General features: G+C 32.7%; 2 protein-coding genes across 2 annotated transcripts; one reads left to right on the plus strand and one right to left on the minus strand.

The window, feature by feature from the left end:
* Positions 1–2,425: 2,425 nt before the first annotated feature.
* LOC127730728 (nuclease EXOG, mitochondrial-like) lies at positions 2,426–11,808 on the minus strand. The gene is made up of 5 exons (XM_052239244.1): positions 11,661–11,808; positions 10,351–10,512; positions 9,820–9,959; positions 3,958–4,149; positions 2,426–2,894 (listed from the first exon to the last, which is right to left on the minus strand). The coding sequence occupies exons 1-5, from the start codon at positions 11,755–11,757 to the stop codon at positions 2,451–2,453; spliced, it is 1,035 nt and encodes a 344-aa protein (XP_052095204.1). The 5' UTR covers positions 11,758–11,808; the 3' UTR covers positions 2,426–2,450.
* A 62-nt stretch (positions 11,809–11,870) lies between these two features.
* LOC127730730 (116 kDa U5 small nuclear ribonucleoprotein component-like) lies at positions 11,871–52,434 on the plus strand. Its single transcript, XM_052239248.1, has 25 exons — positions 11,871–11,953; positions 14,869–15,014; positions 15,700–15,819; positions 16,706–16,821; positions 20,070–20,145; positions 22,775–22,840; positions 23,246–23,281; positions 23,753–23,843; positions 24,190–24,272; positions 24,793–24,959; positions 25,877–26,004; positions 26,429–26,492; positions 27,789–27,879; positions 28,231–28,494; positions 29,621–29,814; positions 30,233–30,344; positions 38,442–38,582; positions 40,127–40,220; positions 44,359–44,449; positions 44,834–45,047; positions 45,531–45,618; positions 47,554–47,672; positions 48,514–48,608; positions 50,296–50,557; positions 51,008–52,434. Exons 2-25 carry the CDS (start codon positions 14,889–14,891, stop codon positions 51,101–51,103), a joined length of 2,934 nt encoding a protein of 977 aa, XP_052095208.1. The 5' UTR covers positions 11,871–11,953; positions 14,869–14,888; the 3' UTR covers positions 51,104–52,434.
* The last annotated feature ends 19,655 nt before the right edge of the window (positions 52,435–72,089 follow it).

The raw sequence follows: 72,089 nt of genomic DNA on the forward strand, positions 1-72,089 counted from the left end.
TATTTGAAGAATAATTCTTTTTAATTTCTGAAATCTGAAATGAGAAAAAATTGGCCCCCCACAATTTCTTTTTATCCCCCCCCTTTTTCCCCCCAAAAAATTCTTTCCCTCAAGATATGGTCATAATCTCAATTCAAATTTCCAATGGAGTTGGCAACCATAATTACCCATTTAAATTTACCATAGTGCTAACTTAATCTATTTTATAATAGAATTAATAAAAATATAGTGTCAAATCTTTCATATGGATTTTTTTGTAAAAAAAAAAGATGAAAACATTTGCAGATATTTTTACTGGTCTTCCTTTATAAATATGCATTTCTTTAAACATAATTTAAAAGCAGTGTAAGGGAAGTAACCAAAACGTTGTATTTGGATTACCTCCCTTACACTGTTTTAGATTATCTTTATTGTTCATTAACCATTACTTTATACATAATTTAAAAGCAGTGTAAGGGAGATAATTTCAATGATGTATTTGATTTATCTCCCTTATGCTGCTTTAAATTATGTTTTGTACTAAAGTATTTGTCCATTAACCAGGACAACCTTGTTTTCCCCCTTTTTTGCCCCTAATTCCTAAACAGTTTGAGCAATAACCCCCCAAAGCAAATCCTAACCATCCCTTTGTGGTATGGAAACTTGTATAATTTCAGAGAGATCCATACACCGTTCCACAGTTATTGTCTGGAAACTAGAAAATGCTCATTTTTGGCCCCTTTTTGGCCCCTAATTCCTTAACTGTTGGTACCATAACCCCCAAAATCAATCCCAACCTTCCTTTTGTGGTGTTTAACCTTATGGTCAAATTTCAAAAAGATCCATTTACTTAAACTAAAGTTAGAGTGCGAAAACCAATATGTATTCGGACGACGACGCCGGACGACGACGACGCCGACGACGACGACGACGCCAACGTCATACCAATATACGACCACAAAATTTTTTTGCGGTCGTATAAAAATTGACTATAAAGGGCAATAACTCCTTAAGGGGTCAATTGACAATTTTGGTCATGTTGACTTATTTGTAGATCTTACTTTGCTGTACATTATTGTTGTTTACAGTTTATCTCTATCTATAATAATATTCAAGATAATAACCAAAAGCTGCAAAATTTTCTTAAAATTACCAATTCAAGGGCAGCAACCCAACAACGTGTTGCCTGATTGGTCTTAAAATTTCAGGGCAGATAGATCTTGACCTAATGAACAATTTTATCCTTGTCAGATTTGCTCTCAATGCTTTGGTTTCAGAGATATTAGCCAAAAACTGCTTTTTACCCTATGTACTATTTTTTAGCCATGTCGGCCATCTTGGTTTGCGGGCGGGGTCATCGGACACATTTTTTAAACTAGATACCCTAATGATGATTGTGGACAAGTTTGGTTAAATTTGTCTTAGTAGTTTCAGAGGAGAAGATTTTTGTAAAAGATTACAAAAATTTACGAAAAATGGTTAAAAATTGACTATAAAGGGCAATAACTCCTTAAGGGGTCAACTGACCATTTTGGTCAAGTTGACTTATTTGTAGATCTTACTTTGCTGAACATTATTGCTGTTTACAGTTTATCTCTATCTATAATAATATTCAAGATAATAACCAAAAACGGCAAAATTTCCTTAAAATTACCAATTCAGGGGCAGCAACCCAACAACGGGTTGTCCAATTCATCTGAAAATTTCAGGGCAGATAGATCTTGACCTGATAAACAATTTTACCCCCATGTCATATTTGCTCTAAATGCTTTGGTTTCAGAGATATAAGCCAAAATCTACATTTTACCCCTATGTTCTATTTTTAGCCATGGCGGCCATCTTGGTTGGTTGGCCGGGTCACCGGACACATTTTTTAAACAAGATACTTGAATGATGATTGTGTTTAAGTTTGGGTGCATTTGGCCCAGTAGTTTCAGAGGAGAAGATTTTTGTAAAAGTTTACGGACGACGGACGACGGACGCAAAGTGATGAGAAAAGCTCACTTGACCTTTCAGGTCAGGTGAGCTAAAAAGTAAGTTTGTGCACTCAAAAACAAGTTTAAAATCCATGTTTATTTTTCCGTCTAAAGTCAGGAACCTCATTAGTGGCTCTCTTTGTGTATATATCTAAGTACTTTGATTCATCGTGGAGCTTGTTGTTGATAAAAGTCTCTGATGATGTATTTTGTTGTTGGAATGCTGTCCCATTGATTTATACACTACATTTCCTTTTCTTTAAAGACATTAAGACAATTATATCTACTAACTTATGGAATAAGAGAATCCTGCATGTAGAAAAGATAAAAAAGTTATATGAAAAATGACAAACCTTTTTCGATGTTGGACTAATGAAAACAAGGCACAACTTAATAATATTAGCTTTTACAAAAAGATAGTAAAAACTATTGTTATGACTATGTGCCTGTTGTTTATAAGTTTACTAAAACTAGTAAAAACGCAATGAACTTTTTTCAACCTTTATTTCTTACAACTTTTTCTTCATAAGTTAATTCTAGTTTTCTGCTATTGTAAAGATTTATTAAATAGTTATCAGGAGTTAAGTTTTTGGTTTCAATTTCTGACCAAACTCTTTCTAAATATTTCAGACTTCTAGCTCCTTGTAATTTTCTCCCAATCATATACAGTTCAAATTTGTCTCGTTTCATCAAATCACAAGAATCTATCTGACACATATCAGGGATTTTCACAGTGTCCAGCTTTGGTGTGAATGTTATTCCAGAACACTTTTCAAGTTGTTTTAGATCAACTTGAAAATCTTTTAAGTGATGCTCATATCCTATTGGCTGATTTGGAACAATGAATGCACCAAGTCCTAATGGTTCTGATTTGTCATTTTCTATAATAATAACTTTATACAAATGTGTTGGCACAGAAACTTCATTTTTACCAATAACCTGGAAAGTAAAAACAAAATTTTAATAAAATAAAGATTTAACCTGTCCTAAGTCAGGAGCCTGTTGATCAGAAGTTGTCGTTTGTTGGTGTGGTTCATAAGTGTTTCTCGTTTCTTGTTTTTTTATATAGATTAGACCGTTGGTTTTCATGTTTGAATTGTTTTACACAGTCATTTTGGGGCCCTTTATAGCTTGCTGTTCGGTGTGAGCCAAGGCTCTGTGTTGAAGGCCGTACTTTAACCTATAATTGTTTACTTTTTATACACATATATATATATATATAGCAAATCAAGCATTCTATTAGTTACCAATATGTATTCAATAAACAACTTCTCTAAAAATACAATAAATATTATTTCATGAAAGCAACTTCAATCTTCCTTTTCTTTTCTTCAAAATTGGAACATTTTTATATTGTACCCAGTGAACTGGCAACAGCAAATTGCCACAACTCTATGAGTGAGTGTAATATGTGTATTTGAATATTGAAAAAGCTTTTTTTCTTATGAAAATTGTTCTTTCTATGGCTACAACAATTACAAAATTGCACAGATTGTGCCACTATCACTTGACATTTTAAGTCCAGGAATCCTTTGACATCTTATTAACCAACATTGTAACTTGACTGGAGCAATGAAATATCAGTGACCTACCCATATTGAATACATAAAAATAAATCATGATCCAAATTGAAGTTGCTATAACTTTTGAGCGTCAGAAGCACTTTTTGGGATAAAAAATGCTTACCTCCAAAAATTTGAAAGCCAAAGATGTACAAGTACTTGAATATGTGAGGAGATAAGACCAAATGAGACCTTCAAAGCCAAATTCATCTATTGTCAACTCTGCAGAGGGAGTTGGAACCTTAGTTTCTTAATAATTTCTAAATTCATTAATATTGAATCTAGGAAAAGATATGTTGTAAATCATGTCAGTACTGAAGCACTCACTACTCAGCTGATTTTTTATTCCAAAATATATTTTGAAAATCATTTTTGAAAAAGTTTCAAAGAGACGTAAAGCCCACATATATGATAAAAGTTAAGTTGAATGGATGACTTACTGGATATTTTACATAATGCAATCCATTTTCATCTGTGGTTGGTAAAACTAGAGGCCCACTGAATATTCTGACTCCCTTATATTTCTTTGTTAGATCCCTGCAGTACATTTCAAGTCTATTCCAGAATCCTCCATTATTTTCCAAGTTTTGAGGTAAAATATTTGATAAATAAAATGACTGCTTCATTGCTTCCTGTAATATTATAAAACAGAAAAATAATAACTACTACTGAATAATGCATCTATGGCATGCTAAAATAACGGATTATTGTAAATATATCAATTCAAGGGGAAGACAATTTAAAAAGGAATAATTGATTTGATAATATACAATGTACATGGAAATATTATGGAAAATGAAAATAAATTGAAAAAAAGAGTATTTTGAACTAGATATTCTAAACTTTATATAAATAATGAGAACTTTCTTTCAAAATAAAACGGAGTTGAAGGCTATGCATTAGTAATTGCTTACATCCATGTCATTCCGCCTTTGATGGAGAGTTGTCTCTTTCACAATCATACAGCATCTACTTATTTTGATACAGGTTGGTTATGCAGACATAAAGATATGAGAAATGTCACTACATATCAAATGTTTAGCATTCAGGCATACAGACTTGTCACTACAAACATGTATCTAGAATAAGAGTTCAGAATCCACTAGGTCTGTAGAAAAATGCTTAAATAAATAATATTTTAGGTCTGCATACACCAGGTTCGTATGCAGGCATACAGACCTAAACTATGCCAAAATAAATAATATTGAAGATTCTGCATACACCAGGTTCGTATGCAGGCATACAGACCAGAAATATACCAAAATAAATAAATAATATTGAAGGTTCTGCATACTAGTACACCAGATTCTTGTGCAGGCATACAGACCTGACAAATACTAGTATACACATAGAATGAGAGTGAGTAGCATACTTCAGGTCGGTATGCAGGCATACAAACCTAAGAAATGCTATTTATTATCTCAATTTAAAGTTCAGCATACACCAGATCTGTATGCAGGCCTTTTTATATATACAGATATACACACATGAGAAATGTAAATTTATAAGTTAGATGAGATTTCAACATACACCAGGTCAGTAAGCTGGAAAAGAGACCTGACAAATGCAAGTAAGAAAAAACAAAAACTTAAATAGCATACTCTTCACTGAAACATCTAAAATGAAAAAGTGTAAATGCTATTTTAGATATATATATTGCAAAAATGAAATAAAAGTATTACAAAAATGCAGAATAAGTAATTTATGAAGGTTTTGTCACTTGGTCTTTTTCCTGAGTGGTGAAATAGTTCATTCTAGCATCCTGTGAAAAATGATACTGCTAAAATAATGTAGTTTGGAATTTGCATTAACAAATAAATAGGGAATATGTTCATGGGACACAGATGATGCCCCCGCTTGTATATCATATAAAGTTATAAAGGGACATAACTGAAGAACGGTAAAAGTGACGCTACCTAAATTTGTACTTGATCTGAGTTTTGTGGTAATAAGTATCTTGTATAAGTTTCATAACATTTGGTTGAGGCAAACTTAAGTAAGAGAATGGAAACGAAAAATTCAGCAATTTTTATATGACCGCAAAATTTTTGCGGTCGTATATTGGTATCACGTAGTCGTCGTCAGCGTCGTCAAAAGACATTTGGTTTCCAGACAATAACTTTAGTAAATGTAAATAGAAATCTATGAAATTTAAACACAAGGTTTATAACAACAAAAGGAAGGTTGGGATTGATTTTGAGGTTATAGTCCTAACAGTTTAGGAATAAGGGGCCAAAAAGGGGCCCAACTAAGCATTTTTCTAGTTTCCAGACAATAACTTGTGGAATGGTGTATGGATCTCTCTGAAATTATACCACAAGTTTCCATACCACAAAGGGATGGTTAGGATTGGCTTTGGGGGGTTATGGCTCAAACCGTATAGGAATTAGGGAAAAAAAAGATGGGAAAACAAGGGTTTCCTGGTTAATGGACAATTAAAAAAAAGTACAATGTTATGTTTGGATTAGCTCCCTTACACTGCTTTTAAATTATGTATAAAGAAATGTTGTATTGTCTTGAGGTGATTAGCTGTCAATTAATTTTTAGAAGTTACTATTTAAAATGCTGATTAAGGAATAAACTTTAGTCATGATTATGTACTTCATTTTCTATTTTAAGACTTTTATGATGTATTTAAATGGGTAATTTAGGTTGCAAACTCCATTGGAAATTTGAATTGAGATTATGACCATATCTTGAGGGAAAGAATTTTTTTTTGGAAAAAGGGGGGGGGGGGGGGGGGTTAGGGGGGGGGGGAGGTGAAAAAAAAATTGGGGGGGGGGGGGTAAAAAAAATTGTGAGGGCGGGGACAATTTTTTCTCATTTCAGACTTCAGAAATTAAAAAGAAAATTTCTTCAAATATTTTTTTTTTTGCAAAAAAAGGGGGGGGGGGGGGTTAACAATTTTGTTTTGTGTTTTTTTTTGGGGGGGGGGTCAATTCGCAAAAGCATAGTGTATTGCACAAAAGCAAAAAAAAGGGGGGGTAATTTTTTTTTTGGGAGGGGGGGGGGGGGGGGGGGGGGGGGTCAATTCGCAACAGCATAGTGTATTGCACAAAAGCAAAAAAAATTGAATATAAATTCAAATCCTATAACCAATTCTAAGTTCTTTGACTATAGTTATTCTGTTTCAGCTGGGCTCGGCGAAGCAATTTAATCCATTTGTAAAGAGGCATAACTCTAGAACAGTAAAAGTGGCACCACCAAAATTCAAACTTGATCTGTATTTTGTGGTAATAAGCATTGTGTGTAAGTTTCATAACATTTGGTTGGCAAACTAAAGTTAGGGAGTGGAAACTAACTTTGGGACGTACGGACAGACGTACAGACGGACAAAGGTAAAACTTAATGCCCCCTCTGCTACGGAGGGGGCTTAAAAAAGACCCAAATTCTTGCAAGACAAGAGTGCACACGCTGAAATGTCTCGCCTTCTTTACTAATCATTGATATTATGTTGATAGTCCTAAATATAAAGCTTTATTACAACTGTCACATAAACTTAACATTAACCAAGTAAACTAAACATTGACCAATGAACCATGAAAATGAGGTCAAGGTCAGATGAACCATGCTAGGCAGGCATGTACAGCTAACAATTCTTCCATACAACAAATATAGTTGACCTATTGCTTATAGTTTAAGGAAAACAGACCAAAACACAAACACTTAACACTGAGCAATGAACCTTGAAAATGAGGTCAAGGTCAAATAAAACCTGCGTGACTGACATTTAGATCATAAAATATTTCCATACACCAAATATAGTTGGACTATTGCATATAGTATTAGAAAAAAATCCGTAAGGGTTCCGCGGAACCCAGTGTCTCGCCTACTTTTGCTGTTAATCACAGGCTCAACAAAAATGAGGAAAAAAATTAATAAAAATATTCCTCTCTATGCTATCTTTTGATTGTAAGTAGCTTCTGTCCAAGTTTGGTAAAAATCCAGGATAGTTTACAGTGGCGGATCCAGAACTTTTCATAAGGGGGGCCCGCTGACTGACCTAAGGGGGGCCGCTCCAGTCATACTTCAGTGATTCCCTATATAATCAACCAAATTTTTCCAACGAAAGGGGGGGCCTGGGCCCCCCCCTGGATCCGCCTATGGTTTATGAATCTAATAAATGTTTTAAAAACTTAAACTGCAGACTGTATGTAATGTTAACTGGAAGAAAAACTAAGTCCATTTATAAGTAAAACACGGAAAAAATGATAGTGTCTAGAAGGAACAAAATTTCCTTCTAGATACTAGCTTTTAATCATAAACAAGCTTCTGTCCAAGTTTGGTACAAATCCAGGATAGTTTAAGAAAGTTGTTAAAATTTTAAAAACTTTAACCACAGAGTGAATGTAATGTTAACTGGCAGAAAAACTAAGTCCATTTATAAGTAAAATACGGAAAAAATGGAATTTTTTTTTTACAAAATTTACTTCTGGATACTATCTTATGATCATAAACAAGGTTCTTTCCAAGTTTGGTAGAAATCCAGGATAGTTTAAGAAAGTTATTAAAATTTCAAAAACTTTAACCACAGAGTGAATGTAATGTTTCCTGGCAGAAAAACTAAGTCCATTTATAAGTAAAATACGGAAAAAATGGAATTTTTTTTTTACAAAATTTACTTCTGGATACTATCTTATGATCATAAACAAGCTTCTGTCCAAGTTTGGTAGAAATCCAGGATAGTTTAAGAAAGTTATTAAAATTTGAAAAACTTTAACCACAGAGTGAATATTTGTGGACGCCGCCGACGACAACGACGACACCGACGGAATGTAGGATCGCTATGTCTCGCTTTTTCGACTAAAGTCGAAGGCTCGACAAAAAGACCAAAACTCAAAAACTTAACTTTGACCACTGAACCATGAAAATGAGGTCAAGGTCAGATGACACCTGCCAGCTAGACATGTACACCTTACAATCATTCCATACACCAAATATAGTAGACCTATTGCATACAGTATAAGAAAAAAAGACCAAAACACAAAAACTTAACTATAACCACTGAACCATGAAAATGAGGTCAAAGTCAGATGACACCTGCCAGTTGGACATGTACATCTTACAGTCCTTCCGTACACCGAATATACTAGACCTATTGCTTATAGTATCTGAGATATGGACTTGACCACCAAAACTTAACCTTGTTCACTGATCCATGAAATGACGTTGAGGTCAAGTGAAAACTGTCTGACGAGCATGAGGACCTTGCAAGGTACGCACATACCAAATATAGTTATCCTATTACTTATAATAAGAAAGAATTTAACATTACAAAAAATCTTAACTTTTTTTTCAAGTAGTCACTGAACCATGAAAATGAGGTCAAGGACATTGGACATGTGACTGACGGAAACTTCGTAACATGAGGCATCCATATACAAAGTATGAAGCATCCAGACCTTCCACCTTCTAAAATATAAAGCTTTTAAGAAGTTAGCTAACGCCACCGCCGCCGCCGGATCACTATCCCTATGTCGAGCTTTCTGCGACAAAAGTCGCAGGCTCGACAAAAATGACAAGCAACGTAAATAATGCTATACAGAGATTTTTTAATGCAAAATATGACAATCAGGCCATAAGATGTAGCTTTTTCACACAAAATTGAGTTAAGTGGCATATGAGAATTTCTAATTTTAGATGAGAACTATTAAAGATATTTGTGCAATCATTATCTTAAAACATACTAATGGAAGTGTATGGAAAAAGAGACCAAAGAAGAAAAATATTCTCAATTTATAATACATATAATGCTTACAATAAATATTTAAATGTCCTTTTTTACTACATGTATCATATAAAGCTTTACCAAAAATCAGAAAAATTTCAGAGAAGAGTCGACAGCTTTGGTGCTGTGTCCAAAACTTTTTCATGTAGAGCGGTACAATTTCAGCATCTAATGATATATTTCAACATGTGTTTTACTGATTTTGTGTACTGACAAATGATGAAAGATAACAATACAGTTTATTGTTTCAATCATAATTGTTAGACAATAAATGATTTAAATCTGAAAAGCAATCAATAAAAATCCATGGAATAAGGTTGAACCATAATCCATGCTGATTTAGTATGTAATTTGCAATTGTAACCCCCGGGAATTATCAATTTACTGATAAATACCGGTAAGAATATTCAGGTAAAATCTTGGGTCTATTTTATACACACCTGTACTCAGTATATATATGGTAACTACACTGAAAAAAATACTTTGGAGTATGCCCTGAATCAAATATGTTTACTAAATTCCTAATAAATAAAATATTATACATAAAGATTAATATTAATCTAAAAACACTCACCTGACTGTGTTTATTATCCCCAGCTGGGGCCATATGACCCCTAGACCAACCGCTTCCAAGGTAATCAGAGTTTTCAGCACTGAACTGAGATTGAACATTTGGATCAGATTTAAATTTGATTTTTCTTCTGTCTGCAGGTCCTGAAATCATAAATTGATTACTTAAGCTTATTTTTATTAATGTTAAGACTTAAAGTGATATTTTAAAATATTTATCTTAAGATCTTAAGACTTAAGAACATCTGAAAATCATCTTTTTCAATTTAAATAAAAACAATTATTTATTCAAGACTGACAAAATTTCCAAATTTCTCGAAAATTGCAGGTGAATAGAAATTCTCAAACATTGCAATTATTGTTAGAAAATTTAATTACAGAACAATAGGAGGAAAAAGTATCAATAAAACTTTATGGCCAGAAAATGATCTTTTAATATAAATTCATTTTACTGATTCATGTCACCATGCATGGTCACACACATTTTGAATTTATTAGGCTCACATAAAGACAAAAATGAAAGATAAACAATTACCATCAATATTTCCCTTGGTGATATACTCAGCAACCCAAACAGGTGTTTTCTTGGCCTGATCATATGATAAGATATGATTATCGTATACCCTTATATCTGGCCCTCGATCTGGTATGCCATACTTGAGTATAGTCTCACTTGCCTTGGTCTGTGATGATAAATCTAGAATTACACACAAAAAGTGATTGTTGGTTAAATCAATCATCTTGTCTGGTCAATTCAAATAAAATACAATGGATTTTTACTTTTCATTTCATGAAATAATTAAACTTTTTTTATCAGGGGAATTAACTCAGATAATTTCCTATTGATCTATTTTTTTATTCTATTTTTAAAAATGTACAATATAAATTACATTTTTGGTAAAAGTATAAAAAATGACTATGATAGATAATTTTTTATTAATGCTCCCATACATGCCATACATGCCATACTTCCCAATTAAGATTAACTTTCTGCATTCCAAAAATCAATTAAATTGTGATGTAAGAAAAGGGTTTGTGTAAATTTTCATTCTCAGTTTTATTTCCTGACACTGCTTTACTGAAAGTTACCCCATGTGATGTTCTCAGATGGTTCTATAAATATAAAAATAAGTACAATTGACAGAGAGCAAACAACAAGGATGTAGACAACAAAAGGGCACTGTACAGCCTTCAACTATAAACAAAACCCATACCATATATAGTAAAGCTATAAAAGGCACCAGCATGACAAAATGTTGAACAATTCAAAAGAGAAAACCAACGTCCTGATTTTTGTAATAAATAACAACAAAAAAAACAAGACAGACAGCAACCAACAACAACCTATTAACTAAAATGCTGAAATTGAGGTTTATTTAATACCATGTTTATAAATTCAAACTTTAGTGAAATACAGTTCCACAAACATTGAAATATTAAGGGGGCTTAGAGGGTATACACCTCTTTTCTTTTATTGGAAAAAAAAATCATTTTTTCAAAATAAAGTTGTCAAAAACTTCCTCGCTACACTCAGTACAATTTCACCATTCAGAGTAACGACTAATGAGAAATTTCTGTTTCCGAAACGATTTTCTGATTCGGACGACAGAAAACGGCTCCTAACACAGAATCCCAAAAAGGCTTAGACAATAACTACCTTTCTTCAAAGCCCTGGATCCCCCCTGACTAAGCCACTCCTATTTAAGTGACATAAACTTCAGCATGTTGAAAACAGTCACTACAAAATAGAAATTGAAGAAATACCACCCCCTCTTTCATGCTTCCCCAAATATGTGTACCACTGCAATAGCTCAAATGAATTTATCTTTTTTGTTAATTCATTACTTTCTTGGTTATCATTTTCAAATAATATTCGATAAGAACCAATTGCTGCAAGTGTTGTGAAAGTGCCTGTGATTATTCCTTTCATAAACTGTGACATTTCCGTATTCAATGCTAATTGCTTTGTCCGTAATTGATACAGCTTTTAAAAAAACCTCTCGGACAGTTTTCCATTTTTACATGCTGAAATCTAGAGAAATCCGAAAGCTAAACGTTATTTGTACACTTCCGGTGCCGGCGTCCCACATGTAGTTTTGAAACATTGTTTTTCATCGATTCCAGCTTACACTGATCAGGTATACCATTACGCAACCATTTTGCTTGACAGAATGGACGGATGCTGTGCCTATATATCGCCGTCGTAATCAGATTGAGCCTCTTCTATCAATCTGTATCTCTTCAGGTGTATGCTTTACTTTTTATAAACCACATAGTGACTATGTTAGTCTGGATAAATCTCAGTGTTCACGAAAACTGTCGGTCCTGGCCACCAAAAATCAGGCAGGTCTGTCAATTTTGAGTGTACACCTGGTCCTAATGACCAACTTACATGACTTAAATTGGTAGTGTTATTTTTTTTTCTCTGATTTAGTATGGTTTCGAGACGTTTTGGTCGAATTCTAGTCACTTCGGCACCTAGATAAATTGGCACCTGGTCAAATCGGCACTCGGTTAAGTCAATTCGGCACTTGGTTAATTTGGCATCCCAGGGAGTTTTTTTCGGCACTCAAAATATACATTTTATTTTACAAGTAAACTATTTGAAGACTTTTATTTTTCATATTTTTTTTTTAAATATTTTTCTCGAGGTGTCGACATATATTTGTTCCGCATAACAGCAGTTCTAATGGAAACTTTCTTATATACAATGCCATAATATCTGTATCTATCGGAACTTATATTATAAGGGAATTTCTATTTCATGACAACTGCACATTGCTAGTAAACATACAACATTGGTGCCAACATTATTTATTTTATACAGGTAGACAGGAAATGCAGGAAAAAAACCAATTTAAATTACAGTGATTAAATTTCTTTCTATCCTTATATGTCTTCTTTGTTAAATTTCATTTTTTTTTAATTAGAAAACAACAAAAACTACATGAAAATTGTTAAAATAGTTATTGTTTGTAATTGATATAAGTTCATAAGCATGATAAGTAATAGGCCTAACCAATCAAAACATATTCATAGAATATTGAGAAAACTTCAAACAGAAAGCCAACTGAATTTTTTTTATTATGCATTCCAACTGCTTTTATTTACATGCGCTGATTTTGAACAATGTAAGAAATGTATCTTTTGAATTAACCTCTGAAATTTGAAGTTATTCAAAAACATACATACATTGTATAAAACATAACTATTATCCCCATACCTCATATAAAAAGGGAAGAAAAAGGTAAAAAAATATTTTAGGAGGTGCCGAATTGATTAACTTCTTATCTACCACAGGTACCTTTACAGTTCACTACTACACACAGCTGATTAGTTACCTACATGTACTGCAGCTGAATTGTAGGTTAACTACATGTACCATAGATAATTTGCAGTGAGAGAATTTTTCACAAATTCTTACAGCTGTATTATGAGTACTCTAATTAAATGTTTAATTAATTAGTATTTATTGTATATTAATTGAAAAATAAAACAAATACAAAATCGATTTCTTTCTTTTCCTTATCAAGCATGAAAGCTGCCGTAAATGGATGTAAAAAGTTTTCAAATTATTTGTCCATGTTCGGCTTCATCCTCAGAAGACTACCAATCCAGTTCTGACAAACTAAACTATCCCTTCCTATACTTCTAATTTTGCTTTCTAATTGCATAAATCCTTCAAATTCTTCACTTTCGCTATCCAATTTGAACAAAGAAGCCCATTTATCCGCCATTGTTTAAACCGCATTCCGAACGTGTAAAATTCATCATAATTAAATGTAAGCACACACCTTTTAATGAAAAGGAATGTACATAGTTGAAAGGTTATTCATTTGTAAAACCAAATTTCATTGGTTCATTTCGGGATTCCCCAACAGTTTTGTCCAATCTAGTGGTATATTTTACGGAAATATCTGTCACCGGGACTGCGCAAGTGTATGTTTACAGCAGATCTATCAGTCACTGCGAATACACACTTGATTTTTCAAGCCGATTTATCAGTCACTGCGGACAGAAGGATGATAAATACCGCGTATATGTCGGTCAGTGGTAGATAAAAGAGTTAACCAATTGCCGAAATGACTTTAAATAGGTGCCGATTTGACTAGATGCCGATTTGACCAGTTGTCGATTTCACTTGTTTTATAAGTGCTGAATTGACCAGGTGCTGATTTGACTTGTACCCGTTTTGGTCATGAACTAGTTTGGCCATATGTCATTTCGGCAATAACCCAGTTCAGCCTTGGTTGTTTCGGTCTATTATACATTTTTTTCTAAATGTCCATGCCTATCAATGTTTTGAATAATAAAAAATAAAAGGTAACTAACTATTTCTTTATATATGATTCGATTTTCTTAATAAAGATAAATATGATGCAGTATAAGGAAAATTTCACAGTCTGCAGAGCCAGGTAAAGATTAAAATTTTCTAATTTTGCTACCTTTAAAACATATACCACGACATCAATTATGCCAAATGATCGATACAAAATTGTTTGAAAAATGAAAATGAACGTATTGTTTTGTTTCAAAATATTATAATAATGTTGTACTGGATTACATAATAATTATTATATTATACAGATATGTTTGTATATTTAATTAGATAATTGGATTAGCTAAGTGATAAAATTAGTTGACAAAGGTATGTGTCTCATAATTAACCAATCAACTTGTTATTTAATTTGATTATTTCAAAACAAGACTGTCATCTTTTTTTTGCTTATGTCATTTTGAGAAGATCAGGGCTGAAAATTATGTGGAGGCATGTAGGCCATTGCATGCCTCCTATGGTGGGCCAACCAAAATGAAATAAAAAGAACAAAAACACTATATTATTTGGTAGTTCTTGTCTTGACACCAGTTGCAACACATCGTAGAAAATCTATTGTACATGTTACCTCTTAAAGTATAAAGCACAAAAAAACCCAACTAACATAAAGACAAAAAAAGATGTAAGAATACTTGCAATTACTGAAAGCTACTTTATGTTATTCAATTAATTATGTATATATATAAAAACTGAAATATTTTTTTCTCCATTTTACAGGTTTTTTGTCCTGACTTAGGATGGATCAGGAACTGTATGATGAGTTTGGTAATTACATAGGTCCTGAATTAGATAGTGATGAGGAAGATGAGGATGCAGAAGAAGACAAGAACAGAGAGGATGCCATGGCTGAATATGCAGGGGAAGTAAGTTGATTAGAAATGGAAATTGCAGGTAACATTTTGTAGTTACAAAATTTCTTCAACAGGGAAAGTGTGTTCATTAATTTAATAATATAAACTATACACTCCTAAAAAGCAACATGATATTTGCTAATCCTTCAAAAACTACACCCCTACCAGAGTGAATTTAGTGTTTGCCTTTACAGTCAAACCTTGTTGTGTTGAAAGCTTAACAAGTTGAGGTATTCTGTCAGTCCTGGTTAAATTCACTTTTATTCATTATTTGTGATTTTTTTTTATTCTGATAAGTTGCAGTTCGTTGACTAGAAATCTTGGTTCATTTGAGAATATTTTGAAGTTATGTCAAAGAAAAAAGAACATAAACTAACACAGATGTGTTGGAGGTTTTAGATACTATAAAAGTAGTTTTAAAATATTCATATACAATTTTTCCTTCATTAATAATTATAATAATTTGTCAATCCGTTTGTTTGCATAACAATTAAAATGACACAAGCAATAAAACCAGTAAATTTATTTTCGTCATTATCCATGCACAGTGTTCTTCCCAGTATTATCATATCATCATTGTATTTTGAATAGCACTGTTTCCCTAAAACTATAGCACTACATTTTTTGGCATACACATGTGCACTTGTAAAACATCAATGCACTGGACCATCAACTTTTTACTCACATTTTATTTTAGGATGATGATGATGACATGGATGCTGATGAGGCTGATGATGCAGCTGAGATGCAAGTTGTCTTACATGAGGATAAGAAATATTATCCTACAGCAGAGGAGGTGTATGGTCCTGAAGTAGAGGTATAAAGTTAAAAAGAGCTTTTATCTTTTTTTTCTTAGGCTTATTTCATCAAGTATAATGGAATAGTGACTTATTAATTTTACCATTATAATTCTAATATTGGATTAACAAAATAATAACTTCTGATTGTTTTAAAATGAAATAAATTTTGGAGGTTTGATGAACATCAATTTTAACTTCGTGTGCAAAACTGTTGAATCTTTGTTGTGTTATATATACATGTACATGATTTTTAGCTACGGAAAACAAACTGCAAAAAAAAGGACAGAAAAAAGAATAAAGAATCAAGAATGACATTTTAGTTTATAAATGCTTGTGCTACTTTAATGACCACTTAAGTTTTAAGGTGAATTTATTTAAAAGCTGCAACACTAAATTAAAATTCCTGATGTTGAAAATCAATTACTACTTTATTTGTTAATGTTCAATACAAATTCTATAAATATTGTTGAGGAGAAAATTTCATAATTGCAAGATTAAAATAAATGCCCTTTAAAATAATCTGAATACCCAGGGCATTTTTTTATCAATATACAGTAATCCATATTTGTATTTATAACACTGAACAGAAATGTTACTGAAAATCTTCATCTTGTACAATTTGGATTTATCGCTGGGTCTCAGATCAGTATGTTGTTTTTGATGATTTGTTTGTATTGTGTCTAGTGGCTTTAACTGTAAAGACCATTGGTGTATTTACACTTTTGGGTATTCAGCTGAATTGTCTCCGAATCACCATAGATCTGTCTCTGAATAACCCTCTAATTTTGTGAAATGTGTGGTAATTTAAAAAAGTGAAATTAATGGAAGTTAAAAGAGTGGGCATATTTATATGATAAATTAAGAGAGTGAGCATATAAATTGTTATGTTTTTTTTATCTACAGACTATTGTACAAGAAGAAGATACACAGCCATTGACAGAACCAATTATAGCTCCTGTGAAAAAGAAGAAATTTACAATGGCTGAACAAGATCTACCAGATACAGTTTATAATATGGAGTAGGTTGATAATAACATTTTACAAATAAAAATAGACATACCATTTGTAAAAGCAATTGTGAATTATGTTGAGTAGAAACTGCAAGTTATCTGCCTGACTATCCTTAATAAGTATTGTAAACAGGAGAATAACTAGGATGTGTGTAAATGTGTATTAATTTATAGTAATTTTTAGCTCACCTGGCCGAAAGGCCTAGTGAGCTTTTCTCATCACTTGTCTTCCGTCGTCTTCGTCGTTAACTTTTATAAAAAATTTCCTCCTCTGAAACCACTGGGCAAAATTTAACCATACTTGGCCATAATCATCATTGAAGTATCTAGTTTTAAAAATGTGTCCGACCTGCCAACCAAGATGGCTGACATGGCTAAAAATAGAACATAGGGGTCAAATGCAAGTTTTGCTTATTATTTTGAAAATCACTATAAATAGAGAAATTCTGACAGGAGTAAAAATGTTCAGAATGTTGAGCTCTTACTATTGTCCATTTACATCTAAAGTGTCAGATGACTTCTTATTGGAGTTATTGGCCTTAAATGACAAATTTTACCATTTTAATTTTTTTTTCCTTATCTCGAAAAAATTTATAATAGATACACAGAAACTTTCATAAGTAAAAGTGATCAGCAAGACAAGATCTTCCAATAAGTCACGGAACAAAAATAGTCAGACGACTCCTTATTAAGAGTTATTGCCCTTTAATGATGATTTTTGTCGAGCCTTCCACTTTTGTGGAAAAAGCGAGACATAGCGATCCTACATTCCGTCGTCGTCGTCGTTGTCGGCGTCCACAAATATTCACTCTGTGGTTAAAGTTTTTGAAATTTTAATAACTTTCTTAAACTATTCTGGATTTCTACCAAACTTGGACAGAAGCTTGTTTATGATCATAAGATAATATTCAAAAGTAAATTTTGTAAAAAAAAAATTCCATTTTTTCCGTATTTTACTTATAAATGGACTTAGTTTTTCTGCCAGGAAACATTACATTCACTCTGTGGCAAGGCTTCCAAAACGGTCATATATGCCGGACATTTGTATAATGTCCGGTAAAAGTCTGGCTGGGCAAAGCATGAAACGGTCATCTACTTTTTAGTTTTCAAGGCTTTCTTAAGAGACGGTCATTTTAACATAATTCGCGATCTTTTTGACCCCACCTTTTGCCTTTAACAGCCACACATTTCCGGTCATAAAAGTGACATTACCATTAAGTACTATCAAAACAACCCCTACGTTAATACCTTTTCATTTTAATCAAGGATAATTAGATGTCGAACAGCTGAAATTTACCTGTTCAGGTGACAGGTAAACTATTTTGAACCGGACATTGATCGGTCTATTTAAAGTTATTTTCTTACATTTCAGCGGTCTGCATCTAATTAATTTAGTCAAAAAGATTTAAATTCTCAGAAATACGTTTACAATTATGATTTGATGAAAAAATTAAAAAGGTGAAAATGGAAAATCGTCATAACCACGTTGTTTGAACCAGAGACACGTCTCTGTTTGAACTAGTACATGTGTGCGCATGTGCGCAGGTGTGAAATTTAATTATGCATCCTTATTTCTTAAAAAAATGCTTAAATTGTCTTTGATACCTTTATCTCGCGTTCATTTCGAATATTTTCTTGAAGAAATAACGTAGAAAGAGCTACTTACACACATTCATGCTTTGCAAACGTACACAGAATTTACGTATCCGTCTCTGGTCCATGTTTTACCATTGTCAAGATAACATCCGGTATAACATTAGAAACGAAATTAAAGTTTTTTGACAACTTTATTTTGCACAAATAAAGAGTGTACGGCAGATATAAGTACGCTGATGTTGCACACTTCGAATGATGCACTGCCAATTTAACAGTTTACGTCAGAACTTCAAATTTGAATCAAAGAAAGTTTAATATCATTTTTTTTTTAATGTCAATCATTGGGATGGCCAACTCAGTAACTGTTTACCATAATTGCCTTTTGTTTATTTTGTCTTAAGGGATTAAAATCGGGATAATATATAAAATGTCCGGCTGGCTAAAAATAATTTTGGAAGCTTTGCTCTGTGGTTAAAGTTTTTGAAATTTTAATAACTTTCTTAAACTATCCTGGATTTGTACCAAACTTGGAAAGAAGCTTGTTTATGATCATAAGATAGTATCCAGAAGTAAATTTAAAAAAAAAAATAATCTATTTTTTCCATATTTTACTTATAAATGGACTTAGTTTTTCTGCCAGTTAACATTACATTCACTCTGTGGTTAAAGTTTTTAAAATTTTAACAACTTTCTTAAACTATCCTGGATTTGTACCAAACTTGGACAGAAGCTTGTTTATGATTAAGAGCTAGTATCTAAAAGGAAATTTTGTTAAAATTTTGTTCCATTTTTTCCGTATTTTACTTATAAATGGACTTAGTTTTTCTTCCAGTTAACATTACATAACAGTCTGCAGTTTAAGTTTTTAAAACATTTATTAGATTCATAAACTATCCTGGATTTTTACCAAACTTGGACAGAAGCTACTTACAATCAAAAGATAGTATAGAGAGGAATATTTTTATTAATTTTTTTCCTCAATTTTGTTGAGCCTGTGATTAACAGCAAAAGTAGGCGAGACACTGGGTTCCGCGGAACCCTTACGAATTTTTACCAGATTTATGCTTTTTTGCCTAATATCTTAAAAACTATAATAGAGAAATAGAAATTTAAAAAAGCAAAACTCATCAGCAAGATAGGATCTACAAATAAGTCAACATGACCAAAATTTTAAGTCACCTCCTTATTGACGTTATTGCCCTTTAATGACCCATTTTTTGCCTATTATCTTGAAAACTGTAATAGATAGAAACTTTAAATAGCACAAATGATCAGCAAGACAAGATCTACAAATAAGACATTTTGGTCGAAATCTTCAGACGACTCGTTATTGGAGTTATTCCCCTTTAATGATAATTTTTACATTTTTTTCATAAAAAAATAAATAGATAAATAGAATCTTTAGAAAGGAAAAATTATCAGCAGGATAAGATCTACAAATATGTTAGCATGACTGAAATTGTCAGCTAACTCTTAATAGATTTGTTCCCCTTTAATGATGAATTTACTAAAAAGTGGCCATTATTGAAGATGCAGGTGAGAGACACAGGCTCTTTAGAGCCATTAGTTTACGTTGCAATATAAAGTTTTACTGCTATCATTGATGAGCCAGTATACATACACACATACGCTTAAAATTTAGAATTTATAATTATTTTCAGATTTTTGGCTGATTTGATGGACAGTCCAGATCTGATAAGAAATATAACTTTGTGTGGTCACCTTCACCATGGAAAGGTAATCTTAATTCAACAGCTACTGTGTTACAATGAGTATTGAACAAAAATGTGTCACTGTATTGTTTAATATGGGAATGTCATTGTTAGCAAATATCAAAATTTAGAAAAAAAGATAATTTTATTTTTAAGTGTTGAGTAAAAGTAAGAATAGATACAGAGAGATTTTACAGCAATGGTACAATTGTTACTGTGAAGTATTGTCTTGCCATTAAAATCATGAAAGTAGAATCATACTTATGTAATACATAAAATTGAGAATGGAAACTGGCAATGTGTCAAAGAGACAACAACCCGACCAAAGGACAGAAAACATAAAATTGAGAATGGAAACGGGGAATATGTCAAAGAGACAACAACTCGATCAAAGAGCAGATAACAGCCGAAGGCCACCAATGGGTCTTAAACGCAGCGAGAAAATCCCGCACCCGGAGGTGGTCCTCAGCTGGCCCCTAAATAAAATAGTGTACTGGTTCAGTGAAAATGGACGTCACTCTAAACCCAAAAACATATAAAGGAACTAAAATTAAAAAAACATACAAGACTAACAAAGGCCAGAAGCTCCTGACTTGGGACAGGCCCAAAAATGCTGCGGGGTTAAACATATTTTTTGAGATCTCAACCCTCCCACTATACCTCTAGCCAATGTAGAATAAAGAAACACATAGCAATACGCACATTAAAACTCAGTTTAAAAGAAGTCTGAGTCCGATGTCAGAAAAGGTAACAAAAGAAACTAAGCAAAATGACAATGATACATAAATTAACAAAGGACTACTAGCAGTTACTGACATGCCAGCTCCAGACCTCAATTAAACTGATTGAAAGATTATGTCTGCATCATATGAAAATCAGGTAAAATCCCTCCCATTAGGGGTTTTGTATCATACCATCATAAAATATATGAGAAGAACATAACCCGTATCATGCCAACAACTGGTTTTAGAATAAATGTGTTTATTTCCGATGCAAAGTCCCTATGAGTGAATCAATATTAATACCAAAATATGCAATCCTTAATGACCTGACAACAGTATCGTAACTATATCCCTTCCGAATAAGTCTGTTTAAAGATTTGGTTAGCTTTTGAGGTGAATGCCAACATTTTTTGCTTTGTAAAGAATATTACCATAAAATATTGGATGTGAAATACCTGAACGTATAAGATGTCTGCATGTTGATTAATATTTACGAATGATGTCCTTGTACCGATGATAAAATTTAGTAAATGTTTTGACTAGTTTGTGATATCGAAAACCCTGGTGTAATAATTTTTCAGTAATACAGAGATTTCTTTCGTTGAAATCAAATACGTTGTTACATTCATGAGCGAATTGTTTTGAAAAGAACAGAAATAATATGATAAAGTAGAAATTTGAAACTTTCTATCAAGCATTTATTGATATATGCGTGTACTGAATTATATTTTGCTTGAACCAATATATTAATAATAAGTCTTCATTTCACTTACACAAACCAAAGACAACCACCGAATTACAGACTCCTGATTAGGGACAGGCACATAAAGAATGTGGCTGGGTTACACATGTTTGTAAGTGCTCAACCCTCCCTAACCTGGGACAGTGGTGTAACAGTACTGCATATGAACTATAAAGAATCGGTTGCAAATGGCTTAATAACTTAATAGATATAGATTGGTACAAATCACAAAAAACAATTAACATAAAAACAATAGACACAAAGCACCTATATAAGAATACTTGCAGTAACAGAAAGCTAGTTCAAAGCCAATTACATCATGTTCTCCAAGACTAAAGGGGGCCTCAGTGGCCGAGTGGTCTAAGTATTCCAACTACTGTATCACTAGCCAGTCAACACTTGAGGTTGTGGGTTCGAATCCCGCACGGGGCAGGTGCACTCGACTCCAATCTTAATTGACTAGGATTGTTAGTTATCCTACCGAAGGTCGTGGTTCTCTCCAGGCACTCAGGCTTCCTCCACCAATAAAAACTGACCACCACGAAATATCACAATAGTGTTGAAAGTGGTGTTAAACGCCAATCAATCAACAAAGACTAAAGTATCAGTCAGTACACATCCAACAGATTTAGTGTTAAGACGTTATAAACAGTCTGAGAAACACATTGCCTTATACAATGCCAAAATATAAGAAAACATTATCAACAAGATGAAGGATTATGAGTACTATAACTATACATGTATTGCAATATATATTTAGTTATGTTTTAATTTTTCAAAAACAAAATCAATGTTAATACTTATAAAAACAATACTTTTTTAAAGATTTTTCTGCAGTGTTAAATTGACAATCTTTAAGAATAAGTTTATTCAATTGTATCAATCAGTTTACAAAGATTGTATCTAAATTTATGGGCACTATAAACAACATCACCATAAAAATAAGAATGTGATATCCCATTTTTAATAAGAATTCTACAATCAAACTTCCTAACCAAAGCTTTGTATCTATGAAAGATTTTTTTTTAAGTTTTAATTTACTTGTGGCAATGAAATCTCTGACATAGTAATTTATGATTATACTTTTCCATAAATTCACGTACTTTAATTTTTCTGCATTTTGCTACATGTATATACTCACTGCACAATCTTGAGATATAGCTGTTGATGTAAGATCTGGGTTTTTTCAGACTTCTTTTGTTGACTGTTTAATGCTTCAAACACATCCTGAGATGCAGGTCAATGATGAAAAAGATGTAAGTAATTTATTTGTCTGCTATAAGAATAGCAAATATTGTTTTAGCTCTGATTGAATTACATTTTTTCATCTGTTTAAGGTTGTTGTAAAATAAAATTATATTTGGTGTCTGAACCTTCTTTTTGACGAATTCTGCTTTTGTGAAAAACAAGCTGAAGCCCCACCTATCTATTGATTGCAGATGTCAATCTTAATTACAATGCTTGGGCAAACATTTATACAAACAAAAAGGAAGCATGTCAACCAAACCTTTAAACTACAAGCATTTGGAAAATAGCTCTAATGACAAAATTTGAATCCTGATTCAGCAAAATATTTGTTTGTTACAATTTATACTAAATATTAAACTTGTTTACTATCATACAGATTGTTTGCCAATTTTACCACTTGTTTTACTTTTCAGCTTCGTTACTCAGACATCTTATTTACAGAGCAGGAGGTAAGTGTTTCATTTTCATTACAGAAGGTTTGACAAGTCTTATGTTTTCCTCCTTTGGAACAAAGTCTGTTCAACAATTGGAGTGTTTGAAACAAATGCATCATGTTAGCCTGATGAAACAAAAGTTATGTGATGTCTAAGACATTGATTATATAACAAATACGTTTTACAAATGCATGTTAATTAGTTCATGGGGGGGGGGGGGGGAAGTTTTAGAGGTTGTGACAGAATCATTATCAATAGTTAATGAAGCATAATTTTGCATGGAACTGGCATTGAAAATTATTTACTAGGGACTTCATCACATTTACTAAAGTGTTGTCTTTACTTCTGTGAAAAAGATGAACTTGTTCGTTTAGAAATAAACCAAAGTTCTAGGATAAACCATAAAACTAAATACAATAAAGCAGAGTTTAAAAAGTTTATTATTTAAATGATCTTTAACAAAACATGAAATGATTTTACTTTCAGAGAGGAGTTAGCATCAAATCAACACCTATAACCCTAGTGTTGCCAGATACCAGAAACAAGTCCTACCTTGTCAATATGTTTGATACTCCAGGTATTATTAAAAACTGAAACTGTAGTTTTCTATACACTTTAATCAACCCTTCTTAGCTCTTTATAAAATTTTATAGGCTTTGTGATGTGTTTGGCTTAGCCTTATTAACTTTAGACCTAGACATCACATGATAATAGTTGACCCAAACTTGAAAAGTTTAACCTTAACTTATCATATTTCTTACAGGTTAACTTGTAAAACATAAAGAAAAACTGTTGTTCCAATCATGAAAACCACACGAATATGGTTTAATAAATCAATCTTTTTTTTTAATTTTCCATATTTGTATAAATTTGCTCACAGACTTGATAAAAGACTAATTAGAATGATCTAATTTTCCTTGCAGGACATGTAAATTTTTCTGATGAAGTAACAGCAGCATTCAGACTTAGTGATGGAGCAGTTATATTTGTAGATGCAGCTGAAGGTGTAAGTATATATACTTGTACAATGAAAACAACAGGTAACAACCATGCCTACTGTTTAGGAGATATATGTATTGTGTAAGCTACATATACATAAGCTGATTCACTTCGTCAGATAATGCTAGGGCAAGCTGATATTCCATCTGATGAACTCAGTATTAAAACAGAATTCCATTTTTCTTTGTATCAGCAATTTGTCTTAACAAGATGTTTTTTTGTTGAGAATATAAAATAAAATGAATATGTTAGTAAAACTACTTTTACGCATACAAAATTTTGTGATAGTTGTTTGGTTGTATGAATGAAGTCGCATGCATTTCATTGATAAATTGATGCAGATGGACATATACGTGTGATGTTGCTGCACTGATATGTGATGTCATGCCTAATATTTTCGAGTATCAAGTCCTGTCATGATATGAAAAAATGTTGAGCTAAAGGAAAAAAAACCAAATGTACAAATTGCTGATAATACGTTTTAATAAGTTGAACTCCAAGTAATTGTATGATATTATTGTATACAGGTAATGTTGAACACAGAACGATTGATAAAGCATGCTGTACAGGAAAGACTACCAATCACAGTGTGTATTAATAAAGTAGATCGATTAATACTGGAATTAAAATTACCGCCAACAGATGCTTATTATAAACTCAGACATATACTGGAGGAAATAAACAGTTTAATCAGGTTAGTAAACTACACTGCCAACAGGTAATAGTGAGGGCAAACCCACCCACCCCCACTAACAGATGCTTATTATAAACTCCGACATATACTGGAGGAAATAAACAGTTTAATCAGGTATCAGGTTAGTAAACTACACTACAAACAGGTAATAGTGAGGGCAATCCCCCCCCCCCCCCCCCCCAAAAAAAAATGGTAAAATTTAATTGCATATTTAATCAAAATAAAAACCATGTAAACTCAGATATATATTGGAGAAAATTACTTTGACTGGAAACTAACAGTTCTACCTACTCAAATTTTTATTGTGGTGGAAATTAATAGTTTGATCGGGAAAATATACTACTTCTAAAGTAAATGTTGATACAATGTAGCTTGAGGCTTATAAAAGTGTGATTGATTAAAAAACAAGATTTGTAATTGATGGAAATTGTCATGACATGAATTAAAGTAAATACTTCTCTTTGAAATAACATTATCAGGGTGCTCGACACATATAAAAAATACATAGATATATTTTTAAAGAAAAATTACTAGCAGGTAGCATGCAGACTAAGCTAGTTTTGAAAATAAATATCAAACAGGCGATTTCTGTGGACTAAGATCTTTACAGATGTAAAGAAATAAAAGCATACATGAAGGTTCTTTAGATGGAACGTAATAAGTGTTGTAACTTTGGATAAAAAAAACAGTACTTTTCTTTTCATCATAAATCAATACATAAAAAAATGATTTTGCTGGTGAGCAATTTAGCCTTCTGTGAGTCTACTTCATTGGACAAAAAGCACCTACTCAAATTGCATAAATATTTTGACTTCATTTAATTTTGAAAATGTTAGAATCCTATACTTATTCTACAGAAAAGAGCAGATGAATGTCATTGAATAACATTGAATTTACATTGCTTTGTATACTTTCAGTGTTTATTCAGAAGAAGATGAAGGCCAGGTTATCTCCCCTGTTCTAGGAAATGTGTGCTTTGCTAGCTCATACTTCAGATTTTGTTTTACATTGGGTTCTTTTGCTAAAATTTACAGTGATACATATGGTATGTTTAAAATATATACCATAGAGTTTAATATATATGTACAGTACAATAATATGTAAATTTTGTTGCAACTCATTTGTTATTTGCTTTTGTGATGAATGCCATCTTGTCTTTGCATCAAGACTTTACTACTTTGGTTTCCAGTTATTTTAAAATAAGTCATTGATCAGATCTTGAAACAGAATTTGGTGACAATAATGAGTAAATATAATCCCTTTGAGAGAGAAAATTCAATATTCATATTTTAGTCAAGGTCACAGCAGTTAAATAAAGATAATAGAGGAGAAGTTATGATGAGCCCTCTTCTTGGCCTCTCAGATTTCCCTATTTTGAGATCTCCAAACACTGTGTACTATCTATTAATCGCTTATTTAGAAATTAGATTCAAATGAATTTGTTATATTTCAAAAATATTTTGTTATAGGTGGTATAAATGAAAAAGAATTTGCAAGGAGATTATGGGGTGATATTTATTTCAACGGTGCAACGTAAGTTTAATAAAAAATAAATTATTTATGTATGCTATATATTGTTGATAGTTATTAGCTTATCAGTTGGGTCTTTACTTTTTTTGGTAGGTCAGTGTATTTTCTTAACAATCCAGCATGACACCAACATGGATGCTATCGTCATTACCACATTTTATTTCAAATTGTTTTAACTTTAGACATTAAGGATGAAGTGCTGTATTCTCTTGACAAAACATGGAATTGACAAAGAGTATAATTGCAACAAGGTACTAGGCTTATCATCTTTTTTTTTTCCTATTTGAAATAGATGTGGATAGTATTAGGGTTATTTGGGGGCTGTATTATAATTACCTTAGAGATAGGCATAAGTGTATCAATTTAAATGAAGGCTGTATGGTTGTCTATAATTTCTTATATTCATTTGAACTTTGGTGGATAGTTGTCTCATTGGCAATCATACCACATCTCCTTATTTTTATATTGTCCATCATTTCTTTTGTCTGTTGGTTCAATAAATATTTTCTTCCCACTTTTCTCTGATAGTAATAACTCAACAGAATGACTTCATATTTGATCAACAGCGCAATAGTGGTGAGTTGTAACATGTGAGCCTTTTTCAGATCTGTCAGATATCTACTTCTGTTTTCATATACTTTGAATTTTATGTCATGAACCAGATAACACATGAAATCAATTCATTGATTATGATAAAAGGAGAAAAAATAATTCAGGATGAAATGAGCTAGCTTTTAAACACTGAGCTTTGAATTTAAAGATCCAAATTCAAACTTATCATAGAATTTTACAATGTTACATACATCACTATAAATTTAAAAATACTAAAAGAGATGTGGCAAACTGACCGTGCAAGACCCTCATGGGTAGTCAACGTCGTTAAAAAAAAAACCTCGTCGTAGATGTGGCATGCATGATAGCCAAAGAGACCCAAGAAAGAGAATGTAAAAGAACTATAGGGTCATCTACAGCTTTCAACAATATATATAAGCTATAAAAGGCATGGACTTTTCATGACAAAATGTGAAACGATTCAAAAGAGAAAACAAACAGTCTGATTTATGCTGAAAACAACACAACAAAAGACAAAAAAACAAAAGAAGACAGACAGCAACCAATGACAACCACTTAATTACAGACTTCTGACTTGGGAGGAACAAAGAGAATGTGGTGGAGTTAGACATATTTGTGATTGTGAAATATCAACCCTCCTCCAAATCTGTTTTTCAATGGCTGCTACAGTTAAAGTCAGTGTTCTATGATATTTATATTATTTATATGATATCATTGTTATTGTAGGAGAAAATTCACAAAGAAACCTCAAACTGGATCTGCTCAAAGAAGTTTTGTAGAATTTATTCTGGAGCCATTATACAAAATATTTGCACAGGTATGTTTGAAATAATTAAGATATATTGGGTTTTAAAAAATCTAATGTTGATAAACTTTTAACAGTTCTATGAATCTTATAGTACAAGCTTCTGTTTGAGATAAATATTCAGTTTTTACTATGTATTCCATGCTTCATACTAAAAATATGTGCACGATCAACACTTTTACACCCAATAAAATTAAAAAAAAAGAAGCATGAAATTCTTATGATTACATATAAATGCTACAACCATGAAATTATGAGTTATATCAAACTTTTCCTTTTTTTCAATGCAATGTTGTGACATTGTATTGGGAAGCACTTATAGTCATGAATGTTGCTAGAGATGAATTATGATTTTTTTTACAGGTTGTTGGTGATGTTGATGATTGTTTACCCAGAGTGTGTGATGAACTTGGTATTGCATTAACTAAGGAGGAAAGAAAACTGAACATTCGCCCATTAATGAGATTAGTATGGCAAAGATTCTTTGGAGATTTCACTGGCTTTGTTGACATGATTGTAGAACATATTAAATCTCCAATGACCAATGCACAGACTAAAATAGAACATATGTATACTGGACCAAGTGATTCTGATCTAGCTGAGCTCATGGCACAATGTGATCCAGAGGTAAGAAAAACAAACATATGATTGTGAGAAATTTTCACTGAACAGTGAATATAAACTAGAAATATATCATAGTTATGAATGGAATAGAATAGAATAGAATACTTTTATAAAAACCAATCGTGTATGAAAACTGTTTTGTTATTGTATTAGTTCATTACCGTACCTTCTTTTAAATGAAAACTTATAAAAATAATTGCAATTTACTTTAAATTTAGATGTAGATACCTACATGTAGTTAATTAAATATAAAGGAGACAATTAAAAATTAGTTTATAAGTCTATTATTTAAACTTAAGTTATTCACGGTTTAATCAAAGAATGTTTTTACATTTGAATTTTAGGGTATTACAAACTGTATTATATTTCTATGTTAGACTTTCTGGAAAGGTATAAAGGAGTAGGGACAATAAGGCCCTTATTTGGCCCAAATATTAGTGCAAATTTGAAAGTTATCATACATATTCTGGCAACAAACCATGACGAAATTTGTATGTTTTGTAAAATTTCTTGATTTTCCTTGTTTTACATCAAAAGTATATATTAGATTGACAGAGTATGTGCGCACCCCAAAAAACAACTTTATATTTGTAGATTATGTCAATAGTTATAATAAAGCTTATCTAAAATTAATTTGTTGTTTCTTGGCTGGCATGATGTTTCCACAATAGAAATAACTATGGAAAACTGCATAAATTCTGTAGTTTTCTACGTTTTCATGAAAACGGTACATATTTGCATGATGTAATAGTGATATCATCAGATAAAAAAATCTTATGTAATTCATTTATATTTCTTGATTTTATTCATTTCCAAACATTGTGTGCAAATTTGAAATAGTTCTCAAACACTTTATTTCCTTTGGCCAAAACTGGGCATTAATGCCCCTACTCCTTCACCAAACTTATTATCACCTTGAGACTTGTCATGAATTTGTTTGTAATATTTGCAACAGGACCTAAAGCAAAAAGAAGTTATTAATGTTATGCTTGTGTATTTTTCTTTTTGTTATTCCTTCAAGTGTTAAATATGAAGGAAAAGGTCTGTTTAATTTTTGAATATTACTAGCTATTCTTAATGAATAAATAATTTCCATGAATAAAATATCTGAAAATAAATGAAATTTCAGGGCCCATTAATGATCCATACAACAAAATTGTACCCTACACAAGATGCTACAAGTTTCCATGTGTTTGGAAGAGTCATCAGTGGTACATTACATTCCAACCAAGAAGTGAGAATACTAGGAGAAAACTATTCCCTGCAAGACGAGGAAGATTCAAGATTTGGTCAAGTTGGTCGACTTTGGGTGTCCGAGGCAAGGTATTGATTAAAAACAACAGCTTACATTATACCAACTGTTATACTGCTTTTCATTAAAAAAAATCCTACTGGATATGAATAAATATTTAAGTTTTCTAGATAATTGACTTAGAGCCTTTTTAGAAATCATTGTTGCCCAAATGTTGGTTGACTTGATTGCAAACTTTGTTAGGATAATTGCTCTAGCTGTGTGATTAAGATTGAAATCTGAAGACAACAATTTGGTTTAACATTGAATATTAATTTATTGTGTCAAGTCATGAACTAGTCTTTGAAGTTTGAAGTTTCTAGAAACAAGATGATATTTCAAAATTCTATATTTACCTGGATACTATATGAAATTTGTAGCAAGAACGCTGCCTTGTAAACTTTAATATTAACTGCCTACAGAATCAGTAATATTACATTATATTTACAGGTACAAAGTAGAAGTGAATAGAGTACCAGCAGGTAATTGGATCCTTATAGAAGGCATTGATCAGCCTATTGTAAAAACATCAACTATTACAGATGTATCAAGTAATGAAGAGGTAGGTTGAATGGCCTTCAATGGATTGATGTAATATTGTAATGTCTATTGGCTATATGTTTTGTGTGCATCCATCTGTTTGTCCCTTAGTCTGTACCATACCAAGTTTTTGGTTAGGGTAGTATTCCATTTAGTTATGATCACACCAACTGGAAACTAAATACAGATATTCATTATGATGTGAATGTTTTAAATTATATACAGAATTACAGTTTTGGCCCTAATTTATGGTTCACTGAACATAGAAATGTGATAGTATGAAATTAGTACATTCTCAGGTAAAAGTTTTTGATTAAGAAAGTTAATCATGAAGATGTGGTTACATCAACTTGACACTTAGTTCACATCTTCATTGAAGGGCAAACATTTAAGACTTTATGTCAGATTATGATTTTGATAGTGCTAGCCGGGTATGGTGTCCTGCAAAAAGTGGTTAGTTTGACTCTCCAAGAATCTTAAGAAACTTCTCCTTCCAACATCTGAAAAATCAATAGATGAGTCAAAGACTATACTGCTGTTTGTAGGACACTATTTCTTTTCTGTGAACAAATGATAAAAACAAATTTTTTTACAGAAAAGTTCACCTCACATCATGAAAATTAATAGCCTGCAGGTCAATAAAAAGGTTACAAAATCAGCAAAAACATGGTTGTTTTTTTCTTGTTATCCTCTCTTTAGGACATGACATACACATAAATTCAACTTTAATCCCTTATTGGCTCTACATGTACCTAATTTATTTTTTACTTACATCGCCAATGGTGAAAGAAGGACTAGTAGCTACTCCACTTATCAATCATTTTGTCATTCTGTCATTCTGTAAATCTGTCTGTACGAAAGACCTTTGATAGAACATTTTTGTCTAGTTTTCTTGGCTTCTCTGAAAGGGAATGATGTTATATTTTGTCTACAACTTGATAATGTTGAGTTGTAGCATGACAGCAATTTTTACATCTGCCATGAAGCCACTTCCTGTTTGCCAATTGTTTGAAATTTTACAACTCTCATTGTACAAGGAAAATTTTCATCAAACTTTTCATGGCCTCTTTGCTAAGGAATGATTGGTCTGCAACTTGATAATATTGAATTGAAGTGTATAAGCAAATTTTTAAATCAGCTGTGCAGCCACTTCCTGTTTGCTGATGGTTTGAAATTTTACAACTATCAATGTACATGTACAAGGAAAATTTTTGTCCAAAATTTTCTTGGCTTCAATGAAAGGAAATGATCAGTTATGCTACAGTATACATGTTACCCAGTCAATTGCATGATGCTACACAGGTCTAGCCACAATATTGGTTTTAATTAGAGAGATATCAACTAATTTTCATACATTTTAGAAACATAAGTATAATAGATTTGTTCAATATAGTTTCAGTACTAAATTTCAGATGTACACATGTTACAGCTGTAATGTGTGCCATTATATATGATGTCAGTAGCAATTATATCTAACCTCTGAACTAACCTTATTAGCTTGCACCAGTTATTAGTCCCCTACCGATGAAGCCGAAGAGGACTTTAGGTTTGCACTCTGTCTGTCTGTCTGTCTGTCTGTCCCGCAAATCAGTTTTCCACACTTTTTTTCTTCGTCCTTGAAGATATTGATTTGATATTTGGTGTATTGATTTATCATGACAAGTTACAGATCAAGTTGGAATTTTGTGCTGGTCTGATGATTTTGTGCAGAGTTATGGTCCTTGGACTTCGAAAATTCACTCAAATAATCAGTTTTCCACACTTTTTTTTGTCATGCTTGAAGATATTGATTTGATTATTGGTATATACTTTTATCATGACAAGTTACAGATTAAGTTTGAATTTTGTGCTGGTCTGTTGATTTTGTGCAGATTTATGGTCCTTGGACTTCGAAAATTCACTCAAATAATCAGTTTTCCACACTTTTTATCGTCATGCTTGAAGAAATTGATTTGATAATTGGTATATAGTTTTATCATGACAAGTTACAGATCAAGTTGGAATTTTGTTCAGATCTGATGATTTTGTTCAGAGTTATGGTCCTTGGACTTAGAAAATTCACACAAATAATCAGTTTTCCGTACTCTTTTTCATCATGGAAATAAAATGACTTAGGGTCGGTGCTCAAAAGTAGGGTCGGTCGGGTAGCCGTAAAAGTATAATAGATTTGTTCAATATAGTTTCAGTACTAAATTTCAGATGTACACATGTTACAGCTGTAATGTGTGCCATTATATATGATGTCAGTAGCAATTATATCTAACCTCTGAACTAACCTTATTAGCTTGCACCAGTTATTAGTCCCCTACCGATGAAGCTGAAGAGGACTTTAGGTTTGCACTCTGTCTGTCTGTCTGTCTGTCTGTCCCGCAAATCAGTTTTCCACACTTTTTTTCTTCGTCCTTGAAGATATTGATTTGATATTTGGTGTATTGATTTATCATGACAAGTTACAGATCAAGTTTGAATTTTGTGCTGGTCTGTTGATTTTGTGCAGATTTATGGTCCTTGGACTTCGAAAATTCACTCAAATAATCAGTTTTCCACACTTTTTATCGTCATGCTCGAAGAAATTGATTTGATAATTGGTATATAGTTTTATCATGACAAGTTACAGATCAAGTTGGAATTTTGTTCAGAGTTATGGTCCTTGGACTTAGAAAATTCACACAAATAATCAGTTTTCCGTACCCTTTTTCATCATGGAAATAAAATGACTTAGGGTCGGCGCTCAAAAATAGGGTCGGTCGGGTAGCCGTAAAAGTATAATAGATTTGTTCAATATAGTTTCAGTACTAAATTTCAGATGTACACATGTTACAGCTGTAATGTGTGCCATTATATATGATGTCAGTAGCAATTATATCTAACCTCTGAACTAACCTTATTAGCTTGCACCAGTTATTAGTCCCCTACCGATGAAGCTGAAGAGGACTTTAGGTTTGCACTCTGTCTGTCTGTCTGTCTGTCTGTCCCGCAAATCAGTTTTCCACACTTTTTTTCTTCGTCCTTGAAGATATTGATTTGATATTTGGTGTATTGATTTATCATGACAAGTTACAGATCAAGTTGGAATTTTGTGCTGGTCTGATGATTTTGTGCAGAGTTATGGTCCTTGGACTTCGAAAATTCACTCAAATAATCAGTTTTCCACACTTTTTTTTGTCATGCTTGAAGATATTGATTTGATTATTGGTATATACTTTTATCATGACAAGTTACAGATTAAGTTTGAATTTTGTGCTGGTCTGTTGATTTTGTGCAGATTTATGGTCCTTGGACTTCGAAAATTCACTCAAATAATCAGTTTTCCACACTTTTTATCGTCATGCTCGAAGAAATTGATTTGATAATTGGTATATAGTTTTATCATGACAAGTTACAGATCAAGTTGGAATTTTGTTCAGAGTTATGGTCCTTGGACTTAGAAAATTCACACAAATAATCAGTTTTCCGTACCCTTTTTATACGACCGCAAAAAAATTTTGTGGTCGTATATTGGTATGACGTTGGCGTCGTCGTCGTCGTCGTCGTCGTCGTCCGTCGTCGTCGTCGTCGTCGTCGTCCGAATACATATTGGTTTTCGCACTCTAACTTTAGTTTAAGTGAATGGATCTTTTTGAAATTTGACCATAAAGTTAAATACCACAAAAGGAAGGTTGGGATTGATTTTGGGGGTTATGGTACCAACAGTTAAGGAATTAGGGGCCAAAAAGGGGCCAAAAATGAGCATTTTCTAGTTTCCAGACAATAACTGTGGAACGGTGTATGGATCTCTCTGAAATTATACTACAAGTTTCCATACCACAAAGGGATGGTTAGGATTTGCTTTGGGGGGTTATGGCTCAAACCGTTTAGGAATTACGGGCAAAAAAGGGGGAAAAACAAGGTTGTCCTGGTTAATGGACAAATACTTTAGTACAAAACATAATTTAAAGCAGTGTAAGGGAGATAAATCAAATACATCATTGAAATTATCTCCCTTACACTGCTTTTAAATTATGTATAAAGTAATGGTTAATGAACAATAAAGATAATCTAAAACAGTGTAAGGGAGGTAATCCAAATACAACGTTTTGGTTACTTCCCTTACACTGCTTTTAAATTATGTTTAAAGAAATGCATATTTATAAAGGAAGACCAGTAAAAATATCTGCAAATGTTTTCATCTTTTTTTTTTACAAAAAAATCCATATGAAAGATTTGACACTATATTTTTATTAATTCTATTATAAAATAGATTAAGTTAGCACTATGGTAAATTTAAATGGGTAATTATGGTTGCCAACTCCATTGGAAATTTGAATTGAGATTATGACCATATCTTGAGGGAAAGAATTTTTTTGGGGGAAAAAGGGGGGGGGGGGGGGTGGATAAAAAGAAATTGTGGGGGGCCAATTTTTTCTCATTTCAGATTTCAGAAATTAAAAAGAATTATTCTTCAAATATTATTTTTTTTTCAAATTTCAAATATTGAAAAATTTCAAGAAGTAATCTTTAATTGCACAGTATGGCGCATTAGATTTGTAAAATCTTTGATCACATTTATTTATTTGTTATGCCGAATCTAACAGTGTATTTAGATTTTTAATTTTGGGTCCAGTTTTCAAATTGGTCTACATTAATGTCCAAAGGGTCCAAAATTAAACTTTGTTTGATTTTAGCAAAAATTGAATATATGAGGTTCTTTGATATGCTGAATCTAAACATGTATTTAGATTTTTGATTTTTGGCCCAGTTTTCAAGTTGGTCCAAATTGGGGTCCAAAATTAAACTTTGTTTGATTTCAACAAAAATTGAATATATGGGGTTCTTTGATATGCTGAATCTAACCATGTATTTAGATTTTTTATTTGTGGACCCCGTTATCTAATTGGTTCATATTGAGGTCAAAAGGGTCCAAAATTAAACTTTGTTTGATTTCATCTAAAATTGAATTATTGGGGTTCTTTGATATTCCAAATCTAACCGTGTATTTAGGTTTTTAATTTTGGGTCCTGTTTTTTAAATTGGTCTACATTGAGGCCCAAAGGGTCCAAAATTAAACTTAGTTTGATTTTGACAAAAATTTAATTCTTGGGGTTCTTTGATTTGCTGAATCTAAACATGTGTTTAGATTTTTGATTATGGGCCCAGTTTTCAAGTTGGTCCAAGATAGGGTCCAGTATTTAAACTTTGTTTGATTTCAACAAAAATTGAATATATGGGGTTCTTTGATATGCTGAATCTAAACATGTATTTAGATTTTTGATTATGGGCCCAGTTTTTAAGTTGGTCCAAATTGGGGTCCAAAATTAAACTTTGTTTGATTTCAACAAAAATTGAATATATGAGGTTCTTTGATATGCTGAATCTAACCATGTATTTAGATTTTTTATTTGTAGGCCCCGCTATCAAATTGGTTCATATTGAGGTCAAAAGGGTCCAAAATTAAACTTTGTTTGATTTCATTGAAAATTGAATTATTGGGGTTCTTTGATATGCCAAATCTAACCGTGTTTTTAGATTTTTAATTTGTGTTCCGTTTTTTAAATTGGTCTTCATTGAGGTCCAAAGGGTCCAAAATTAAACTTAGTTTGATTTTAACAAAAATTGAATTCTTGGGGTTCTTTGATATGCTGAATCTAAACATGTGTTTAGATTTTTGATTATGGGCCCAGTTTTCAAGTTGGTCCAAGTTGGGGTCCAAAATTAAACTTTTTTTGATTTCAACAAAACTTGAATATATGGGGTTCTTTGATATGCTGAAACTAACCATGAATTTAGATTTTTTATTTGTGGGCCCCGCTATCAAATTGGTTCATATTGAGGTCAAAAGGGTCCAAAATTAAACTTTGTTTGATTTCATCAAAAATTGAATTATTGGGGTTCTTTGATATTCCAAATCTAACCATGTATTTAGATTTTTAATTTTAAGTCCCGTTTTTTAAATTGGTCTACATTAAGGTCCAAAGGGTCAAAAATTAAACTTAGTTTGATTTTAGCAAAAATTGAATTCTTGGGGTTCTTTGATATGCTGAATCTAAACATGTGTTTAGATTTTTGATTATGGGCCCAGTTTTCAAGTTTGTCCAAGTTGGGGTCCAAAATTAAACTTTGTTTGATTTTAACAAAAATTGAATATATGGGGTTCTTTGATATGCTGAATCTAACCATGTATTTTGATTTTGGACATTGGACCATAATAGGTAAATTAAAAAAATTCAAGTTCTTAGACCACATTCTTTCTGTGTCAGAAACCTATGCTGTGTCAAATATTTAATAACAATCCAAATTCAGAGCTGTATCAAGCTTGAATGTTGTGTCCATACTTGCCCCAACTGTTCAGGGTTCGACCTCTGCGGTCGTATCAAGCTGCGCCCCAGCGAAGCATTTTATTCATCATGGAAATAAAATGACTTAGGGTCGGCGCTCAAAAATAGGGTCGGTCGGGTAGCCGTAAAAGTATAATAGATTTGTTCAATATAGTTTCAGTACTAAATTTCAGATGTACACATGTTACAGCTGTAATGTGTGCCATTATATATGATGTCAGTAGCAATTATATCTAATCTCTGAACTAACCTTATTAGCTTGCACCAGTTATTAGTCCCCTACCGATGAAGCTGAAGAGGACTTTAGGTTTGCACTCTGTCTGTCTGTCTGTCTGTCTGTCTGTCTGTCCCGCAAATCAGTTTTCCACACTTTTTTTCTTCGTCCTTGAAGATATTGATTTGATATTTGGTGTATTGATTTATCATGACAAGTTACAGATCAAGTTGGAATTTTGTGCTGGTCTGATGATTTTGTGCAGAGTTATGGTCCTTGGACTTCGAAAATTCACTCAAATAATCAGTTTTCCACACTTTTTTTTGTCATGCTTGAAGATATTGATTTGATTATTGGTATATACTTTTATCATGACAAGTTACAGATTAAGTTTGAATTTTGTGCTGGTCTGTTGATTTTGTGCAGATTTATGGTCCTTGGACTTCGAAAATTCACTCAAATAATCAGTTTTCCACACTTTTTATCGTCATGCTCGAAGAAATTGATTTGATAATTGGTATATAGTTTTATCATGACAAGTTACAGATCAAGTTGGAATTTTGTTCAGATCTGATGATTTTGTTCAGAGTTATGGTCCTTGGACTTAGAAAATTCACACAAATAATCAGTTTTCCGTACCCTTTTTCATCATGGAAATAAAATGACTTAGGGTCGGCGCTCAAAAATAGGGTCGGTCGGGTAGCCGTAAAAGTATAATAGATTTGTTCAATATAGTTTCAGTACTAAATTTCAGATGTACACATGTTACAGCTGTAATGTGTGCCATTATATATGATGTCAGTAGCAATTATATCTAACCTCTGAACTAACCTTATTAGCTTGCACCAGTTATTAGTCCCCTAACGATGAAGCTGAAGAGGACTTTAGGTTTGCACTCTGTCTGTCTGTCTGTCTGTCTGTCTGTCTGTCCCGCAAATCAGTTTTCCACACTTTTTTTCTTCGTCCTTGAAGATATTGATTTGATATTTGGTGTATTGATTTATCATGACAAGTTACAGATCAAGTTGGAATTTTGTGCTGGTCTGATGATTTTGTGCAGAGTTATGGTCCTTGGACTTCGAAAATTCACTCAAATAATCAGTTTTCCACACTTTTTTTTTGTCATGCTTGAAGATATTGATTTGATTATTGGTATATACTTTTATCATGACAAGTTACAGATTAAGTTTGAATTTTGTGCTGGTCTGTTGATTTTGTGCAGATTTATGGTCCTTGGACTTCGAAAATTCACTCAAATAATCAGTTTTCCACACTTTTTATCGTCATGCTTGAAGAAATTGATTTGATAATTGGTATATAGTTTTATCATGACAAGTTACAGATCAAGTTGGAATTTTGTTCAGATCTGATGATTTTGTTCAGAGTTATGGTCCTTGGACTTAGAAAATTCACACAAATAATCAGTTTTCCGTACTCTTTTTCATCATGCTTAAAGATATTGATTTGATAGTTGGTATATAGTTTTATCATGACAAGTTACAGATAAAGTTTGGATTTTGTTCCGGTCTGATGATTTTGTGCAGAGTTATGGTCCTTGTGTTTAATATGAATATATCTTTAATTTTAACAGGTGTACATATTTAGACCACTCAAATTTAACACAAACTCTGTGATTAAGATAGCAGTTGAACCAGTCAACCCCTCTGAACTTCCAAAAATGTTGGATGGTTTACGTAAGGTTAACAAAAGTTATCCACTTTTAAATACTAAGGTAAGTTTATATTTTTTATATTTTTCTTACTAGTGTCTTTTTTATTTGAATTTCCTTTAATTGCTTATCTATTGGTATTTATCGTACAAATGTCTTTTGTATTTATCTTTCAAATAATTTTTTATTGGTATTTCTCTTACAAAAGTCTTTTCTGATGGTATTTCTCTTACAAAATTCTTAAAATTCTTAAATGCGCAGTGGGAGGGGGGCATTAAGTGTTACCCTTGTCTGTACATCTGTCCGTACGTATGTACATTCCAAAATTAGTTCTGTTCTCAAACTTTGGTTTGCCTCAACCAAATGTTAGGCCAAAAACAAATATATGTCTGTTTAAGGTTACATACTTTAAAAAAATAGGGTAGGTAGGTCAGTATTTCCATTTTATTTTTTGTGACATGATTTTGAGTCATGCCGTTTCGACTTGTCGTGGTCCGAGTTGATCATGGGCCGAGTTTACCCGTATTTTTGATGATTGGATTATTTCCCTTGGAAAAAAATGGGGGCAAAGTGTTTATTTCATCACACGAGTTGCGAATTTCCTTAAAACAGCTGTCATATTCACGATTGTGAACATTGGGATGTATTAGGCAATTGATTTATATCATTTGCAACACTAACTTCGCTTTTGACATGAGATCAGTTTATTTTTCAGTTTACGACGGAAATAAAATGACTTAGGGTCGGCGCTCAAAAGTAGGGTCGGTCGGGTAGCCGTAAACAGACATATATTTTTTTTTGGCCTTAGGAAACTTATACACAATACTTATTACCACAAAACACAAATCAAGTTCTAATTATTATACCCAAACTTTAAAAAAGTGGGGTATACTTTTTTTCCTCTGTCTGTCCGTTCATCAGTCAGTCCATCAATCCGTCAGTCCGTCTGTCCCATGAATATTTTCGTTGCATCTTTCTCAGGAACTACATTACAAAGATTTCTGAAATTTGGTTTCAGGGTTTATATAAGTCAGATATACTGTATGATGCGTTTTCAGATTCATCACTCAACAACTTCCTGTTTACCGAACACTTGTATCATTTTACACTAGATAGCAAAGTTGAAACTTTTCGTCACATTATTCTCAGGAACTACAATACAAGGATTTCTGAAATTTGGTTTGAGGGTTTATATAAGTTAGCTATACTGTGTGATGTGTTTTCAGATTCATCACTCAACAACTTCCTGTTTACCGAACACTTGTATCATTTTACACATGATAGCCAAGTTGAAAATTTTCGTCACATTTTTCTCAGGAACTACAATACAAGGATTTCTGAAATTTGGTTTCAGGGTTTATATAAGTCAGCTATACTGTGTGATGCGTTTTCAGATTCATCACTCAACAACTTCCTGTTTACCGAAATATTTGGGCAGGGGTATCATCAGTGAGCAGTAGCTCACAGTTTCACTTGTTTGGGTTGCGTCACTTTTACCGCTCTTGAGTTATGTCCCTTTATAATGTTATATGCAAACAAGGGCATCATCTGTGTCCCATGGACACATTCTCCATTTATTTAATTTATCTTATTCCAATCTTTTTCAGGTAGAAGAATCAGGAGAACACATTATTTTAGGTACAGGTGAACTGTATCTTGACTGTGTCATGCATGATCTCAGGAAGATGTACTCAGAAATTGGTATGTGGCCAGATAAAAGGCATATGCAATACTTAAATTATAAGTTATTTTGGCTAGATCAACTGGAAATGTAAAGTTAAAAAAAAGCTTCCATCATCAGCCTAAAGGAAGAATACTGTATTTCAAAGAAGTTACTTTCATTTTGATAGTAAATATAAAAATATGTAGCGTTTAGAATAAAACATAAAACAATTTGGTAATGCGATTTTAAAAAAAAAATTTTAATATTAAACAATGCAAAAATTGCAAAACATTTGATAGTTATTCCTTTAAAACTGAAACTGGCACCCCACATTATTCACATGACGTACGGTGGATAGTGAATACATAAATGCTCCATTTAAAGGAACAACAATCAGCATATTCATCAACCCAGCTATAAAATTAACAAATGTTTGACTGTTATGAGCTCTGTAGAGAGACATGATCTTGTCCACCATCCAAACTTAATTTGCACAGAATTTGAATGAAGAAAAAATAGAAAAACAAAAATTTAGTTCTGTTTCAAACTATGAATTAACCAATTGATGTTTTTAGACACGCACAAAAAACACATGCAAAGATATAAGTCTGTTTAGCCAAAATGAAAAAGTTTAAGGACAACAATTCCTTTAACTGGTTTGCTTTATAAACAATATTTACCATAAAAAATGGGTGTGTCAGATGAACAACTTTTTAGCTCACCTGGCCCGAAGGGCCAAGTGAGCTTTTCTCATCGCTTGGCGTCCGTCGTCCGTCGTCCGTAGTCGTCCGTCGTCGTCCGTCGTCGGCGTTAACTTTTTACATTTTGAACTTCTTCTAGAGAACCACTGAATGGAATGAAACCAAACATGGCATGAATGTTCCTTATGAGGTGCTGACCAAGTGTTGTTACTTTGTAGCCAATCCATCATCCAAGATGGCCGCCAGCGGGGGACTTAGTTTAACATAGGACCCTATGGGAAATGCATACAAATGACTTCTTTTAGAGAACCACTGAATGGAATGAAACCAAACATGGCATGAATGTTCCTTATGAGGTGCTGACCAAGTGTTGTTACTTTGTAGCCGATCCATCATCCAAGATGGCCGCCAGCGTGGGACTTAGTTTAACATAGGACCCTATGGGAAATACATAAAAATGTCTTCTTTTAGAGAACCACTGAATGGAATGGAACCAAACATGGCATGAATGTTCCTTATGAGATGCTGACCAAGTGTTGTTACTTTGCAGTCGGTCCATCATCCAAGATGGCCGCCAGCAGGGGACTTAGTTTAACATAGGACCCTATGGGAAATGCATACAAATGACTTCTTTTAGAGAACCACTGAATGGAATGAAACCAAACATGGCATGAATGTTCCTTATGAGGTGCTGACCAAGTGTTGTTACTTTGTAGCCGATCCATCATCCAAGATGGCCGCCAGCGGGGGACTTAGTTTAACATAGGACCCTATGGGAAATGCATACAAATGACTTCTTTTAGAGAACCACTGAATGGAATGAAACCAAACATGGCATGAATGTTCCTTATGAGGTGCTGACCAAGTGTTGTTACTTTGTAGCCGATCCATCATCCAAGATGGCCGCCAGCGGGGGACTTAGTTTAACATAGGACCCTATGGGAAATACATACAAATGTCTTCTTTTAGAGAACCACTGAATGGAATGGAACCAAACATGGCATGAATGTTTCTTATGAGATGCTGACCAAATGTTGTTACTTTGCAGTCGGTCCATCATCCAAGATGGCCGCCAGCGGGGGACTTAGTTTAACATAGGACCCTATGGGAAATACATACAAATGTCTTCTTTTAGAGAACCACTGAATGGAATGAAACCAAACATGGCATGAATGTTCCTTATGAGGTGCTCACCAAGTGTTGTTACTTTGTAGCCGATCCATCATCCAAGATGGCCGCCAGCCGGGGACTTAGTTTAACATAGGACCCTATGGGAAATGCATACAAATGTCTTCTTTTAAAGAACCACTGAATGGAATGAAACCAAACATGGCATGAATGTTCCTTATGAGGTGCTGACCAAGTGTTGTTACTTTGTAGCCAATCCATCATCCAAGATGGCCGCCAGCGGGGGACTTAGTTTAACATAGGACCCTATGGGAAATACATAAAAATGTCTTCTTTTAGAGAACCACTGAATGGAATGGAACCAAACATGGCATGAATGTTCCTTATGAGATGCTGACCAAGTGTTGTTACTTTGCAGTCGGTCCATCATCCAAGATGGCCGCCAGCGGGGGACTTAGTTTAACATAGGACCCTATGGGAAATACATACAAATGTCTTCTTTTAGAGAACCACTGAATGGAATGAAACCAAACATGGCATGAATCTTCCTTATGTGGTGCTGAACAAGTGTTGTTACTTTGTAGCCGATCCATCATCCAAGATGGCCGCCAGCCGGGGACTTAGTTTAACATAGGACCCTATGGGAAATGCATACAAATGACTTCTTTTAGAGAACCACTGAATGGAATGAAACCAAACATGGCATGAATGTTCCTTATGAGGTGCTGACCATGTGTTGTTACTTTGTAGCCGATCCATCATCCAAGATGGCCGCCAGCGGGGGACTTAGTTTAACATAGGACCCTATGGGAAATACATAAAAATGTCTTCTTTTAGAGAACCACTGAATGGAATGGAACCAAACATGGCATGAATGTTCCTTATGAGATGCTGACCAAGTGTTGTTACTTTGCAGGCGGTCCATCATCCAAGATGGCCGCCAGCGGGGGACTTAGTTTAACATAGGACCCTATGGGAAATACATACAAATGTCTTCTTTTAGAGAACCACTGAATGGAATGAAACCAAACATGGCATGAATGTTCCTTATGAGGTTCTGACCAAGTGTTGTTACTTTGTAGCCGATCCATCATCCAAGATGGCCGCCAGCCGGGGACTTAGTTTAACATAGGACCCTATGGGAAATACATACAAATGTCTTCTTTTAGAGAACCACTGAATGGAATGAAACCAAACATGGCATGAATGTTCCTTATGAGGTGCTGACCAAGTGTTGTTACTTTGCAGTCGGTCCATCATCCAAGATGGCCGACAGCAGGGGACTTAGTTTAACAAAGGACCTATGGGAAATACATACAAATGTCTTCTTTTAGAGAACCACTGAATGGAATGAAACCAAACATGGCATGAATGTTCCTTATGAGATGCTGACCAAGTGTTGTTACTTTGTAGCCGATCCATCATCCAAGATGGCCGCCAGCGGGGGGCTTAGTTTAACATAGGACCCTATGGGAAATACATACAAATGTCTTCTTTTAGAGTACCACTGAATGGAATGAAACCAAACATGGCATGAATGTTCCTTATGAAGTGCTGACCAAGTGTTGCTACTTTGTTGCCGATTTACTGTTCAAGATGGCCACCAGGATATTTTATTAAATAACGGGACCAATATTAATCAAAATTTGGCCTCAATCATTATTTGGGTATCTGTTATGATTTTTATCTATCTTTACATGATTTCTAAAACCAAAGTAGAGTCAGGTGAGCGACACAGGCTCTCGAGAGCCTCTAGTTATAAAATTCCTACAATTGAAATCTTATTCCGCAAAATTTCCTTGTATTTTTCATAAAATTTAGTGAAGGTTTTGAATATTTAATTAAATTGAATTAAATTATATTAATCACCATAAGGTGAAAATAAATTATTTGAATGCCTAAAAAGGCATAAGCCAGGGTGGATCGTGCAAGACCCTCATGGGTAGTCAAGGTTGTTAAACACCCCCTAGTAGTAGTTGGTTTTGAATCTGTATCATGTTTTAAAAGCTTTTTGTCATAAAAATATTATGTTCATTGAAATTGAGAAGTACTTTGAAATGCACATGATACCACCTGAAAAATGTCTACTGCATAAGCAGGAATCAGTAAAATATCACATTCAAGAAAAGAAAAGTTAGCAATAGAAAAGGAAAAGTCATCTGGTTTTTCATACATTTTGATATGAAGACTACAATGAGAAATTCTAATAGCAAGGTCTTAAAATGAACAGTGATCGCTTTAACTTGATTTGATAACAGTAAGTTCAGATTGAAGGATTTTGTTGGTATTATTAAGATAGAACATCAGACATTTAGAAATATTTTAATTTGTAAATTTGAACTTACAGATATAAAAGTAGCTGATCCAGTAGTATCATTCTGTGAGACAGTTGTGGAGACATCATCACTTAAATGTTTTGCTGAGACTCCTAATAAAAGGTTAATATATTCTATATGTTAGTTATGTAAACTAAAGTTTGTTTATAATGGACTAAACATGTTTGTTGATGAAGATACAGTGGAATTCTGGGATGAAGAAAGAAGACAGAATGGGATGCTGGGGTGGAGGGAAAAGACAGGAATGTTTGGGCTAAGGGACAAAAGTTTACCCTGGATCGCCAGGTTTTGGGGCAGAGGTCATATATGAAATTTAAAGAGTTTGTTTTGATAAAGTTTGAAAAATTATGTCAATCTCAGTAAAAAGCAGAACAGACAAAAAACGAATTCTAGCTATAATTTTTAATCTTAGTCTATTCAGGAATGTTATATATTAAGAAATTTCCCAGGAATAGTTCACATTTCTATTGTTTAATTTCCTTCCAGAAATAAGTTGACAATGATTGCTGAACCTTTGGAAAAAGGATTAGCTGAAGATATTGAAAATGAAGTTGTACAAATAACATGGCCAAGGAAAAGGCTTGGAGAATTTTTTCAGACAAAATATGATTGGGATTTGTTAGCAGCTAGGTCCATTTGGGCCTTTGGTCCGGATGCTACTGGACCCAATATTCTTGTAGATGATACTTTACCATCTGAGGTAAGGACTTTTTGGTTGAAAACAAATATTAAGACTCTTCATCATCTACATGTATATGTTTGATTACCTTTTGTATAGGCTCCTAGTTCAACTAACAAATGAAGTCCTTGTCATTCTCTTGATGATGTACTACTCAAATGAAGACTTTGTCTCTAAATATACAGTTTTTTTAATTACTTAGATATACTTTGTAATAATTAAATAGGCAAGCAACAAAACCAAAACTTTGTGGAAATTTTATCAACTCTAAGCACCTAATAACTTGTAATGATTTCCATGAGTTTTGTATTAAATGGCGTTGTAAAATGAAGAAACGCAAGACAAATATAAAGATGATTTCCATTTCAAGCGAAAGGCCTTGAAAACATTATCTAATTTATTTATAATATCGAAGTAACAAAATCAAAATTATTACCTGTTGTAGATAATTGTTCAAATATACTGTAAGAATCTTCAATTATAGTGTACATGTATCACTTACAGGTAGATAAAAGTTTGCTAGGAGCAGTCAAGGATAGTATAGTACAAGGGTTCCAGTGGGCCACAAGAGAAGGACCATTATGTGATGAACGTAAGTTTGACCATTAATCATCTGATAGTATTGTAATCTTGGTATTGATGATTCAGCAATGTTATTACAATCTTCCATTGTACATAGAACTGTTCATGTTAAAGGGGTATACTGTTTTACCTCTGTCTGTCCATCCATCCATCCGTCAGTCCATCCATTCGTCCATCCGTCAGTCCGTCCATCCGTCCCATGAATATTTTTCGTCGCATCTTTCTCAGGACCTACATCATAAGGATTTCTGAAATTTGGTTTCAGGGTTTATATAAGTCAGCTATACCGTGTGATGCGTTTTCAGATTCATCACTCAACAACTTCCTGTTTACAGAACACTTACATCATTTTACACATAACATCCAAGTTGAACATTTTCGTCACATTTTTCTCAGGAACTACATTACAAGGATTTCTGAAATTTGGTTTCAGGGTTTATATAAGTCAGCTATACTGTGTGATGCGTTTTCAGATTCATCACTCAACAACTACCTGTTTACCATCAAGTATTTGGGCAGGGGTATCATCAGTGAGCAATAGCTCGCAGTTTCATTTTTGTCGAGCCTTCGACTTTTGTCGAAAAAGCGATCCTACATTCCGTCGGCGTCGTTGTCGTCGGCGGCGTCCACAAATATTCACTCTGTGGTTAAAGTTTTTGAAATTTTAATAACTTTCTTAAACTATCCTGGATTTCTACCAAACTTGGAAAGAAGCTTGTTTATGATCATAAGATAAAATCCAAAAGTAAATTTTGTAAAAAAAAAAATCCATTTTTTCTGTATTTTACATATAAGTGGACTTAGTTTTTCTGCCAGGAAACATTACATTCACTCTGTGGTTAAAGTTTTTGAAATTTTAATAACTTTCTTAAACTATCCTGGATTTCTACCAAACTTGGAAAGAAGCTTGTTTATGATCATAAGATAGTATCCAGAAGTAAATTTTGTAAAAAAAAAAAAAAAAATTTTTCAGTATTTTACTTATAAATGGACTTAGTTTTTCTGCCAGTTAACATTACATTCACTCTGTGGTTAAAGTTTTTAAAATTTTAACAACTTTCTTAAACTATCCTGGATTTGTACGAAAATTGGACAGAAGCTTTTTTATGATTAAAAGCTAGTATCTAGAATGAAATTTTGTTAAAATTTTGTTCCATTTTTTCAGTATTTATCTTATAAATGGACTTAGTTTTTCTGCCAGTTAACATTACATTCACTCTGTGGTTAAAGTTTTTAAAATTTTAACAACTTTCTTTAACTATCCTGGATTTGTACCAAACTTGGACAGAAGTTTGTTTATGATTAAAAGCTAGTATCTAGAAGGAAATTTTGTTCAAATTTTGTTCCATTTTTTCAGTATTTTACTTATAAATGGACTTAGTTTTTCTTCCAGTTAACATTACATACAGTCTGCAGTTTAAGTTTTTAAAACATTTATTAGATTCATAAACTATCCTGGATTTTTACCAAACTTGGACAGAAGCTACTTAAAATCCAAAGATAGTATAGAGAGGAATATTTTTATTAATTTTTTTCCTCATTTTTGTTGAGCCTGCGATTAACAGCAAAAGTAGGCGAGACACTGGGTTCTGTGGAACCCTTACGAATTTTTTTATTTTGTTATTTCAAATATATGCTTGCTAAAAACATTGAAATTGCAGGTTTATATATACTTATTTAAACGATTGTTATCAAAAAAGAATTCAGACTGTACAGCCAGTTAAGAAAAATATGGCTTTATTTATTTTTGCTGCTGTGAGTTGTGCTTTGAAAATATTTGTAATTTAAGTATATATAAACTCAATTATCTCATGAAATTTAAATTTGAATTAGTCACTTTTATTAAAAGAATTTGTTATTCTACTTGAAAAGTACATGTTTATAAGTAACCATTCACAGTTATTTATAATTATTAAATGATAAATTTTGTTATTTTATTTTTCAGCCATCAGAAATGTCAAATTTAAGATATTGGATGCAGTGATAGCACAGGAACCAATCCACAGAGGAGGTGGACAGATTATACCAACAGCCCGTAGAGTAGCATACTCTGCCTTCCTTATGGTAAGATATTTTTCAAACATCAAATGAAGAATCGTTAAACATGAACCACTTTTGGCATAACTTTAGGTTCCTTATTTAGCTTGCACTGTTTTTCCTTATGATACAGTACTTCAAACTGCAAACAGCCTGGTTGATGTTACCTATGATTTATGAATGATCAATTATTCATACATGTCTGTGTTTTTAAAAGTGTTGATATGGTGTTGTGTGCAATCATTATTAAAAGCTGTAATGTGTTTTGATTTGTTATTTCCCTTTACAATGAAATTGAGTTTCTAATGAAAGGTTATAGTAAGAGAAAAATATGAGTAGGCATTTATTTACAACTGTTTTTTGGAAGATATGGAAATAAGGTTTATTAGGATCTTTTAATATTTATGTGGTCAAAAGTATTACTTGGGGGCTATTTTCATCCATTGTTTACTACATAATCAAGAAAAGTTCCCTATAAGACCTTTTTCTGAACTAATGCAAAAAGATTACTCATAAACTAGAAATCTTTAAACTGTTTGTTTTAATATGTGATATCAATATCAATTGTTTTATTCCTATCATATAGTTATAGTATTGAATAGGTTTAAGTGCTAGTTTAGTATAAAGTAGAACCTTTAGTCTGTACTTTTCAAACCAAATTTGTTTATGGTCAAATTATTAAAATTAGCTCTGTCCTTGACATAATTTTACACTCAGGAAACAATTAATGTGGTCCTATTCCACTTCCTAGACATATGCATAGAATTGTAGTCCCTTTGAATGTTTCCATATTTGGAAAAGACAGAAAATTGCATGAAGAATTTATTTTGGGAATTTTATTGCATATATTGATTTTGTATATTTTTAGGCTACTCCACGTATGATGGAACCATACTACTTTGTAGAAGTAATGGCTCCAGCAGATTGTGTATCAGCAGTATATACAGTTTTAGCAAGAAGAAGGTAAATGTATAGAATACTTTGCTTTTCATAAAGTCAACATTGATTGGATAATGACTACCTACTATTTGATCAGAGAGCTAAGGAACTCTACATTGGGTGAAGTTGCTGGGTTTACCCATTGAACATCATATGCAATTGCAAAACATTTTATATTTAATAGTAAAAATAAGATTAAAAGGAAAAATAAGTTTTTGTATTTGATTCAGAATAGGCATTATTGCAATTTGGAATTTTGTGACACTTGACCCTACACTTTGTGACATTTATTTACATCAAACAACAATTTTTCTCTGTGGCATCATACTTTTTCTCCTGTGATGTTTAAAGGAGGAGGTATGATAAGAGCCATTAGTAGTATATTTAACACATATTAACATCTTTGTACAATATATTTTGTAGCAGAATATCTTTTTGGTTAGAGTTGTTGCTTATATCTGAATATATTGACAAGATCTCAAATTAAGGATAATTGACAGTTTTTGCTGTTTTGCACTAAATGTAAGAAGTTTGAAGCCATATAACCAATATGTAAGACCAAATTCAAAAATGTAAATACTGATGTCAGACAAACTAATGTCTAATGAACATCTGCAGGATGTTTTTGGTATATTTATAAAACTTTTTGAGTTTTGAAATCAAGGGGCCAAAACAGCTTCAAACCCTCTTTTATGGGAAAGGCTTTGTTATCCTGTATTGGTGGACAACTAGCAAAAAGGTGTATGAATATGATTTGTTTGAATAATTCATAACCATATAGCTACAGACAAGGATTTAGTAATTGAAATGAGTAAGAGTAATTTACATAATTTTGCTTTTTTATGCAGGGGGCATTAAGCGTTACCCATGACCATCAGTCTGCCTTCCTGTCCTTCCATCTGTCCCTTTTTCGTTTCCAAACTCTAACTTAAGTTTTCCTCATCCAAATTTTTTGAAACTCTTACACAATGCTAAGAATCAAAACTCTCAGACAGAGTTTGAATTTGGGCATTGAGTCACTTACCTTTTAGAGTTATGCCCTTTATAATTTAGAAAATTGCAATGTTTTTGTTTCCACACACTCTCTTAAGTTTGCCTCAACCAAATGGTAGGAAACTTATACACAATGCTTATTGCCACTAAACACATCAAGTTTAAATTTGGGTTCCATGAATTTCATTGTTCTTGCGTTATGTCCCTTTATGAAATTAAAAATTGTTAAATTTGCCGTATATTTACAAGCAGATTAGACTTATTTTTGTCAAAAAATACAAATATTTTGATTTTGATTTTGATTATGCAACAGATACTTCAAAGATCAGAATGATTTATAAATAATGCTTTGTCAATTCTCATACAAAATAGGGTTTAAAGAAAAGAACAATGTGAAAAAATAAAGATTTCACATTCTGTCTTACAAAGTAACACTCACCGCAACTTGCTGGTGCAGCATTAAATGGCCACCAGTTAATCAAAATAAGGTAACCCAGCAATACATTTAATCTTATTAAGGGATTTTAAACATAAAAATCTTGCTGGTAACGCTAGATTCGAGAGTAATGGATTTGACCCTGCCATTTGAAAACTGGGAATAGAGTATGTTATTAGTATACCTGATGTATGGGTTAAAAATAATTACATGTAAAATGTCATATCTGATTAATTTTATTAAATTTTCTGAACATCTAGAATTTATATTTTTTTTTTACAGAGGCCATGTTACCCAGGATGCACCTGTGCCAGGATCTCCATTATACACAATTAAAGCTTTCATCCCTGCCATCGATTCCTTTGGTTTTGAGACAGATCTGAGAACACATACTTTAGGACAAGCCTTTTGTCTGTCGGTATTCCATCATTGGCAGATAGTTCCTGGAGATCCACTGGACAAAAGTATTATAATCAGACCATTAGAACCACAGCCAGCCACACATTTAGCTAGAGAATTCATGATCAAATCAAGACGAAGGAAGGTTAGTGTTTGTTACTCTTCTCACTCAAATGTAAACAGAAAATGTTTATAATATTTTATAAAGTCAATTTATTTTTTTATCCTGCAGTTAAAAATGTTTTTTTGTCATTCGTAACACTATAAATATATATTATTATCTAATTAAAATTTATTTTATGAATTATTTACAGCATTTATAAGAGAAGAATATGTAATTAAATGAATAGAACCATGCATGTCACACACAGCTACACATTATGATTCAATTGGTGTATTAAAAGATCCTCAATGAATATAATGTGAATTGTGTACTGTGGACATTGTCTGTGGAGTTAAAAAGGTTATTAATGTTATTGTTCAAAAGAATTGATTAAAGTAAAAATGCAGTCTGTAATATGCTTATTTTCTCCAGAATGTAAAAAAAAAAGTTGGAATGAAAAGCATATGTAATGATTTTATTTTTTTATTTTAGGGCCTAAGTGAGGATGTCAGTATCAATAAGTTTTTCGATGATCCTATGTTGTTGGAGTTAGCTAAACAAGATGTCATGCAAAATTATCCCATGTAGGCAGTTCAATAGACTTTGCCAAACAAGACATCATGCAAAATTATGTAGAACAGTACAATAGAGTTATCTAAACAGGAATAGTACAATTTAACAAGGAAGAATTTGAAAGTTTCCTTACTTTGATTGGAATCCATTTACAGGTCAAGGAAATTGAATTTTATCAGCAATATTCATAGAAAAAGTCAAAGCCTTTAACACTGTGTACTGGCTATATCTATTATGTTTAAAACAACATAACCTATTTCAGGAATGACATTAAAGACTTGTCTGTAATTTTGTTTAAGTTGTTATGTTAGTTATAGTAATTATGCATACTTCAAAGGAAAAAATGAATATGAAATATCACAATTTGTTTTTCAATCCTGCCTGATTTGACCTGTTAAGTGTCAAATAAACATTTGGAACAGTTTGAAAAATTATCTGAGGGCAGTTCAACTTTATCAGCATTTGGAGGAGTGTATGCTTCCTTATTATTATGAATACTTTTGATTATTATGTTGTGTTCTAATCATCAAGACAATAGTTTGTGTCTCTGTGTGTGTGTGTATCTGTGTGTGAGAGAGATAGAGAGAGGCATAATTTTACTTTTGATCTGTATGTTAAATTTATATTGTCTTTCTCTGAACTGCTTGATTTGAGAGAATGTATATGTATGTTACTGCTGAAGACAGTGAACATAGTATGATCATCAAGCTGTGTATGACAATTGCAATTTGTCTGAAATTAGGCATTTGTATGCCCACAAATAATCTGCATGGCCTTTATAGACTGGTTTAATTGTCTTACAATCTTTGATCAAGAAGATTAGCAAATACTGAAAAAAAGTTGGCAAATTGTTTTGTGCAGCTGGTCCAGATATTTTGAAAATTGTTCTGAAAACTATCAAGGAGTTTATGAAGAAACAGGATAGAAAAAAAAAGATAAAAGAAACTGCTACATTGATTTCATGTCTGTAATGAAGAGGTATCATATGTAAATAATTGTATTAGTGGAATAGGTATTTCTGGTTGTTTTGTTGTCCACCAGATGCAGCCATACCACTCTGTCATTAAAAGTTACTGTTAGATATTGTATGATCAGTCTACATTAAATGTTATTATTGTATCACATCATTGCAGTCATATATACTTTTTTAACTTCAATTTACAGACAATTTGTGTAGGAAGTATATTTTCATCATAAATCATTTTCACATAACTATAAAATAAAATTCTTCAAATAATACTGCATTTGTGAGTTAAATCTTTTGTCCATAGATGTAAATATTTATATTTGTGAAGTCTTGTGTACAAGGTGAGACATTTTTTTCAAATAAAACTATTTATAATAAGGACCTTTCTTATGCCCCACCTACAACATTGGGGTGGGGCATTATGTTTTCCAGTCTATGCATCCTTCTGTTAGGCCAATCATTTGTTTTTTCTGTCCATTTACCTCTATCAGGTTAAAGCTTAGGTTTAAGGTAGTTTACCATGAAATTGTGGTCATATCAACTTGAAACTTAGAACAGGTGCTCTTTATGCTTGGAACTTTTAAAGTATTTGCCAAACTAGGGTTCTGACCAGTATTTTGCTGTACACAGAATATAGAAGTGAGACAGAGTGAGTGGGGCATTGTGTCCTATGGCAATATATTTAAGTTGATGTCATGTATATTTAAAAAAAAAAATATTTTGAAAGACATTTATTTCACAAAATTGGATGTTTTTTTTCTGGAACAGAAATATTTATATTAGTTGACACTAAGGATGAAGATACATGTACAAACAAGACAAAGATTATGAACACTACCCTATTCATTCATATACCATGTAGGTTCAAAATAACAGATCTGTCAGTTCACAGAATTTCAAGACATGTAAATTCATTCAGAATAAACAAACTTGGAGGGAAAAAAGGAAATCACACGAACTCCTAATAGAAGAATACAGGGTGTCACCTACTATGCATACATCACCTGATCTCCACATTTAGACCTAAAATGTTACGATAGGAAATAGGACACAATCTTGAAAGTTACTGATTAGACTGTTCTGGTGACTTAAGATCAAAGACCGCGGAAACATGTCTCGTAAGTTAAGAAATAGATACCTTGTTTAGGTAAAACTTGTGTAGTTGTTATTTAGCTGTTTGCTCATTGCCCTACTGGAGGAGTGTTGATGTAAGCAGCACACACTTGTTAATGAAGTCGATGTTATGTTAACATGGAATCGTTTAAAAAATTAACTGAATATGTAAACCCCATACACTGGAGCAGATGACATGTTACTACAGAGAAATGGGAATTTGACAATGGGAAAACTGAAATTGTCACATTTGTCATAGATCCCAGTTTGAAGTGGTCAATCTGGTTTAATATCAAGAAAATGATCTAGATATAAAGCAGACTTAGTTTCTGTTGTATCCTAAATGTCAAGTTAACTGGGATATAAGATTCAAGCATTTGCTGAAAACCTTGTTTTGAATCCCGTAATGTTCTCAGATATAATGAGTTATATGACAACTATATTTGGTATATAAAATAAATGCAAGGTTTAAATGTCCATCTGACCTTGACCTCTTTTTCATGGTTCATTGGTCAACGTTAAGTTTTCATGGTTAGGTAAGGTTCGTGGTTACTTTTAGTAATAAGTTGACTTTATTTGATAAATAGAATTAGTGTAACGTTCGTCCGAAAGGGATCCACCTGACCTTGACCATGTTTATTGTTCATTGGTCAATGTTCCTTTTTCTTGAATAGGATTATAACCGTTGCGAAAAATAACTAACAATGTCTTCCCTTCACTGCAGGACATAAACATAAATGAAAATTGAAATGCAAAATTATAATCAAATCTAAACCCTTACAAGGCTGCTCAGACACCATTACATTAAGGGTGCTAGAAAGAATCTATCTTCAGACAGTCCCATGAAATAGATGACTTACCAGATATATAGAAGAGAGTAAATGTCAGTACAATATTCAAGAAGTAAACTGCATCAAATCTGAATATGCAACTTAATACAATATATTCGACATCAGGCTGTTCCAACTGATTTCATAACTACATCGTGTGAGTCCTCGTTTAGAAGCTTTGTAATATGCAAATACTGTTCTTTTTCTATTGTAATATGAAAGTAGATATTTTAATGTTATATATTCTTTTTTACCTATTCTATTTAAATTTTGTCCTCTAATACATGTCTCTCTTCTACAGATAACATTAAGTTACTTACAGAAATTGAGAAACCACCGCCGGATTAGTATTCCTGTGTCTCGCATTCTGGGACATTCGACGCGAATAATCTTAAAATAAGATCCCATAATGTAGCTCTTTTGGCAGTTTTCGGAATTTTACATTTTCAAAATACAAGAAATATTTTATGCCAAAAGAAACAAAAATATGAACGAACCATTTAAAATTGAATACTGATATCTGAAATATCTATGTCTTTTCAACATCTAAAGGAGATTTGTAATACTAGGGACAGAAAAGTGGCATCATAATACCTTCTACTTTACCTAATACATGTAATTATATTTCATGTCGAAACTTCATAGAATCAAAAATATGCTGTACCCTAACCTTTCATAACCACGTACTGTTTTAGATATACGCATAAATCAGCATTTCCAGGAACATAAGATAAATTTGTTTGAAATGTTCACTCAGGAAACGACAGACTATTATATTATGACAGAGGAAAAGTTTAGAGGGTAATGTTTCATCTCATACATATGTGCTTTCGACGTGATACCATTACAATTGGAATTAATTTCCCCCGATATAGATAAAAGATGGATCATAATGTTACTCAAGGTGAAGATCTGATATACGAAAATGAATTGCTCACATTAGATGCCATTCCCGATATCATAACAAACTTGATTTATCTGGTATCTGGAACAATAGGAAATGCACTGGTAATTTATATTTATGTCTTCAAGCTGAAGTGCTTATACAATGAGAAGTATTTCATTGCAGTTATCTCAATAGTGGATTTTATTACCTGTTGGATTAACTGTACTTTTAATATTGTCACCGACTGCATGCAGCTTATATTTGTTCATGAAGAAATTTGCAAAATAATGATTTTCATCACTCACGTATGTCCAATTACGTCTGGGACTTTACTTTTAGTACTAGCAGTACAGCGGTATTTATTAGTTTGTAGACCAAAAGGAGTTCAAATGACTTTGAGATGGAAAAGAGTAGGTTTATGTTCAACTGTTATTTTTGCTGTTTTATGTAGTAGCCCTGTTTTGAAACACTACGGAAAATCCATACCCTTACACGTGACAAATCCGTCCAATAATAGTTTTTCTTGTGGAATTCAAACAAACTATCTGGGATCAAGATCTGTGATATTATATGAGCTATTCGGATTTGCTTATTGTATTATTGTCATCACTACAATGTATACATTATATATGTTAATTCTTAGACAGATATACCATCAAAATAAGAAGCAAGACAGACGTCACTCATATGTTAATGTAATATTGCAGAAGAAAGCTGGTCAAGCTAGAGTATTTGTTGATTACGGAGACAATAATTTGAAAACCAAATTTTGCAGGCAACGAAACACTAATCAATCCATTAAGAAATTGAATACTTATCGTTACACTATCATGTTTTTGGCTATCACAACTACTACTGTGATATCATTTGTTCCTAACAGTTTAATGAAATCTTTTTGTGGTGGAAATTTGAGTAAAGTTGTTCTTTTTTTGGGTAATGATATGACTCTTTTTCGTTTTTTGTATCATAGTTATATTTTGAATAGCGTTCTGAACCCATTGATTTATGCTGCGTTTGATAAAAAATTTAGAAGCACTATTCAAAATATGTGCAAAAATCGAGCTTAAACAAATGGGTTGTTTTTAGTGTCAAATGTTGTACATTTAACTCATATTCAATACATGATGGACAAAATTGTTTTAGTAACCATATAATTATTAGTGTTGTCAACCGATTTTACTTCCACGTAAGGACCGAAATTGAATACCAAAAACGTTAACAGGTTATTCGGACCTTTTTCAATTTTTTATTAGATTGAGATAAATGTGTATTGAACTAAATTTTAAATTTTAAACGGACCATCGTTGTACTTAATGAAATTAATTGTCCAGTATATTGATTACTTGATTAACAATGAAAAATTAAATTGCACAAAAACATCTCGTCTATCAGATTTGGGAAAATATAAATCAACCAACAGATACATCCTTTGTGTGCACATGACGTCTGAATTTTTTTTTATAGAAGTTAAAAATTATTTAGTTACAACAAATTACTTGAAAAATTGCTTGGTGGTCGAAATACAAAATTCGAAAAATCTTAAACTAAACTTGGGAATTTCAGAATACTTTACAAAAAAAATTAATGATATAAACAAAAAACAACCCATTTTGAAAAAACCCGGCACACTGTTTTATATATTTGTGAAGAATCCTAATCATTTCGTTTGAAACTTACACTTAAAAAAGTAATCTATTAATATAGTCTGTTAGAAAATAAATTACAAGCAGTATTTAAAAAGGAGTTAAAAGTCATAACCAATTTGGAAATACGGCAAACCTTACTAAAAATGAAAACGATCTTTAAGACAGGAGTAATTAATGTGTTTCTACAACTACTTTTGTTCTTCTACAAAATCTATGAAATAACATGTATAAATATAAAAATAAACACAACTTTTAACATTTGAATTTCTTGTTATGTTGCAATTTTCAGTGATTATCAAAAGTGATACAGGGCTTAGAATATATATTGGGGAAAAGGATATAAGATGAAAGCACACAAGACGATATTCACATTATATATTGTTCTGATTTTAATCAAGATTCCCGTATGAAATACATCGTTTCCGTTCTGTTGAACCCTTTGAAATAAAATGAGGGAGAAGATAATAAAGGGCTATCAAAATCCATGAGTAGAATAAAATGCAGTTTGCACCATGGTGAAAATACAAACAAAATTAAAAGAAAAACACTACACAGAAAACTAAATATTAAGCGACACGAAATCCAAGAAAAAAAACTGGATGTGAGCGTGTGACCCGTAGGAGTAAGCAGTTTCTTTTCTAGCTGTATATCCCGTCGTGTTACTCATTGCTAATAAAAAAAGGATAAAATGTCGCATTCGGGGATGTCACAAAAAAGAAGATGAGGACAATTAAAAAAAATACGCAACAAAGGTGCCAGCTAGACTTATAAGTTAATACACCAGACGCGCGTTTTGTTCAAATTGAACTCAGCAGGAGCACACGATCAAATACATGGAAGGGCAAATCAATTGCGAAGTTGAAGAACATTGTGAACTAAAATTCCCAAAACGGTGTGCCAAATCTGTCTAAAACAATCTATGCCAGGGTTAGAAAAACCTAACTGTTTTGAATGTTTTTAACCTTAATTTACAGATAATGAAGTATTAATGAAATTTTATATCAACACAGAACTGTTGACTTCTGGGCTGGTGATTCTTTCTATGACGAAACCAACATTTGCATACACCCAGTGTTTTTGGAAACTCTTCAAAAATACCAGGCTTATAATTAATTACCAAGACACGAATTGTATCGTCCCAATAAGACTCATCAGTGGCACTCGAATAACAAAGTTGGAAGGCCAATCAATAACAAAATTGGAAGGCCAAATCAATAACAAAGTTGAAAAACATTAAAAACCAAAATTTCAAAAAGTTTTTCCAAATTTGAACGATTTACATATTTTAAGAACAGTTAGTGGAACATATGTGTTGTAATTTGTGATACAGATATTCCATAACGATGAACTGAATCATGTAGAAGTTCGTATAACTTTCGTAGATAATTGATTTTAATCTTGCTATTTGGTAGCTTAGGCTCAATACTAATGCTAAGCAGCAAGCATGTTTCAAGGACTTAATGATTGGAAACCCATGCCCTGGAATATATCATTTCATATGCAGGTACTGCTGAAATGTTGCTACAAGGAATTGTCGAAAGATTTTTTTTATTACTATAAGGTGTTCTACAAATAATATTCAACTGATTTTTTAGAAATATTTGATAATTAGTTGAAATGCACATTAATCTGTGTCCAAGAATTCATCTTTACGAAATTTTTACAGAAGCCATCATGATTTGGTTGTTTCATTTTTCGTATCCTCAATACTATTTTTCTTTGCCAGTTCATGGTATCACCTAATGCCACTTCATGAGCAACCTGACACAAGTTACAATTATATTTTTCAATGTATGTGTTGCTACTCTAGGTAACGGTCTCGTGTATGAATCACCCTAAAAAAACTGCCTTTTCGTTTCAAACTTTTAACATTCAGTCATGTATAAGGCTTAGCTTAATCACGTGTACCATTGGTTTGTCGAAAATTGCCACTTGACATTTACCAATCGGCTATTTGATGATACCTTATCCCTGATTATGACTCGTTAATAAGAGTAAAACGACTAGGGAAGCAGGAACTGCTAATCCCTTTACAGCACTTGATTTAATCCGCGGTTTTTGCTACATTTTGTGAAGCTCAATTTTTAGTTTTCTGTGTTGTGTTTTACGGATCTTTGTTTGTCCTTTTTTCTTTTTTTTTCGTTTGATCATATTGTTTCTTGTGATATTTTATTAAATTGGTACATTGGTACAAAATGAAGATTTCAATTGTAAGCTGCTTGTTATATAACATCGACAATATTAAGAAAGAAGTAATTGTTTTAGCAAAAAAAGGGGGGCGCAAACTAATTTTTGTTTGAGGTAAGATTATCGAAATATTCTTTATTAAGCTGAGGACAACCCATGCTTTGCAAATTTTAGGTCGGCGCACGCCCGCCACGCCCCCGCCTAAATTCTCCCCTGTTTTTGACAACTAATGTCTCTTAAGTGATGCTCAAGGCAAAAACATTTGATAATTCAAAATTAAAAACAAACATTGAAGAGCGAATATAACAGAAAAGGACCAAAAGTATAGAAAACGCTGGATAAATAATCAGAGCTATGCATGAGTGAGACATACTCCTTATTTTATAGAAACATTCTAAGATTTATAACAGGAATGTTTTTGAATCTAGCGCCACTGAAAAGTCTTATATAGACGAAATGCTCGTCTGACATACCACATTATAAGCCTGGTATCTTTAATGAGTTTTTACAACCACTGGGTCGATGACACTGCTTGTGAAAGTTTCGTCCCCGACCAGTAGTCAGCACTTTTGTGTGGACATGAAATATCATTGATATGTTCGTTTTCTGTAAACTTACTGTTAATTAAAGCTAAATTATTCGAAACATTAAGGTTTTCTACCCCAGGCATGGATTTCATTGCCGTATTTGACAGACCTTTTCTTAATTTTCGGTTTTTGTATGCTCTTCAACTTCGTATTTGACTTGGCCCTGAGCCTGTTTTGAATCAAGGGCAACTGATGAGTCTTATTAAGTCGAAACGCGCTTCTGTTGTAACAATTGATAAGCCTTGGTATCTTTATTGCGTTTTCCAATAAAACCGTATCCGTATTTTCATGCCAGCACAGAAGTACTGAGCTACTGTGCTGATGATACCCTCAGGGACTTGATGTCTTTTCATTGATGATTGAGACCAACTTCTTTGTTTTAAGTGGTGTTTTTGAAAGTTTCTTAAGGCAGGATAAATCCTAAAATTTATGGTATAGTTAAGGACAACACAATACATTTCCTGTTCAAAAGATTTCTTTTACTTGTGTGCACATTTAGAGTCAACATACATTGTTTTATAATAGAAAGATGCCTATACAGAATATCAAGCTCATAGCCGTCCCATGACTTAAAACAAGGATTTAATTTAATATCATTTACCGTCAAAGATATCCAACAGCCACAAGAACATTTTGTGTGTTTGAAAAATATCACCTTCCTTTTTAAATCTCGATCAGTGAAAATCTAGGATGTGTAATAAAACCCGGTAAAAGAAAACACTTCACTATATAGTAACAGAAGAAGAAATGATGAAAATAGATGACTGCTTAACGTCCAGCTGCAAATTAAATTCATATTCAGGACGAGAATATGTAATTACTAAATGTGATATGAATATTAACCCTGCTTTGTACTAGAACGACACGTTGAGCCGGATTTTCAACGTGTTAGTTCACAACAGTTCACAGGAAGGAAAGCCAACCTACCGTTGCTTAGTGTTAAAACAGCAAATACCAATTCTGACTTCTATTTTTGACCCCGCCGGTGTTCGAATCAACGACCTTCTGCACTCGAGGCGAACACGCTCCAACGAGTGCACCCATGCCGTCGGTAGTATACGAGTGTTTCTCGTTTCTCGTTTTTTATATAGATTAGACCGTTGGTTGTCCTGTTTGAATTGTTTTACACTAGGCATTTTGGGGCCCTTTATAGCTTGTTGTTCGGTGTGAGCCAAGGCTCTGTGTTAAAGACCGTTCTTTGACCTATAATTGTTTACTTTTTATACATTGTGATTTTGATGGAGAGTTGTCTCATTGGCACTCATACAAAATCTTCTTATTTATATCATATAGAATACCCCCATTTTAAAAAGCGAGCTAAAAGTATCTAACCTACATTAGATACATTAGATGGTATCGTTGGAAACTACACTTAAATATCGATGGCCGACCTTAGAGTAGATTTCATGCATCAAAGCTCACCAAAAGCTCTTGCACGTATTCTTTGAGGGGTTCGTATGTGGCCAGCTGTTGCAAGGCTTAGTTTCTGTCCTTATCCAATATACCCTCATTTTCCAGTGGGATTCCAAGTTTCCCGTTCAACTTCGCAGTCGACGTCCTTTTACAATAGCTACCTATTGTATATAAAATGTTTGTGAACATATATGAAATATTTGCCACTGGACGTAAAGCAAACAACAAACAATCAACTTCATAAATTATTCCAGATAAACAGTACACGAAGACAAGAAGATCGTGTTGAATGCTATAATGTAAAATTTCCATTTAAATCACACGATAATTAAGGAAACTTATATGGTTGTTTTAGTTATTATTTTTCAAACCACTACATGTCTGAACACTAATATTTGTTTTAAAATATTTTTTTACTATGGTTCTTTTCTACTGTTTCACTACGGTCTATTAGAGATTTCCAATAAAATGGCATACGTACCTAACTCGACGTACGCACGTAACGGGACCGGTTATTGCTAACCTATTAATTTTGTTAATTGCGTCACTCAAGGTTTAACTAAATATTCCTAAACTATTAAACTCATTCATGATAAAATTTATCAATATCAAGTATTTCTAAGTGATGAAAAACGAAAGAAATCATGATTTTTATATATCACGTGATTATTGAGATTCCCGCCAAAACTTTGCTGTCATAAGACCACGTATATACACGTATCTTTACCTATCATACGATTAATTTGAGTTGTCTTTCATGGTTTTGACCATGACTTTGTTTTTCGATATACTTTGCAAATGAACCTTCTATTATTTAATATTTGACATGCTTTTTTTTGTCGTTATCAGATTGGTGTCCCTTTTTCCTTTCGTCTCTTAATGTTTTAAAATATTCAATTTCCGTTGGTATTTATTTTTAGACAGAGATTTTTCTAGCAATTTCAGAAATATCGAATTCAAAGTGTTAGTAAAAATTTGTCTCTGTTAAAGTAGGGATTGCATCATACTTTATCATGTAAGCATAATTTCAAACGTTCTCTTCTTTTGCAGTTAATCTTGTTTATTTATACTCTCCGATTTTTCCCCCAGGGAAAAGGTACGACAAAGGGATGTGTATATTTTCAAAAAAAATAATACAGGTCTTGTACTACTTCTTAAAATTTTAATTGTTTCAACTAACATTAAAAAAAAAGATTTTGTAAATAATAATGATATATGTAAATAAGTGTGTACACCAATTCGTTATATAGGTTGTAATTTTGGAAGGTGTACTTGATTAGCAATTGATGACTAATCTGCATATAATCATTGACCGCTGTGGATAGTAAACTCTCAATTTATAGTACATAGTAATTGGCTAAAAAATGTCCTGTCCCAAAGTATCTCTGATTAAAAGTGGATGAGATTAATGCCAGTTTATATACTTGTTACATTTTTAAGACAACTATAATGCCACTTCAGTCTTTACAGTAATTTTCTTTTTAAAATGTACTTTTAATTAGTAAGGCTTGATATTGGTATAGTTGTTTTGGATTAAGACAACTCTTACTAATCTAATTATAAGTGGATTCTAAAACTATCGCATATTGATTGAGTAAAGAAAAAAAATTGAGTTTCACTTTTTGTCTCGCTTTAGAGGTATATATTTATATATAAATGTTTAACTCTATGACTTATCCATGCATAGTATCACTAGGAAAGGTGATACACGGCTGAAAATACATTTTATATTGAGAATTACTTTAAATATGTATATATTCTTTATGTGCCTGTCCCATGTCAGGAGCCGGTGGTTCACTTGTTGTCGTTTGTTCATATCTGTTATATTTGTTTTTCGTAAATTGTTTTGTTTTAAATCGGACAAGTAGTTTTCTCAATTGAATTGTTTCATATTTTGCAAGTTGGACCCTTTCATAGTCGACTGTATGGTATGTAAAGGCAACAGTAGTATACCGCTGTTCGAAAACTCATAAATCGATAGAGATAAAAGCAAATCCGGGTTACAAACTAAAACTGAGGGAAACGCATCAAATATAAGAGGAGAACAACGACACAACAAAAACACAACATTAAAATGTAACACACACAGAAACGAACTATAATATAACAATGGCCATTTTCCTGACTTGGTACGGGACATTTAAAAAAAATGGTGGGTTGAACCTGGTTTTGTGGCATGACAAACCTCCCGCTTTTATGGCAACGTCAAACACAACACCAAAACGACAACATCACATGACAGGACCACAATACAAATAAATGGGAGAACATATAGGACAAAGAAACACACGAATAATAGCTAACAAAAGGTACTAGGCTTAAAATTCAATACGTCAGACGTGCGTCTCGTCCACACAAGACCAACCAGTGACGCTCAGATGAAAAAAGTTTGAAAGCCAAAACAAGTACAAAGCTGAAGAGCACCGAGGACCAAAACTTCCAAAAAGTAGCGCCTAACACGGCATGGATTTTTCTCATTGATGAAGACCGTACGGTTGCCTATCATTGCTTACATCCACGTCATTTCTTATTGGTAATCATACCACATCTCCTTAATATTTTTAACTAAATACGTTTAATATTCTCAGATAATATAACATGTAAGAATCAGCTTTCAGTAGCTGGGGGTACTTTAAGATCGGTACTCTGTGTCTTTCATCATAAAAATGTAACTGTTTTGGGTTTAGTTCAAATTTGATTAGTTGAGCTATTTCCGACTGAATTTTACAGGTTTTTTTCTTATATTGTGCTGTTACACCAGAGTGTTGAGCGCTGATAAACGCGTTTAATCAAACCAAATTCTATATTGGCTATCCCAAGTCATGAGCTTTCAATTCAGTGGATGTCGTTGGTTACTTTCTGTCATTTGTGGGTTATTTTTACTCTTGTAAAAATATTTATTTTCGTTTGAACTGTTTACATTTTTCAAAGTGAATGCCTTATATTTATGAGTTTCGAACAGCGGTATACTACTGTTGCCTTTATTTATATACTAGTATCTGATAATACGATATGAGTATTTGCTTATTGTTGACAACAGCACGAGCCACTGTAGTCGTTATTCACGCCATTTGGACTCTGTTTGATAGTTTGACGCTCTACACGGATCCAGGTATATACATGTCGGAGTGTAAGGAATAAATCGAAAAAATAATGCATGCTAAGCATACTTATGCTTTTGAAGAGAAAATTGAAAATACTTGTTGAATGGACAGACTGGCGGACGAACAGGACAGACAGGGTGATTGTAATATGAGTGCGGTCACAATATTTTGTCAGTGTATGTATCTTAGATGCTAGTGGTCAGGAAGTCTGGATCAAAACGGGGTAATCTTTACTTGTTAAAACATTTTATACTATTTAGAATAATAATTGCATGCCTACTGGATATTAATACAATAGCAAATCACAAGGATTATGGAAGCTGTGAAACACCATTTTACAATAAAACTGTGCTTTTTGATACAGAGAAACAAAGAGATAAATCAAATAAATTATGCAACAAAAAGTGTTAACAAATCAAAACAAGTGTTGCTAGAATAATAATTTATGCACATAAAGCATAATTTATGTAATGTTTGTCGCTGGATATAAGACATGCATCAGTATCATTATCATCATAAGTATTACAGCTTGAGGCTAAATCTTCGTCGTATGTATTATAGCTTGAGGCTTCTTCGTCGTAAGTATTATAGCTTGAAGCTTAATTCTTATCTGATATTTTAGTCAATTTATGGCGAGAACTTAATTTGCGCATGCATCTCTTTGCTACATAGGTTTTGTAAATGTCCAATTAAAGGCCAATAGAGATCATAGAAGTATGTTTATCAAATGATCATGTCTACTCATGAAACAGTAAACAAGGGATTGACTCGTCCGACTTAAACAAAGCACAAAAACAGCAATTACTAGTATATCCAAATAAACTCCATGTGCCAATCTTAGATTATTCACAGCTACTGAACACTATCTTAAAAACAACTACAACTAGTAATCCAGTCTAGAATATTAATCAATTATTTCGTACTGTTACACCACTGTCCCAGGAAAGTGGGTCCGCTAACATGTTTAACCCCGCCACATTATGAATGGATGTGCCTGTCCCAAGTCAGGAGCCTGTAATTCAGTGGTTATCGTGCTGTTGCTGTGCTTTCGTTCATTTTTTTTGTACATTAGTTAGGCCGTTATATTTATCGTTTTAGTTGTTTTACATTTGTCATTATGTGGCCTCTTAGAGCTGACTATGCAATAAGGGCTTTGCTCATTGTTGAAGGCCGTACGGTGGCCTATAGTTGTTAATTTCTGCGTCATTTTGGTCTCTTGTGAATTAATTAAGAGTTGTCTCATTGCAATTCATACTACATCTTCTTTTTTGTACATATCACAAATTAAGTATATAAAGTATATAAACAGTCTAGAAAAGCAAGACCTTTTGTCATGTCAAAAACACAGAGTGTCTGTAGGACCATTCGTGTTGATAACTGCATAGCAGATTATATGTAGTTTCTATAAAATGTAATAATAATTTATCGGCAAAAGATCCATGATGATTTGTTAGTGGAATTATATATAACTAAATAAATAAATATTTATATAAAAAGAAACATCAGAAACAAGATTATTTGTCCATTAGATTGCACGCCAGTATCACAAGTGAACTCTAAATCCAGGAAAAAATGCAATTCAGTATGTGGTCTTACACTTTTAAATCTTATGCGGTCAAATGTTCAAACATTGTTATTTTTAAAACGCATTTATCAAAGTCAAACGACAATCTTTATTTTTTATTTTTTTTTTGTGCTATACAATTTGTGGTTAAGGCCGGATCCAATATATTTGAAAGAAACCGTAGTTCCCGATAATTGAATTCATACTGCCGAGCGTAGCGATGCAAAAAAAATTGGACGGTTTTATACTAAAAATTTGTGTAGATAACGTGGAAAACGTGAGATTTTCAAAAATATTCAGCGATCGAAAAAAAAAAACCTGTATCCCCGAATGCATGTTTACGTATACATGGACAAAAACCTCGTCACATGCATTATTATAGTTAAAGACGAAAAAGTACTGTTTGATAAATGTATAAATGATATGAATTCTGCCCACGTCAAATTATCTTGAATTAAATTATACAAAAATAATTTCAAAAAAGGTAGTCGTGTACACCTTTTTCATTCGGGTGTGTTGGAATCTACTTTTAAACGTTAAAACTTATATATATATATATATATATATATATATATATATATATATATAAAGATAACCTTCTCGCTTCGGATTGCATAATTTCAAAATTTTCATGCTAAATTTTTATTTTGTAGTTTTTAAAATTCATATTTTGAGAAGAACTGAAATATGGGTCAAGTGAAATGACAAGAAATGATGGGTGCATTTGATTACAAGTTGCTAGCTTACTTATTCCATTGAAATATTTGTGTCAATAAAATCATTCAAAATTTAATAACAAAATATTTAAAGATTAAAAAAAGTAGTTGGGGTTAATTTTTACATTAAGTCTATATCAGCAAAAAATGCCTGTTCAAAGAGCAAAAAAATGCATGCAGTGTATGCTCCCCTCCGTCATGCTTCAATGCAATAGGACGAAATAAGTTGAGTTAGGTCGGTTATGTCGAGTAAAGTCATTTTTATTGGAACTCTCTAATATATATATGATTATATCAGGCAATTACAAAACTAAGTTTTAAAGGGGTTTATTCTTAATTTAGACGTGTAAAGAGAATGACGGACGACTAAAAAAAGGGGTTTGTTTTCATGTAATACATAGTATTTCAATTGAAGAATGGTGATCCATATTGCCGAAATATCTCATCTATACACGTTTTGAGCGAGCCACTCAAACCTACATTACTTGATTCTGAAGATGTTACATTTAGTTACGAATTAATTCATTGAAGTTTACAGGCATAGTTTTTAATTAAAAAAAAAACAACAACAAAAACAAAAAAAACATGATTTATTAATTAATTTAGCCAAACAGAGAAACACTAATTATTTTGCATTTGCGTGTCACGTAGTGTAGGCAAAAACATAAGCAAAACCAAATTGAACATCTACTAAGTTTTTTCGATTAGAAGTTGTGTAACAAGCTTCAATCTATTTCATGATTACTGACAGATTAAAAACATCAAATATATAGATAACACGAAGTTCGTGTGCAGAACATTCATTAGTCAGTTGCATAATATAAATTATTATAAAATTTGGTTTTGCTTATGTTTTTGCCTACACTACGTGACACGCAAATGCAAAATAATTAGTGTTTCTCTGTCTGGCTAAATTAATTAATAAATCATGTCTTTTTTGTTTTTGTTGTTGTTTTTTTTTTAATTAAAAACTATGCCTGTAAACTTCAATGAATTAATTCGTAACTAAATGTAACATCTTCAGAATCAAGTAATGTAGGTTTGAGTGGCTCGCTCAAAACGTGTATAGATGAGATATTTCGGCAATATGGATCACCATTCTTCAATTGAAATACTAAAATATAAATTTATCCCTGAAATTTATGAAAACATCCTATGGTGCTTATTCAAAGCTACAAAAAGTTAAAATAGTTAAACAATTAAATGATGTATTGCCATTTAATCGGTCCTTTTTCGATGCAATTAGATAATTGATTTAGACTCGTCCATTCTATTGGGATTTCTTTAGTCAAAATGTTTTTTTTTCTTCCATGCTTTGAAATATTTCTTATGTTTTAATGCACTTTGATTAACCAAACATAAAGTATTTATGTGCTAAAATGCTCCATATAATTTGAACATAGGTTAATACAATTGAGCACATGCAATTATGTTCACTTCAATTAATTATACTTTACTTTCTAAATACAATAGAACAAACACACGTTTGGATACAGAATGGCGCAGTGACCACCACGACGAACAAAGAAAGCAGATATAATTATACATGTAGCTAAATTCCAAGATTCTTGAAACTGATAAACGCTTCTGTAAATTTTCGAACACGTATCCGACTTGGCTCTACTTGATTTCCAGCGACCATGCATTTTAAATAATCTATCTGATATATCATTCTGAAATGCAGCTGTTGCCTCTCCAGCTCTAAACCTATGTAAACCGAAATCAGTTATACTACAGCCAAATTCAACTAATGCCATAGATACTATTTCTCTTGTCCTAGTATAAGACAAACAGACATTTTTTATTTCGTAATGAATTGCGACTCTTAAAAAACGAGATCGATCTAAAAATATACATATCAGACGTCATATCTATATTGGCTATATCTAATTAATTTGAAAGTAAAGCAACGGGACATTGTGGACTTTCTAGATTAAATTAAATGTTGAAGATAAAGACCAACATAAATTTCTTTACATGGTAAAATACAAGTTATTTCAAGATACTTTTCTATTCATTTGGCAAATCTTTTAAAACCACCACTATATCTGTCTACTTTAGATTTACCTCTAGCGTCGGTTACAGTTGTTGGCAAATTAAGTAAAAGCAGACGGAGCTCTGGATGTTGCCACTTTATTTTTTTCGGACCAGAAATCAATAGAAAATATTTTCTGTAGTTAAAGAAACACTTCAGATGACTAAAACCTATAGTATAATCAATACATACCGTTACGATCTCTGTATATGGTCAAGTGGCCATAATTACACAACGCATATACGTAAAACATCATCTTTTAAAATGTAAGTCCCGTGACCCAATTACATATGGCCCGGTGACCTCTAAGCATATTCACGGTCTAGGAACCTTCAAGGCAGTCTAGGGTACTCAGTATATAAAAATTACCCAGTGGTGACAAATCTTTATCCACAATCTGTAAATAATAAAGAGCATAATAATTCATCTATGAAGCATCCAAACGAAGAGCTAATAACTGTCCTTTCAATGTCCAGTTAGCGAACATAGAATTCTTATTATTGCCTGCAACCAATTCTATCAAGCTAATGAAAGTCCAAAACGTCGCTGACAAACTAAACGTATTCTAAATTTTTCTTAAATAAGAGGGCAAAACTCAGACGATGGCCATTTCGGAACAACTAATGTTCCTACTACTTTGCATGTGACTTAATGATTAATGCCTTTGCTAACAAGGTTAACAAGAGGGACTAACCAATTATTATCTCCATTCCAATTACACGTTAAAGCATCAATTGCACTAGTACTCGGATTTCAAAATAAATAATTAAATCTCAAATACTAAATATTGACAGAGCCAACAATTCTGATACTTTGTTACCTTTCTGAACAATACCAACAGCGTTTCGGTTAAAAAAACCGAAACCAAATTATTCGATAGTAAATGCTAAATGCTATCTATTGACAGTTCAACGGCTTTCAATTCTCACCAAGTGGAACTTTTGATAGCTTCATGCTGCAACCACTGCTTATGCATGATATAATCAGAATTAGCTACAAAGCCTGCAGCTCCACAATCACTGGCGTCAGTGAACACTTTAAAATCTGAGTTTTCTTGCAAGAATTCCAAAGGCTTTAAACTTACAATATTTTGTCTCCAAAATAAAATCTCTCATATAGAACCGGAATAAAAATTCAAGTCTACAAATTGATCCCACTCATCTCTACTGTTAATCACCTGTAAAGTGCATCTTGTCATAATCTGAGTGACGTTTCCTGTAGCCGGGGTAAAAGAAATTATCTTACCACAAAATTTCGCAAGCAGCCTTATTTTCACTCTATGAGGCTCGTCTTATATGATTCCTTCCTGCTAAATCTATAAAATTTGCCACTTTCTTTGAAATCCATTTAAAAAGTCAACGCTTCAAATCTCATATAAATCCAAACAAAACAAAATTCTGTACAGGCTTCCAAATAAACTTGTTTTTATTGGGTACAAATCCCGACAAAATCCTCTTTTAACCTTATAGCTTGTTGAGCACATACCTGTTCATCCTCTGCTAACGCCCAGCCATCATCTAAATAAACAGTTACCTTAATCCCGTCTTTCCGCCAAAGTTTTACTAAAGGACTATCTTTGTAAAATATACCCAGCTAATGAAAGCCTAAACGGCAAAAGAGTTAAAACATAAAAATTTACAGACTTACCAAACTTCCAGGAAAATCCCAGATATTTTTGATGATGAGGAAAAATATCCACGTGATGATAACCAGATTTAAGATAAAAAAAAACAAACCCCAAACAGTTTGAAGTTAAAAACTGACTAGCTGTTTTTCAGTCCTCGAATTTAACCTTACAATGACGTATCTGTTTGTTTACATGTCGTAAATCTAAAATCAAACGATCTTTACCTGATTGACTTACAGGCGGAAACTCAGTTGAAATTGAACAAAAGAAATGGAACTCTTTGTTAGAGAAGGTAAAAAAGCCAAGTTGCTAAATTTGAATTGTTTACATCTGTTTCTATGGGCTTTTAAAATTTAATGAATGTGCCTAATTTAAGATTGTATGCATCTTATGTATGTGATTTTACTTGAATTATGGTATGGAGCTTCGAGATATTTGTCAACTTTCAAATTATAGACAAATTTTCACAAAACAGTCGATTGTGGTATGTGCAAATACATGTGGATCTTTTTTGTGCATAAGCATAAATTCAGCCGAAAAAAATTCTAAAGAAAGATAATAGATTGATCTTTTAAAAGAATTAATTTGCATCTCTGCCCCGGCGACAGTTGTTTGGGAAAAAATCCCCAAAATGGGCAATAATTACGTCAAAAAGAGAAAGTCGAGTACATCTTTTTATGTTCAGGCGTGTTTGAGTTGACTGTTCTGTCTTGAAAACGTATAAAAGAAAAATATTTGATACATCATCTCGCTTCAGATTCTTTTATTTTTATATATTTAGGCTCTAGTTTGATATAATAACATTAAAAATTTACAGTACTAAAAATGATATATATGGGTCAAGTGAAATACCTTTTTAATGAGTCATAACAACAGAGTAGGTGTATTCGAATAACAAATTAATACTAAAAGTACTTGACGACAGACTTTTCAAGTGGATCTTAAAAATGCATAACTTCAAAAAAAAAACTTCAATGTTTGTGTGTGCTTTCAAGGGTAATTAATCTCCATTCTCTGAAAATTTTTAGTCTGCCCTTCCACGAAATATTTAATTAGAATCTTTTAAATATTTTTGAACTTTCGAAAATTTCCCCTAACAACCGACCAGACAATAGTTTTAAGTTGATCAAATGCATAAAAGAACATTAAATGATGCTCAATAGCTAGTACATACATTTGTCTTTTAAAATACAACTTACATATAAGGATCGTAATGATGCTATGTGGATAAATTTGTCGGTTTTCAAGAGCTAAATTGACAGCGCGTCATCACTACAATGGGTTCCATTTTTACGATTATAAAAATTAGGTGACGTAATGGGGAGATAATTTTGACGAAGAAGAATCCTGACTGTTTATAGATACCGTTAAAGGATTTACAACAAAAGGTGCGTTCGACTCCTCTCTGATTAAATTAGCACCTAACAAATCCTGTATTGCCTTCCCTACAAAATCTGAATTATCAAATGCAGATTTATTGTTTTTTTTTCAAAAATACACTCTCAGGTTCATTGATAAAAAATCTTATTTCCAGAATTAATTACATCTAGAATAAAATATGAAGTATTAATGTTTTTCCAAAAAGAAATAGAATGCTTCAGTATATTATGTACAAGATGAACCGGATTTATATAAAAAATAAGTTTGAAAATGTTATAAGCTTTGTACATGTAAAATGTCAGACTTTCTTGTATGATGAAGATCCTTTGGGAGCTCTGAAGTTGCTGTTCCCTCCGTTCATGCATTCTTTAGCCCAATGCCCATACAACCCACACTTGTAATAGATGTCTCTGGCTTTTAATCTGGTGAATTTTGGATTAGGGCCCGATTCCCCGCCAACACGAAATGGCTGCTGGGAATTAATTGCAACACCACCAGCACAACGAGCGGCTCTTTTCATTTCACTCCTGTTAGTATCTTTGAAACTTTCATTGTGTTCCGAATTGCTAGCTACCTCATCTGAAAGATATTCGTCTTTTAATCCTCGACAATTTTGCCAACATAGTTTTTCATCAGAGAAAGCAAATCAGCATTGGAAATCTCATCATCAGGAATCCCAGCATGTAGATCAACTTCTACTGGAATAGCATTCGATAAATTGTCTGGCTCAATATCGGACATGATGAAAATAAAATTCTAACTATACTTAGTGGGTTTGTGTGGTCACTACCCAGTCCTCGATAACTAAAAACCCGTGCATTTAGCTTATATACTGACCGCCAAACCGGTTAACGGCAATAGTTACACAACTATATAAAATCCCCATATAAAATTATTGCGCAATATTTCAAATTCATTCGGCATACCGCACATAAATTCATTTCAT

This window comes from Mytilus californianus, unplaced genomic scaffold (genome assembly GCF_021869535.1).
Source record: "Mytilus californianus isolate M0D057914Y unplaced genomic scaffold, xbMytCali1.0.p SCAF_2, whole genome shotgun sequence".
NCBI classification, from domain to species: Eukaryota; Metazoa; Mollusca; class Bivalvia; order Mytilida; family Mytilidae; genus Mytilus; species Mytilus californianus.

What these genes read in the sequence shown, in the direction of transcription:
- LOC127730730 (XM_052239248.1), top strand. Translation starts at nt 14,889, where the DNA reads ATGGATCAGGAACTGTATGATGAGTTTGGTAATTACATAGGTCCTGAA. An exon ending in ATTTATTTCAACGGTGCAAC is followed by an intron (nt 26,493 to 27,788) that starts GTAAGTTTAATA and finishes TTGTTATTGTAG; the next exon opens with GAGAAAATTCACAAAGAAAC. An exon ending in GAAGATGTACTCAGAAATTG is followed by an intron (nt 40,221 to 44,358) that starts GTATGTGGCCAG and finishes TTGAACTTACAG; the next exon opens with ATATAAAAGTAGCTGATCCA.
- LOC127730728 (XM_052239244.1), bottom strand. Translation starts at nt 11,757, where the DNA reads ATGTCACAGTTTATGAAAGGAATAATCACAGGCACTTTCACAACACTT. An exon ending in TGAAAATGATAACCAAGAAA is followed by an intron (nt 10,513 to 11,660) that starts GTAATGAATTAA and finishes GTGTAATTCTAG; the next exon opens with ATTTATCATCACAGACCAAG. An exon ending in TGCATTATGTAAAATATCCA is followed by an intron (nt 2,895 to 3,957) that starts GTAAGTCATCCA and finishes TTTACTTTCCAG; the next exon opens with GTTATTGGTAAAAATGAAGT.